At 42.0% G+C, this 70,882-nt stretch overlaps 3 protein-coding genes across 5 annotated transcripts in view; 1 reads left to right on the top strand and 2 right to left on the bottom strand.

Moving 5' to 3' along the window:
- Positions 1 to 20,326, top strand: part of WRNIP1 (WRN helicase interacting protein 1) — a 24,681-nt gene extending 4,355 nt beyond the window's left edge. The window contains exons 2-7 of the mRNA XM_005233993.4: positions 5,838 to 6,029; positions 7,064 to 7,308; positions 13,314 to 13,543; positions 17,936 to 18,091; positions 18,986 to 19,065; positions 19,551 to 20,326. Coding sequence (XP_005234050.2) covers positions 5,838 to 6,029; positions 7,064 to 7,308; positions 13,314 to 13,543; positions 17,936 to 18,091; positions 18,986 to 19,065; positions 19,551 to 19,826 — 1,179 coding nt within the window. The 3' untranslated portion in view covers positions 19,827 to 20,326. The remainder of the gene's footprint in view (positions 1 to 5,837; positions 6,030 to 7,063; positions 7,309 to 13,313; positions 13,544 to 17,935; positions 18,092 to 18,985; positions 19,066 to 19,550) is intronic.
- A 9,780-nt stretch (positions 20,327 to 30,106) lies between these two features.
- LOC101920169 (leukocyte elastase inhibitor) lies at positions 30,107 to 38,693 on the bottom strand. Of its 3 annotated transcripts, none has more exons than XM_055798619.1 (7): positions 38,557 to 38,693; positions 37,152 to 37,327; positions 35,019 to 35,156; positions 34,108 to 34,225; positions 33,365 to 33,507; positions 32,429 to 32,596; positions 30,107 to 31,662 (listed from the first exon to the last, which is right to left on the bottom strand). In XM_055798619.1, exons 2-7 carry the CDS (start codon positions 37,317 to 37,319, stop codon positions 31,261 to 31,263), a joined length of 1,137 nt encoding a protein of 378 aa, XP_055654594.1. In that variant the 5' UTR covers positions 37,320 to 37,327; positions 38,557 to 38,693; the 3' UTR covers positions 30,107 to 31,260. The 3 variants fall into 3 exon arrangements, with proteins under 3 accessions (XP_055654594.1, XP_027637587.2, XP_055654593.1); XM_027781786.2 differs by lacking the exon at positions 38,557 to 38,693 and adding an exon at positions 38,183 to 38,526; XM_055798618.1 differs by lacking the exon at positions 38,557 to 38,693 and adding an exon at positions 37,816 to 37,855.
- An 852-nt stretch (positions 38,694 to 39,545) lies between these two features.
- Positions 39,546 to 63,358, bottom strand: LOC101920352 (uncharacterized). The gene is made up of 15 exons (XM_027781793.2): positions 63,245 to 63,358; positions 61,176 to 61,399; positions 60,067 to 60,144; positions 58,402 to 58,539; positions 56,306 to 56,423; positions 55,584 to 55,726; positions 52,862 to 53,029; positions 51,565 to 51,965; positions 48,929 to 49,024; positions 47,197 to 47,374; positions 46,032 to 46,169; positions 44,830 to 44,947; positions 44,447 to 44,589; positions 41,776 to 41,943; positions 39,546 to 40,876 (listed from the first exon to the last, which is right to left on the bottom strand). The coding sequence occupies exons 2-15, from the start codon at positions 61,341 to 61,343 to the stop codon at positions 40,472 to 40,474; spliced, it is 2,460 nt and encodes an 819-aa protein (XP_027637594.2). The 5' UTR covers positions 61,344 to 61,399; positions 63,245 to 63,358; the 3' UTR covers positions 39,546 to 40,471.
- Positions 63,359 to 70,882: the final 7,524 nt, after the last annotated feature.

Raw genomic sequence — 70,882 nt, 5'->3', positions numbered from 1 at the left:
ACTTGAGCACTGAATAATTTTGCTGCCACAGATATGATTTAAGCCTTATAAACCTGAACATTCTGTATTTAAATACGGTAAACATTCCCTCTTACGTTTGCTGTTTAACAAGAAAAAATGTAGGCAGCAAGTGCCTGCAACCAGCTCCCTAGAAAAGATAAGACAACATTCATGGGTGATTTTTCTTGGGGTCCATATCTGCAATCTAATAATAAGGTAGAATGTCCCATGTTGATATGAGTGCAAAACATTACAAGCCACAGTTAGTGGTTTTTGAAGTTTCTGTCAAATCTCTACTGAGTTTGTATTGTGTTTCTGGGACTCTCATGTATTTATTTTCTTTGCTTTTATTCAAGACTTTGCTGTAAGACACATTGAAACACAGCAAGTCCAACTTCCGTATTTTGCTCCCCACATATTTATTGTCCTTTCCCTCCAGCATTTTCTGTTTTGCTAATTCAAGTGATTACCTAAATGGCTACTTGATTACTTAAGTGTATTTCATCTTCTCTTATTCATACTGCTTGGGGCCTGATTTGAACTGTTTTAAGTAATGAGTTCTTCTGATTGATTAGCATGATGTTTTTAACTGAAAATGCATGATGTCTTTTACAGTAGCATAGAGTGAAAGTCCAGAGCAACTCTGAAAAGTGGGTTTGTCTCTGCAGTTGCCTGTGAGAAGTCTTCAAATACAGTGTGCTTGATTTTGCTTATGCCAGTCTAAATCAGGAAAAACTTAGGGTAGCTCTCTAGGAAGAGAAAACTGGAAGAGAAAATACAATTGTATTTGTAAAGCAGTTGGAAAATTAGGAGACAATTCTGGATGCAGCAAATGGAGGCACAGCACCATTTCAGTAAACATTAGGCAATGACCTTGCATCTGTTTATGCTTGGTCCGACTTGGATTCTGGAAGTGCTGTAAACCACATGCTGTGACTGTTGTGCAGTGACACCTTACTCCTGCAGTAGTCCCACAGTGGGCTATTTGGGGTGTGAGGAACCAAACAAGATGGGTAAGAATAGCATCTGCCCTTATATAAATGCCAACTGCTGCCACTTTTGATTGTGTTTATCTCTATAGGCAGTGTCCCTAGGCCATGTTCATCTGCTTTCCTGCCAGTTTCCTTTAGACACAGCCGGTTCATCTGCTGTGATGCAGTGTGGTAGCTTGGGGTCAGCGCAGCGGTGTTGGGTAGGACCCCCCAGCTTTTAAGCTGTATCCCAGGGAATTGCTCCCCTGGCTGGCATCCAAGGATGCTGGCACTGTTGGTGTCTCAGTCAAGGCAGTGAAACAGAGTGTGGCCTTTCCTGACTGGTTGTCAACCACATTATGGCTCTGCTGCCCTCAAAGAGAGGGTCGAGGGTGAGGAGACGCCTTTGATGGCAACACCATGTAAGCAAAAATATGGAAATCCTGGGCAGAATAAAGGAAGAAGCAAAAATCCAGGGAAGGTCATGGTCAGAGGAGAGCAGAAAAAAGCAGGATGCCAGTTCAGAGCTGTCATAATGTAGTTTAGACCCTGCAGGCCTATAGGTGTAGCTAGCCTTGTTGGGCTTGCGTTTTGCACTAGGCTGTCAGCCTTTTGTCATTCCTACCGCAAACATAATTCACACTGTGGTTTGCTCTGGCACAAACCAGCAAGGTCACTTGGTGGGGAAGCCAAGATGCCAACTAGATTATCCCTGCTCAGGAATAATCCATGCTGTGTTGCAGTCTATACGCTAGTGCAGATCTCTGCCAGATCTGCTTTGGTCACTTAAAGCATGGCCTAGCAGACCATACAACCTTCCAGACTTCTTGGGAGAAGCATTTATGTTGGAACAGCCCATCCAGGTGCAAGGAGAGTTCTTGCAGTGTGTTCCCATAAAGTGTGATATGCGCGTCTGCTCCTTATGAAAAAACTGCGAGGCTGGAACAGCACAACTGTGGGCTGTTCTTGCACACCTTGCAGGAGCTCTCTGACATGACACCTGAACACAGTATAGATGCAACCTGAGAGACTGTGTCAGTGACTGACACCTACAATGGCTGTTTTGATAAATGTATGCAATTTAAGAATGAATAAGGAAGGTCTCCATGATCATGTAGTCATAGGCAGATCCCTAAACAAGGTCTGCCTGGTCTTCCATATGAGGTAAGAATGACCTTAGGTTTCACAGTCAACATCTTGACTGAAGCTGTCTTGACTATGATGTGACCATATACATTATTCTCTTCCAGATTTTTTCAGTTGCACTTTCTGGAGAGTGCTAGGCAGTATCACTGTATATTCTTGGAAGGGGCTTTGGTGAGCTAATGCAGTGGGCATTTTTTAATGGCCTGGTATAAAGGTGCAAAAATTAAAAGACCAGCTTACTTCTAAGTGGGTAATGTTACTCATTGAACATCAGCATCAATAGGACAGGTTTAATTTGTACTTGCTTTTTACAGTTTTCTTCCAGCTGTGGGTATGAGGTTGCTTTGACTAGTGGTGGTGCAGAGAACAGGGAAATAGGTTACACTCAGAGGGAGTTGTGCAGTCAAGGAGACCTGTGGATATACAGAATATTCTTGTCTCCTATTATGAACATCCAACTAACCAAACCAGCAAATCTGATTGACATATCTGCTGTGGCAGTGAGAGATGTGTGGAGCCAGGCAGACTTTGAGGGTTACTTTTTATTTCGTCTGTAACATCTAGCCTGGAACAACTGGTAGCATAGTTGCTGGGAGTGGGGTGGTTTGGTTATTTTTTTGTTTGGTTGGTGGATTTTCTTAAGTTTTGGATGGTTGCAGCCTTTGGGAAAGTGTATCGTTACTTGGGCTGATGTGAAGAAGTTTGCAGGATGTGGAGGAGAGTTTCGGGAGTGATGTGTTCTGTGTGTAATGGATCAAGAAATAAGTGACCACAAGCTTAAGTTGGAAGTGTTATTCATTGGTGAGTAATGGTTCATGAGTTTCTTGGTGGAAATGTTTCTGTGTTCAGAATAGCTCTTTATGATGGCACTTCTTTAGCTTGTCTAAACAGGTAGTCAGTAAAATCTTCCAATTCTCAGCATAAAACTTGGGACAATAGGTATGAGTTTGGACAGTTCGGTGTGATAATGCAAGAGAACTGAGAATGGTTTCTGGAAGGAGCAAGGATATTACACTGAGCTTTGTAAGGTGTAATTTTTAGTGAAGTTAGCAAAAGGTTAGTTTGCAGGATCACTTCTCATTTATATAAATACCGCTTAATTTATGGAAAACAATACTTATGTTCCTTCCCATAAGGAGAAATCATGATCTAAAGAAGCAACACCTGTATAATAAAAGGAGCAGAATATCAACTTGTTTAGATTTCCTCTTGCTGCTCGTAATACTGCTTCTGATATGGATGTATTCATACGTATTAAATTGCAACATCAGTGTTACTATTTTAAAAGACTTTTTTCCTAGTGTGACAATGAAATTACTTCAAAATTTATTTCAGATGATGAAGGGTATTCAGTGTGTTTGATCTGGAATAAGGCAGAAGAAGATTTGTAATTTTCTTCATATCACTCAGATACAGTGCCCTTGAATTTAGTGAGAGAAACTAGAGGCATGGCATACTAGTTGCAGTTTGTCTGTGCTAGTGCCTTCATACTTAGGCTACCCTGCTTAACTTAAGTCTCCACTGGGTTATATGTTTCCTAGCTTGTAACCTGATAGTAAGAAAGTAACTCTAGCATATTACTGACTTTTGCTTGAGATGGTAGGAGAAAAAGCAGCATTAAAAAATAGAGCTTATAGGAAATAATAGGCTTTCAGAGGAGTCGGGGAAGTTTGACCTGTATGTGATGGGCAGTTTTGACTTGCTAAATGATTGATTGTGCAGAACAGAAGGAAGAGGCCATGAACCTGCCTGTCCATGTCGAGCGCTGCTTTTGAAAGGCAGTGTACGTTATTCTTATTACAACCTTTGTTGACCCAGAAGTTGGCAGAGCAGGAGATGTATGTGCTGACTGAGAACTGTGCAGCTGTTTTCAAGTAGATGCTTGGTCTAATACTAACTTTCAAACAAATCTCTTTGTGATTTTTTTTTTCCCCCCATAAATTAGGAGTAGAAATGTGGAGCCCTGTGCATGTGTTTAAAAAAAAATTCCTTGTTGCTTTTTTTTAAACAACAAAACTAACTGTGACCTGGTGAATGAGGACTAGGATGCAGTATGAGCTACCGGTTCAAGTGGAGCTACAAGAAAAACAGCCACTTGATTCCATCTCCCCTCACCCCACCCCTTTTGAGAGAAGGAAGAGGTACATTTTTCCTTTTTCATCCTCAGATTTGATGTATTGGGGGTTTCCATGCTTTCAGTATTTTTTTTAAGGCATGGGTACATTCTGAATCCAGGCCCTTTTGTAAGGAAACACCAACTTTGGTTTTATTTTGTTAGCTTAGTTTTGACAATAGTTTTGTTTATTGTTTTCCTGGATCTTCCTAGTTTCTGTAGGGTTTACTGCAAGCACTTTTCAATGTGTCTTTCCAGTCTTGTCTTCTGCAGCAATACAAGGAGGGAGGGGGCTGGTGCTTTGAGCTCCAGTGGGTGAGAGAGGATCTGACAGGGGATGCAAGTCTTGTATCAGGACATGAAATGACACCTCTTCTGAAGACAATCAGGAAGCCCTTACTAAAACTGAAGCAAGAGTAAATACTGATACATCCTCCCCTTTCCCATCTTGGGCTGGTTGCCATTTCAGGGACAAGGAGATCCGTTAAAGAGACAGAGCAGTGCTGCAACACCACTGGCAGCCATGTGGCAGGTGGTTGCTTCTGCAGCCTCCCTGCAAGAGGATCAGGTTGGCAGTGCATGCTGCTTTAACCTCAGTACTTGGAAGTATCTTCTGAAGTGGTTTTGTCAGCACCTGTCCCACTCCTCATCCGCTGAGGCTCTCCTGTCTTCAGTCTCCTTGGGCTCCTTCTCTAATAGAAAAGTGACCTGATGGGAAAGTCACCTGATTTTCTCTAGCAATACTTTCAAACAGAGATACACTTGCTTATACTAAGGGTTGCGAAGGAAAGTGTTCAGGTATAGTAAATCTGCCTGGGGGCTAGTACCGTAGGTTGCTTCTGTCCTTTGGTAGGCTCAGTGAAATTCTCTATAAATAAATTTGATTTGAATGAGTTGTCTATTAAGGAAAGTAAACCAACATGGCTGCTTACAAAAACCAGCTCCCTAAACCTGAACAGTTTGTTCAGTCAGCTGTCTTTTACTTCACTGGCCCAGCATTTGATTACTGTTGACTATTTAAGGTTAGAGAGTTACATTTTCTTAAGTACGCATGTTAATCTTCAGTACTAACATTGTCCTGCTTTTGTAGAGGATGGATTAATTTCATTTTTATGTGCAGTGGAAATAGAAGAGGCTTTAATTAACAACACTGTAGCTTTTTATTTCTTAAATGTGGTTGCACTGTAAACTCTTCTGCAGGTGTCTTGCGGTAGTCCAGCTCTTTATCCATTAACATGCTCTACAAAATAACTGCACAGCAAATTGCAGTCAGGCAGTCTTCTGTGACAGAAATGTATTTAGCGAGGAGTTCTTCAGCGGTAAAGGAGACAGCTGTCATTGCTGGCCTTTTCAGTATTGAGACTGAGTAGGTCTGGTAGGTAAAAGTGCAGGCATTAGAAATGCAGCAGTGGAATTGACAGCTACCTCTAGCAGGAAGTTTTGAAGTCTTCGATGCGCTAGAATAGCATGAACTGAAATACTTCATAAACTGTCAACACTGTCCCTATGTCCAGAATATTTAAAGTTTTTTTGTGCGCATTTCCTTCAAAGGAGATTGTTTGTGTCCAAAACAATTTTTACAAAGCTTTCCTCTATTGCTGTTTCAGACTACACTGGCACACATCATAGCCAACAGCAGCAAAAAGAATGGTACGAGGTTTGTGACGCTGTCAGCCACAAGTGCCAAGACAAACGATGTTCGAGATGTCATCAGCCAAGCCCAGAATGAAAAAAGACTCTTCAAGAGAAAAACCATCCTCTTTATTGATGAGATCCATCGTTTCAATAAGTCTCAGCAGGTATTGTACTACACTGCTTTTTGAAAAAAGCCGTTGTCAGCACTTCTGTAAAACTTCCCATTTTGCCTTAAGATGGTAACTTTGGCTTTTTTGATTTTAATGTTTTTAGTAGATGAATATGAGAGAAACATAAAAACTAAATTCTGTAACTCACTTGCGATCAGTGTTTAATTATTATGATTTAAAGATTTAAATAAAAGGCTGAGCTATACTAGTAGTTGACTTATGTGCTTGTATGACATTTTTCTGAAATACTATTTCTGCAAAGTCATGTTAGTAATGTTTGCTGCACAAATCTTCATTTCAGCCTCTACCCTGGAAGCAGCATTCTGCATTACCTTTAAAAAGGTCTGGAATGTGAGTGTGCCTAGGGGGTGTGTGTGTTCTAATGTTGTCCCCTGTTCTCTTCGAGAAAAGAGAAAAATAAAGCATGGCATGGTACTTTGGGATAACACATTGCTACAGCCATCACTGGGCATTTTTTTTTCTTTTTCCTTTCCTAGCTATAGGTTTTTTCTTTAGTCATACCATGGAAAGCTTGAATTCTGTACTACAAGTTACAGTTTTTATATTGAACCATACTGCAATCTTCCTATAGATTTTTGAGCAATCCTATATAATTACGTAGGGAATTGTAGCCCTAAAGGTTGATTCAAAGGGTATTTAGAAGTAGCCTCATTATTTTATATATTTGATTAGGCAATTTTGTGATATTTTATGTTTGCCAAGCAATAAACCAAAGTCACATAAATAAACTAAAAATTTGCATTTTTTGACAGTTAATTTTCAGCTGCTAGGATCATTCTCAGTGCAAGCGTGAGTTATTAAAGTGAACAGCCCATAACGTGCTGTGCGTATGAGATTAAATCATTTAGATAGCTGAGCAGATGAGCTGCCTTGTCAGTGAGGTTATTTGTCATATCAACAGGGAACCCAAACACTCACAAGATGCGTAAAATGTAGCCTACTCACATGGGATGTTTCAGGTTGTCATTGATAGAGATCAGCTTTTTCTGCTTCCCTCCCATCCTCAGGACACTTTCCTTCCTCACGTCGAGTGTGGGACAGTGACCCTGATAGGAGCGACCACAGAAAATCCTTCCTTCCAAGTCAATGCTGCTCTTCTGAGCCGATGCCGGGTGATTGTCCTGGAGAAGCTCTCGGTTGAAGCAATGGAGGCGATTCTGATGCGGGCCGTCAGGTCCTTAGGGGTCCAGGTTTTGGTCCAGGGCGACCAGCACAGCAGCTCTGCAACTGGCAGCAGCAGTGAGAGCTCAGAGTGAGTACTTTATGGGCTGCAGGGTGTTAACGCACACGGCCTGAGGAATTGACTGCTTGCCAGGGAGAGAATGAAGCAGTTGGGGGGTGGGAAGAGAAACCCTAGCCACTTCTGATAGTAAAGAAAAGAAGTGGCAGCATATGGCAGGGGCGGGGGGCGGGGGGGGGGGGGGGTGACAGGAGAGAGAGAATTCAAAGCACTGGCTGTCTCCATCCAAAACATAATCTCACCGTCTGGATTAGGAGAGAGTTTTATAGTTGGATCTGTAGCTCCTGACTCACCCTCCCAGGATATTTAAATCTGTTCTTCTGCTGAGGATTTGCTATGGAAGCCCGAAACTGGTCTTTGTCATGTCCTAATGTGTGTTACTTCTTGCTGTTGGTTGTGAAAGCATCATGTTACTATTAAGTGGTGGATGAGACATCCCCTCTTAAATTAATTAGGAAATGCCCAACAAAAGTTTGTTGTTTTCTGAGAATTTTTTTTTTTTTAATAAGATCAAGGAGGGTACTTCTATCTCTTGGTCACAGGATAACTGCTGTGGTATGTTTTATGGTATGCTGTCGGGCGAGGGGGCTGTTGCTGTGAGGTGTTAATAGATTGTTTTAAGAGAGACTTTGTTTTTCTTTGTTTCTTGTTGTCCAAGCCAGATAGTCATGTTAAACATTTCAGAGAATTTTGCAAAGACAAGGTCCAGATTTGTCTCTAAGGGATGTTATATGCCTTCTGAAATGGCTAGCAAATAAGAATAATGCTTGGTACTGTGCTGCTTTCATGCAAGTTACTACACTTTCTTTGCGTTGATGCTTGTCTCTACTTCTGCTAATTGACCGTGTATTGATGTGGTAATTGGGCAGGCACTCCATATGAAATAAATAAGAGGGAATCCACTTCGTCCTTTAGTTTTATCACAGAATGCAAGCAGTACAAATTGCTAACCTGAATGCTGAGGTCAGGGCAGAGAAGGGAAGCTATTCCCTTCTTGTTTTTAGGGTACCCTGGCTCATGGTTTTCTGATCTGTAGCTTTTACATATTGTAGTAATGTGAATTTTAGAAGAGAGGGTAGTACTGCTTGTCAGCCTTAATGTAATGGCACAGCTGTGGTTGTGGCTACACCCTGACTAGGGTACGGAGACTTTCCTTGCTGTATGAGATTAAAGTACATGGCATAGTTTCAGCTGCAGTTGTTTGGGTTTGGGTTTCGCCAGACTCTCTGTATCTATAACCTTCCGTTAGCTATGGATGATTTAAACAGCACAGTGTGGTGCTTCATCAAACTGAAAGAAGTCTGGCAGGCAGAGTGTTAGACAAGCAGTTTCAGAAATCTATCCGTGGAGAGAGAGGGCCTCGCTCCAACAGCTAACGTGAGAGCCAGGCATTCAAAAATAAAAACAGGGCTCAGAATTTAAGAGCGTTTGTTGCAGTTGTGTGCTAAGTCTTTCTTCCCTTTCCTGCTGCTGTCTGGTTCTGGTCTGTGGTTGATACGTAGTGTTGCGGATGAGTTTGTTTTTCTATAAGCCATCCTGTCCTTACTGCAATTCTGGTTTTGGTCTCCTTGTTAATTCCTTCCTTCTTGCTCCACTGTCCATACCATTTCTGCTCCTTCATTTCCTCTCCTTCTACTGCTCTGCAGGAGCACAGCTGTGTCTCATCTTTTACCTGTTCACCTCCCTGTCTTTTTGAAACAGGGCTGTCATCAGATGCAGACAGGTAACAGTGTTCATGCTGTCCTGAGGAATAAGTGAAAGCCAACAACTATGATTACGTTTGTTGTTCACTGTACTTACCTTTGTTCCAGAGTTGGAAAAGGAGCTGTAAGGCAACATGTCCTCAAATGTGCGGCATTCCCACTTTGAAAATGCTGCAGAGATCTAGCCAGAAGGCACAAGAGATGAATTTTGGATTTCGTTTCCCATGTGAGTCTCCCTTCCCAAACCACAGAAGTGTAGTATGAAGTCCTGCACGTACTGCGTGGCATCAGTTTATCAGATGGTCTTGGTATCAGATCACTTGACTGACGCAGATGAGATTTTGAAGAAAAGGATGATTCTTTGTGTTCTTTCCTATCACCTTGAGGAATAAGGTGAGGGTTAATCTTCCTTAGTCGCTACAGGCATCCTCTGTGCTCAACGAGAATGCAGCCATCACTTCTGCATCCCACACATGGGCAGCAGTTATCATAAGGAAAGTGTGCTCTACCCTAGTCTGTTTCCTTAAATTTTCTTGGTGTTTTTTTCTTATCTTGCTTCTAGTGTTGCGGCAGTTTTCTGATGAGTTTAGGTCACCTGGCTTCTCCACCCCACTGTAACCTTTTCTTACTGTAAAGCTAAAACAGAAGTAGCAGGAAATGTTACCTACTTTGGTATCTTTTTCTTTGTTATGTCATCACACTCATAAAACTTCTTTGGCAGTTTTAATATTACTGATTTCCTTTAGGATAAGATCTACTTTGTTTTAGATTTTCATCAGCTTTACTGCCATCAAATTGTGCCTCTTAAAGCCTGCACTAAATTAAGCTGGAAGATGGGGGAATATGAAAGAAAGAAAGATAGTCATGAAAAAGAAAAGCAAGGAGTCGTCAATGTTAAAGATGCTTTATTTTGCTGAAACTTTGCGTGGGCTTTCTGAAGTTTACCCTGTCTCAGTAATAACTACAAACTGTTGCAGGTGTACACTGATAGACTAGACTTGTACTGTGTCAATGATGGAGCAAATCAAATTCCTCTTTTCGTGGCTTTTTATTTTTGTCATTCAAGTGCTGCCTTCAGAGTGTTATCTAATCGAAATCAGATGGTAAACTGGATGGTGGATTAATGTATTTGAAGTTAGGTAGCACAGAAGGCGCACAGCTGAGGGAAATGAAAGGATCCACAGTTTCCTGTTGGCAAGCCCGGACATCATGCGGTTCAGCTTGTTAGTGGCTGTATTACAAGTACTGACAGGTTTTGAATTCACTGGTTTGTAAATCACAATGTTGAAGACTGGCTTCCTTTGGGTCTTCAGTGTTCAAGACCTTTTTGAAAACTATTCCCTTTTTAGAACACCCATCCAATTTCCTTGCAGGAAATAGAGTTGCTGAGATGAGAGGCAACATTCAAAGACAATGCTGTAAGGCAGTGAGCAGTGGATATCATACTGCAGTATTTCAGATGAAGAACTGTATTTGCCTGTAAAAGTGTTTCAGTCTGTCAAGGAGCAAATGTAGTGAGAATAATTGCACTGAGAAAGTAAGAAGTTACTGACTTATGTGTGAAGGAAGCAATGGGTACTTTATCTCATGTTCTGCTCAATTATTTTTAAATCTTTCGTCACACAGGTTCTCCTTGCTTGAACTTCCTGATGTTTACTTCTGATATTGCTTACACCCTTGTGTTATTGGATCAAATGCCACAGTGTTGTACAGGTTTTATGGGTAGTTCATCACATGTTTCATGTTGGTTCTTGGCCCAAACTGTCTTGACGGTATGGAGATAAGGAGGAATTGGAAGAAGGATTTATTGTCCTGTAGCGGTAGTTTTCCATTCCTTTAGCTAATATATCACCGTCAGCTCAGTGAGTGATGGATCCTGGGGTGTCCCTTTTGGCTTGTTTATGGTTTTGTCTCCAAGTGTCATGGGTTACAAGGTACCAACATTGAACATTGGCACTGAGTGGGTGTTTGATGTTAATTTTGGAGGGTAAAAAAAAATGAGATTGCCTATCTGCAAGAGGATCAAGAGCTTGGGAAGAGGTCAGAAAGCATAGAAGTTATTCTGCCTTGCAGTTCTAGGGTGTGCAGAAGTCAAGTAAAGTGGAAAGATGTAGGGTACTTGAACTTCTGAAGACAGGATGGGCTTAAAATTGTAAAATACAGCAAATGTCTTTTGGAAGCCAAGATATTAAAATAATTGTCATTCTCATTTTGAAATCAGGCTCCTGCCTAGTAAAATTTAAAATCTTAAATACCATTTTTTTAAATTATTTATTCCTCAGAAAAAATAACTGAGTTCAATCAGTCTGAGTATAAAATATTATTTTGAAATACTGAGTGTTAATAGAGCTGAGATTATGGAACAGGGAAGCACTATATTATTTCCAGTCAGTGATTCTCATCAGTACACTATGCAAACAGCTTGATGTGGAAATTTTCTCCATTTATTCTTGTTCTTTATTATGTCCTGTATGCTGTGCTATTGTTGTAGACATGGACTGGATCAGTCTAATACATAATACATTATTTGGAGCAGAATTTCCATTACCAGTATGTTGTAACTTGGATTTCACCATGGAAGTGGACAAGACCTTTGCCTGTAACCAGATTTTCCATAGTTCCTTGTGCATATTTGTTTCAATTCCTGTAATACTAATTGTTTGTATTGAGTCAACAGGGCACTTAAAAGACCTGTAGTGAAACTGAAGAAACAGGAATACAACTCGGCATTCTTGCCCAGCTTCTAATTAGCAAATAAATGGCAAAAGTGCTCTGAGGTCTCAACTTCGTTTGGGACAGACTGTTCTTGGCTTCTTGCAAGTGTAGTACCTGCCTTTTAGTGCTCTCAGCACTTCCCCTCCACTTGCCATCACTGAGTGGAGTTGTAAGTATTGGTGTGAGGAGGCCTCAAGTGCATGGCGTTCTCTGCAAACAGCAGGCAAAGAGCTTAGTCCACGCAGGTAAAACCTTCTCTTAAGTCTGTCCTGCTGGTGTATCCAAAGTGTTTGCTCAGTGTGCAGCATATTTGGTTTTGTTGCATGTTGATGGAGGTATTAGCAGCAGGATGTCTGTGTGTAGTGCCTGGTGGATTTTTAAAAATAGCTCTTGCTTTCTTTGCTGGCTTCTTTCATTGAATATAGAAGAATCTGGTGCCCATCTGTAGTGCTGAGAGGGGAACATTGCTCCCTGATTTTCAAGGGATTTGATGCATGAAGTACTTGACTGAATGAGTCCCTGTGCTGTTACATTCTTCTGCTTCCCTGTTCAGACACAAATATAGTGTTTGAAACACCTTGGAGAAAGTGCAGTTACTTTGGTGTGCCACTGTGTGTGCCTGTTAATTTTTTTTTTTTTTTCTAGCTTGATCAAATACATGAGAAATAAGGAGATAAAAATATGACAAGATGTGTATGTGTATATAGATAGATCTCTTTTGCCCACAGGATGTGATTCCAGCTGCCTGCTCTCTGCAGCATGGATTATGGCCCTAGAGGACATCTGTCTGCCTGCTCTCTGCAGCATGGATTATGGCCCTAGAGGACATCTGTCAGCCTTCGCTTGCAGTGGTGTGGCTTAAGATTGCAGCACTTCAAGCTTTTCCCTCTGATGTGTGGGCCTGAGAGGGCTGTTGAAGTTTTTCCAGCACCTACTGTCTTTTTTTGTGTGACAAGTGCAAAGTGGGTTTGCGAGGAGGAGGAGGAGGCGAGTAGTGAAGATCAGTGGATACATGTGTCTGGGAACCCTGGCATTGTCTTTTTGTACACCACTGGTAATAACAGTAATAAATCTTTCTGGCGAATGAAGTGCAGGGCTGTTGTGAATCCTTAATTATTTGGCACACAGGAGCTTCATAAGAAATTGCCTCTCATGCCAGTCATTTGGACAGCTTCCTACCTTTTCAATTGTCTTTCCACCAAGGAATTTGAAGTGCTAGCTGTGAAATGCTGATGGAGTAAAACCTTGTAAAGTTCAACTGGCTGTGCCAGAATTGTGCTCTGGAAAAAACCCTGACTGTATTTTCCCTTGAACTTAATGAGAGGAGGAAAAATTAAGGGGGTTAAATAGATGAGGGCACCTGCCCTACCTTTTTCATGTGCAATTGTATGTAACATGCATTGGGGCAGGAGGAAGATTGGTCGGATCCCACAGTGTTCTCCCAGGCTCTGCAATGCTTAATCATGACAAAATGAGTTAAGAACAGAACTTAAACTCAGCTGTCTCTCAACAGTATTTGTAAAGAAATGGCATCTCTGGCACAATATGCAAGGAGAGGATAGCGATGGGGGCTAGCAGTTTATGATTATTCTGTTGCAGATTCCCGGTGTACATAGAGGAGAAAGCTCTAAATACCCTAGCCTACCTTTGTGATGGTGATGCAAGAACTGGACTGAATGGACTCCAGTTAGCAGTACAGGCCAGATTAGCAGCGGGGAAGACCACTCCTTTGAATATTACCAAAGGTGGTTCTGCAGATGGCATTCTGATAACAGAAGAGCATGTAAAGGAAGGGCTACAGCGATCTCACATCCTGTATGACCGAGCAGGTAAGTACCTGATACAGTTCCTGAAATACAACGTTCTCAAGAGCTGCCAGCCTCTGTAATTGCTGTTTCTGCTCCCCATTTCATACCAGCTGCTCTGGTGAAACAGTACTGAAATTTGGCCTAAAAATTACTTTTCCTTTACAGTGTAGCAGGCTCCCCAGAAATCCCTTCTAGAAAGGGTGTCCTCTGGCCACTTAGGAAGTGTAGGTTAGCTGAAAGGACATATTTGCTGCCCTGCGAATAGTTGCATGGTGAAATTTTTTGTTCTTTAAGGCTATTAGAATATAGTCTTCAAAGAGGGTTGCCATGTAGAGAGGGAGAAGTAATTTGATGAGGAGGTAGGTTCTGGAAGGGTTGGAAGTCTTCCATTGCACTTTACTCCTTTGAAAGTCTTGGAAGTGCTCACATTCACAACACGTTATGTGAAAACCTAAGCGGTTTGCTTTATTTTTAGAGTTGCTTTTTAAGGTAATGAATTTTGTAGCTTGCTTAAGGCAGGTCACATAAATCTAATTGCATTTAAGGCTTCCTAATGTGATAACTGCACAAATTTGTGATTTGGCAATGTTGGGCATCACAGTAGTTGGCCACTATACCATTGTATGTGGGAGGGTTAAAAATCAGAGAGTGAATGTTACAGGTTAGGTGAATCCCCTTGAATGCATTGTGCTAGTTCTTCAGCAATACTTGAATCACCAGGTAGTATAGTATCAAATGTTTATGCCAAGCAGTATTGGGAGAACTGATTTATTTTTTTGTTTGTTTTGCCACTCTGTCTGATATGCTCAATTAACTGTCACTACTCAAAATGCATGATGAGAGATTTCTCGAGGTTGTTTGTAATGTATGTGCCTGCTTGTAGCCTTCTTACTACAAAGAGGAAATAACGATTTATTGTCAGGAAAAAGTCACCTGGGCAGATACTGATATGATGGCAGCTGAGAAGTTGAGGGTAGGCAGTGGGAGGGAAAAGAAGAAAGTCATGATAAGGAGGAAGCGGAAAATCTGACAGGTTTGCTGTGTGCCATGTATGTCCGTTGTGTGTTTGCTGTCGCCTTGTGGCCACTGTCACACAGAACTCTTGGCTGCATTCATTGCTCCCTGCCCTCCTATGCCTGTTTGCTCTGTTAGAGATGGCACGGAGTGCCTCTTCATGAGGCTTGCATCAAGTCTAGGTAGCATGTGTCAGCCCATTTCTCCATGACAGAAATCCTTCAAGCTCTGTGTAGGGTTGTTGTACTTTTTTTTTTTTTTTTTTTTTTTTTTTTTGTCAGAGATTTTCAGAGAGGGATGAGAGCAGTGAAAATTCTGGGATTTTTGACTGTATGAATGCCAAAGAGCCTGCCACAGATAGTGTCACAGTAGCAGATTGCCTGAGTGCATGCCTTTACAAAATCTCTGTCTTCTGTGGAGTAATCTGTGTCTCAGCTGACAACTTTTTTCCATAGCAGAGATAACTGTTTGTCCTTTTATGTACAGAGGGCTTCTGGATAGAGGCTACTAAAGCTATTTTTCTAGCATGTTTTAGCTAATACTTTTTGAATCACATTTGTGGTGGTAGAATCTACGATCCTCTAATATGAAGTGCTTCATTCAGCCTTATAAAGTGGAGCGACATGATGCTTTCTCATCATGACAGCAGCAGCATACATTTGAGGGTAGTGTGTTCCTGTAGAAAGCACCAGATAATCGATTAATGCTCAGTGAGAGTTATGTAATTATGGAATTTTGATTTTACATAATTATTTATTTTTGGTCACCTTCCACAAAATTTGCCAAATTTGTGTGGTGGGGTGTTCTTTTATGTACTTTCACCAAGTAGTCTAGGAAGGAAATTATTCATAGCCTAGTCATTAGGCTATTGTTCTGATCTGTGTGCAGACATATAAAGACAAGATCCTTGTGCAGATAATTATACATTTTAGCTTTTTTTTTCCTATACATTTTAGGATTTTCTATGCTTTTTAGGAATTTTAGGAATTCTATGCATTTTTTCAGTCCTTTATTGATGAGCAGTTGATGTTTACCTTTGGCTAAGACAGAAAATAATGTGAGATGAGGACTGTGATTTTACTTTTGCCCACTACCTTATAAAGAGGTGTTTAAGAAGTCCAGATATTTATTATGGTCCATGAATGAGGCCTTTTCCCTGTCTTCTACCAATAAGACTTTAAATATTTTAATCAGATTAGCTGGAAAATATTTCATGAGCACATAAAGCAATTTAGGGACATAAATCAACAAGATTTATATATCTGTAAACACCAGACACTAGCATACCCTGTCCTCCACAAAGCCTGTTGTATAGTGTCTTGTTTCACTTCAGAAAGGTGTTTGCCTTTGTGGGAACTGCATAAAGCAAAAGTATTTTGATTCCAAAAGCTCTTTAGAGTTTTGACTTCAAGAGGCATTCGGGATGCAGAACAGCCGTCATAGATAAGCTGGCATGTGTCTGTCTCTCATCTGAATTGAGGAGGGCAAGATCTGTATGTTGGCTAACCAGCCTGAGAGAGCAAATAAAGGTCTGGAAAAAATTCTGTCCAGTTTTTTTAAACTGCTTCTGGTATCTCATATAGCATTTATATAAACTGTATTTTTTAGAAAGAAAAATAAAACCTCTTTGTCCAATGCACGTAGCAGTATTTTGCCTTTAATTGAAACTGCATTTTAAAGTACAACTGCACCGTTTTTCTGAAGTCCAAATCTGGTGTGTAAATATTGTTCTTATGTTAATGACTTGGTCACCAGAATTAACTTTATAAGGAAGGAGATAAAGGGATAAAGCTGTCCCCTTTCCCAGCCTTCGTTCTTTGAAGTCCCCTGCAGGTATATATCTCTAGTCCCAACCTATCCGCTGGATTCCTTCTGCCTCTCCAGCTGGTATCCCCAAGTATGACACTTCACATTAGCCCAAACTGTATAAAAACACTCCAGCAAAAAAATCTGGGCGAGTGCAACTTCTGAGATATTTAAAGGCCATCTTCCTTACTTTTAAGAGACCAAGAGACGCCTCTTGCAAGAGGACAACGCGAGTTCAGCTGCTTGGGTTTATTGCTACTGACTCAAATGTTGTGACGGAGCATGGACATGCTGTTTGTGTTGGCACGCACGATGACTGCATACCGCAGGGCTCTTTGTGTGGAGTCCTAGCAAAAATAGCTGTCTGCTGGCCTGCATATGCCAGCAGTGCATGTTGAATTCCCCACAGATCTGCCCTGTGGCGTGAACAGCGGCGCAGGAAGAGGAACCCACTTTCTGACCTGGGAGGTGTAGGTCTTACTGGCTATGAAAGGAGCAATTGCAGCCATATGGGGGCTTTCGTTTTCAAACTCATGCGTGCAGCATTTTATTTTGTAGGGCCTACAAGCAGTTCTGATATGGCCCTCGGGCTGTAAATCCTTTCAGCCATAGGAAGAAGAGAAATACTAACAGATGGCTGTGCATGCAGCCAGTTGCCTTTATAATACACACCTAGCTGTGAGCCAAGGAATGCCAGGCACTTTAAAAAATAAAAAAGGCAGATTGTGTGGAAAGTTTCACAACAATATTACAGCACTGTCGGTTTTTAACATTAAAAAAAATCCTTTTAATTCATTCATTCTTCCCTCTCCTTATTTAGCAGTCTGGCATTTCAGGTTTTGTTGGTGGGGTTTTTTTTTGTTTCAGCTGCTTACAGTTTTCAGACCCTTCCAGTAGTGCAAGTGTCCACAACTGAATGCAACATTTCTTTGGGGTTTCCTGGGGGTTTGTTCTGTGGTCCTGTTTCCTCCAGATTGTGTAATGTGCCATGATTGAATATCCACAGCAATGTTTCCTTTTCCCCCTATATAATACAGCAAACTCATGTTTGATTTACTGCATGCTTTATCTTCAAGCTACAGTTGATGTGAAATGTCTTTTTCTAAAATAGCACTAGTGTATAGTAGTGGATTTCTCGAATTCTTTTGTTTTCTTAGAGCTGTGGGCATGTCCAAAAGCAACTGTCAGTGGTTTGTACATGCTCAGACTTTACTCTTTGTCAGTTAGGAGATATTTATATAGAGTCTTCTTCCTAACTGCTTAAAATATCTGTAATATTTCTCTTTTGAAGGAAAGGTCATTAGAGTACCAAAACCACATTGTTTACCTTGCAGTCTTTAAAATACCACCCTCCTTTTTATCTGCAGTTGTTCTGTTATGCTTATGTAGTTAGTGGAATGATCCATGTGGCAAAGCGTGAAGGTGTTGAACAGATTAATGAATGCCCTAATCATCTATACATAAAAAGAACTTGAAAAAGCAGGTTATGTTTACTGGCTGTGATCTAGTAAAATATATTGTGTTCCTTTAAATGCATTTTACTTAATTTCCTCCTAAGAGCTTTGTGTACCACTTCTCCCCCATTCTAAATAGGAGAAGAACATTACAATTGCATCTCTGCCCTGCATAAGTCTATGAGAGGCTCAGATGAAAACGCTTCCCTTTACTGGCTTGCTCGGATGCTTGAAGGTGGTGAGGATCCGCTCTATGTGGCGAGAAGGCTGGTGAGGTTTGCCAGTGAAGATATAGGTCAGTATTTGCAGTATTTCATGTTGGAATACGAAGTTGAATGAAGATCTGCCAGCCTTCTGGTTTCCAGAAATTGGCACTTGAGGAAAAAAAAAACAACCAAAGCTGCTATATGCAAAATAGGTACAAAATACTGAAATGCTCCACATCCAGCAAAAGCTTCGTGTATGCATACAGAGACCTACCTACATGTGGTGTCATTGTGATGATGATTATCTGTTGCAGGAGAAACAAGTATTTTTGAGGTCAGGTTTTGGCAGTGTGTTAATATAGGATTCTTTTAAACTCTGGTGATTGTAGGTCACCAGTAAGCTTGTGTCACAGAGAATGTGTATTTCAGGGATGTCTGGTTTTTTAATGACTCGGGAACATGAATGTCTACCCTGACTTGCAAACCTCAGATTTGATGGCTGGCTCCCTAGTTGTAAGGCATCTTGATTGACTTACCCTAAGTAACAGATGCAACAACATTTTTAGCACATATGTGATGGGTGAAGAGTTATGAGATCTGGGGAAGCTACGCCTGTATAGCGATATCACCCCATTTCCTTCTTAATTCCAAAAAGTGAGTGAATCATACATGGGCAGCTGCTGCTCAGGCTGCCACCGTGTGTGGCAATAGATTCAGTCTGTAAATCATACCCATGACTTAGACCTTTCATTTGTGGGGGGAAGGAAAAGAAAGGCAGTGGATGGAGGGAGTATATCTTACGTTCTGCAAAGTATTGTACCAGAAGTTCCAACGTCTGAGAAAGCAACTTTGAAATGTGCATGGATAACCTTCCATCTTACGGGGGGCAGGGTGGCGAAGCAGGGAGAAAACAAAAAACCAACCAGTAACTACAGTAAACTGACTTTGACTTTAACCTGCTTTTATCTGATCCCTTTTTGTAGGGCTGGCAGATCCTCTGGCGTTAACACAAGCAGTTGCTGCTTATCAAGGCTGTCACTTCATTGGAATGCCAGAATGTGAGGTAAAGGCTTCATTAATTCACTGATTTGAAAGTACTACAAACTGTAAAACCTGTCTGGAATTATGAAGAGAAACAGAGATTGCAAGGACAGGGCAAATGTAGTTACGTGTTCATGCAGCACTCCCCTTCTTTGACAAGTAAGAGAACATCATAGCTCTTAAAATAGATGTAGTTTGAAATAAAATTCACTGCGTATTTATTGTTAAAATGTGGTATGTGAACTAACGCCATTTTTCTCTGTCCATTGTTTTCTCTCTGTTGTAAATAAAAGAATATATTCTGATCTTCTAAGGTAGCTATTCTTTTCTAGTGGAAATCATGAAGGTCTTGGTGTTGTTAAGTGATAATGTTCATACTATAGTAGCAGGCAGAGATCAGTTTGGAGACATAATCCCCGTCACGCTACACAAACAATCTGAATAACAGAACTTTCCCCAAAGAGCTTAAAAGAAGTCATTTAACATTTTTCCTTTTCTTGTTTCCAGGTGATTCTAGCACAGTGTGTAGTATACTTTGCCAGAGCACCAAAGTCTATAGAGGTATATAGGGCTTATAGCAATGTCAAAGAATGTCTGAGAATGCACACAGGACCTCTGCCACCTGTTCCGCTGCACCTGAGAAATGCTCCCACAAGGCTCATGAAGAGCTTGGGCTATGGTAAAGGCTATAAATATAACCCCATGTACAAGGAACCTGTAGAGCAGGACTATCTACCAGAAGAGCTGAAAGGAACAGACTTCTTCAAGGAACAAAAAACCTAACCAGCCTTGCTGGCAACAGGTTTTGATTTTATGAATCAAAGCATTTCTGCTGGGATAGAAATTCCCCTTACAGTTTCAGCCGTCTGTTACTATGGTTGAAAGTATTAAGCCACTGAGCCTTTCAGGTAGTTTCTTACCCTTCTGGTTATGCTGCTGTTATTCTGAAGGTGTTGTGTAAAGAATTGCTGTTAGGCAATATAGAAATGCAAAAATAAGCTTTATCAATATCGTGCTGTCACCCCCTGGTTCAAATGAAATGGAGAAAAAATGAGAGACTTGTATTTCTTTTGCTGTGAGACAAGGAATATTACTGTGCTGCTGTTTAAGATCAGTATCTAATTCAGATTTTGAGAATGTTTATTTTCCAGAAAAATAGTAAATTGTATCTCCTCTGCTTAAAATACTGTAACAAACTGTTAGTGTAATTTTTGCTCTTACCATGTTCCGGAGAAGAATTTTGTACAACAACATTTATTAAACCAATAAAGGTGTTAAAAATAGTGTCTGCGCATTTGTTTAGATATTTTTAGATCAGCATTGTGGTTTTGAAAGTTTGAGGTTTCTTTATCATCCCTACTTTCCAGAGCAAGTTTAAAGCATTTTGGAAGTAGAATAGTCATGAAAATAGCTGAATTATGTTAGTTTCTGAAGTTGTATCATGTAAAATTTTTATTGTGTGATGGCATTTTGGAATTACTTTTGGAAAGGAGATTCCTGCTAGTGAAACACGTTTGTGTGTCTCCAGTTGTGCATCGGGAATTCCATTAGCTTTGAGTTGGAAAGCCGAGAGACAAATCGACAGTGCTGTTGTAACAGTTTGGCTTCCCCTTCCTGCTGAAAACATAACCGCATCCAAGATTGCTGTTGACTGAACATTCCAGTAAGCGGAGGGTATGGCCATGGCAGTGCCCCTGATGTTGACAACATTCCTTCACTTAAGTGCTGATTATTTTTCTTCTCCTCAATCCTTCTTAAGTATGCAGTGGTCCAGTGTGCTGAAAAGCCGGCAACTGCTAAAAGCGTGTGTGACTGTGCTAACTAGCAGTTGGGTAGCAGGAGAGGACCGTGTTTGGATAGGATTACAGCAGGTAATTAGCAAAGAAGATTTTCATTACTGAAGTGCTGAGCAGCCACTGGGGCAACTGTCCACACTTGTTAAAGTGCTGTGGAGTAAACTGGCCACCAGTGAGGAGGCTGTGTCTTGGCTGAAAATTACCAGCCGCACAGTAGCGCAGTGCTATTATGGCTGGATTTGCTTGGTAACTACTCAAGATTTGCTTGCTGCATGCCCTGTATGCCTTTGTCACTGGGTCTGTACTGGTTACCTGCTGGACTTCAAGGATTTTGGTCCTGATCCTGCTTAGTTTATGAAATGTCATGAGATCAAAACTTAAAACGCTTTATGTATAGTTTTTGATCTGCTGCTGCTGTTCAACTAAGCATGCCAGGTCTCTGCTAAAAGGAGGAGGATGGCTCTGCTGACTTCCCTGAGCGGTATCAGAACGTTACCAACTCTCCTCCATAAGGACTATTATGTACCACAGATTTTTTATTATTTTTTTTAATGCTATTGAATCATCTGGGGGTTTTTTTCTGATGTGTTACCTTGCTGAACAATGAATGGTGCTACATTTCACATTTACAGTATTACATTTCAACGCTTTTTAAAAACTTCTATTCAGCTACCGCATTCAACTTGTAAATAAATGCTTCATTCTTTGGCGAAGGAAGGTCTGTGTTGCGCTGGAGCCGTGTTGAGCTCCTTGCGCCTGTCAAGCTGTGCCTGTGACACAGGGCAGCCACGGGCTGTTGGCTGCCTGGTGTACACAAATTGCAGGTGGGTATTTCCCGACAGCAGAGGTACTTGGTGCTGTGCGGAGCTTAGGTCAGAGGGGTTGCCACAACTGCGCATCTGGAGTTCATTCAAAGCTGCTTTTGCAGATCAGGAGGTCTGTGGTCTGAGGATGCAGTTCCAAGTCAGGAAGCCAACTTTTAACTTTCCTGTGGCAGGAAATTCGGCTGACTACTCTTAGGTTTCAGGATTGCTGGAACTTGGCCTTGATCAATATACAACCTGCAAACATTTCATTACTGTCTTCCCTTGACCGAAGGGTGTTTGTATTGGAGATTAATTTTGTATTGAGGCTTCTAGCTTGGTACTCTTCATATGAAGTTCTTCTGCATGACAAAAACATAGGATTTAAGCCAAGGGTCATGGTGTAACTGAAATATTTCCGAAATTAAACCAATGGCATGAGTGTTACTTCTGGAGAAACGGTTTGAGTCAGATTCCTTAAATGTTTCTATGTGTTCTCCTTCCACAAAAAAGTACCCCTGTTCTTCACAGGAGAGCACTTTAGCAGGGTAGGAGCTACATCTCCTGATGCTTTAGCAGGGTAGGAGTTTGTGTCTGCCTTTCCAAGATACATAGAAAGATGGGAACAGGGGTGAAACCATGGGATTATATTAATCCAAAATACTCATGGCAAAATTACGGCCAATGTTCGCTTTAATTCTTAAGACAGAGAGTTGATGTAACTATTTCTTTAAATGGCCCGTGATTTGCAAGCCTGGACCCCAGCTTGATAAACAAATCCATTCAATGGACTGGTAAACTTAAATAGGTTTTTCTGTCTTACAGGTGTACGAGGTTGGTGTGCTTCCCTTCGATACAACTGGCAGTTACAAGTGTTGGACTAATGCAGTCTGAGGTATTTTTCTATTCTTGTTTTCTTCTATTAGCAAGAAGAATGGGATAACCTCACCAGATTTTCTTAACTTTGCTAGTACCTACTAATGCTCAAATCTAATTCAACATAAAATTTTACCCAAGGGAAACCCCAGACCGCAGTTTCTTGCCTGGGGTTGACAGAAATCTGTACTCAAAAGCCTTATCTTTCTATTTACAGTGCTTCAACTTAAGGCTTGATCAGACTTCCCTTGTTAAAACAAATTGTGTACAACAAACAGATGTTACAGCGATAGTTGCACAGAATTTTTGCAGAATGCTAATCATGCATTTTGTCCCACATACCTCTCTGACACCCCCTGTTCTGAGCAGCTTGGTGTATTTGAGGTGCACCTGGTGAAAGTCCTCTGTGGTGGTCTGCACTCAGCAAAGACTTGGTGGAGTTCAGCAGGTAAGAGTCTCTATCAGCCAAAAAAAGTCTGTGGCAATAGAGGCTACAGCCAGTCCAGCTGTGCAGAGATCATTATTTTCTCTGCAGTGTCTCTGAGTTGCTTGCAGGCCACTGCAAAATTGCTAAGAGAAACAATCTCTTCTGTTCTTAGTGCTCCTGTGATGGTCCTGCCACTGTCCTGCAAGGAAAGCTTATGGCTGAAATGAGGAAAGACAACATAAGCTGCTGCATGGAGGGAATCGAAGTGAGGTCCTAAGAAAGCCTGCAAGTAAGGCAAAGTAATTTAAAAGTAATTATTGACTGCAGCTGTTTTTCCCCTTAAATGTGACAGAAAAGTTTCTGCATCAATAGAAACAAGAGCTGGAGGTGACAGGAAACTGCAACAACACCGTGTAGTTTGTGCCCCAAATACCTTGGGCTTCCAGTGGAAGGTGGTGTAGGTGTGATACGCATTCTCTGTAATTGACACAAATTGTGATTCAAGCAAATAGATTTTCCTGCCCTTGTCTGAATAAACTGTGGGTTCTCCCTTCATAAATACTTGGTCTGTGCTCCTTTTTCCCACCCTCAGCCTCTAAGCACTTGTGTGTTATCCGTACAGTGCTATACTGCAAGTTTTCTCCGACTTGGCAGCCCTCCTTCTGTTGTTTGGAAGAAGGCGAAGACCCACAGCCCTATGCAGAGCCTGGGTCTTTTCCTCATCTACTGACTAACACCTCCATCTACTGTGTGTGACATGACACATAAATCTTACAACGTGCTGTGATGTTAAGGGAAAAGGATATGGGATCCATTCACGCTCCCCTACTGATGAGGAGGATACGCCTGTTCATGGACCAAATTGCGATTTCTCTAAAAACTGCGGGGAAAAAATGTTTAGGTCACCTATATTATGAAGGTAATAAATGAAGTATTCTGTACTAATAGATAAGGTATGACTTAAATGGATATGTGGGGATGGAGATGTCGGCATTGTCTTTCCTGTAATTTTACAGATGAGTTATGGAACAATAGAAGCTGCAGAATTAAGTACCAACAAAGGATCGTTCCTTATTCCTCATATTACAGAGAAAATACCGTAACTGTAAACCGTAAACTGTTAAGTCGCTCAGCTGTCTAGCAGGGTCATTGTATTTTGTCTGGTAAAAAGCAACTGAGATTTCTGGCTGAAAACAGAATAAGACTAATTTTTGTTTTAAATTAATAATTACAGTGTCTGTCCCATAATAAGACTTTTGAATAAAGCAGATGAGGATCTTCAGGGCAGTACTAGAATGATAAAACACGTAACACCAAAAATTGTGCTTGAAGGGAAAGAATTTTTCACTTCGTAAAACTTTTCCACAACCTTTCATGATCCAGTGCAATAGCCAGAAGATGATTACTCTTGGAGCTCTGAGATTAAATGCAAAGTGACTGACCAGGGTCATACATGTGTAGTAATGCAAGAAGTAAGGCTTTCCGTATCTGTGAGGGCTTAGATACTACCATTTGCACTCTGTGGCATGCATATGAGAAGTCATTGCCTAAAACAGAGGATATATTGGTTAGTTATAACCCACTAGTTGGCTATAATTGTTTTTTCTAACTCAAGATTTAGTTACTAACACTAAAGACAGTAACAAAAAAACATGGGTTTATTTTGCTTTGCTGGGCTAGTATTGGGAGGACATAAAGTGTTGCTATTTGGGTCAGATGTTAGAGGACATTCCTGGTACATGCTTATCGAGTGTGCAAGAAAGGGGATTTAGTGATGAAGAATACCAGCAAAGTGTGAAGACGGGTTTAGTATTACTAGCGAGACATTTCAGATTCTTATTCTTAGTGATGTTAGCTTTTATATATTGCAAGAAATTGAAACTACTAGGGTAATTCAGCTGTAGAATATGTCACAACTATTCTTTTCTGGGGTTGGACACGCATTGCTAAAGGTTTTGGTCAACAGCTGCCCTGTCTTGTCTAAACAGTGGGTTATAAAACTGGCAGTAGGCTTGGTATCCCTCCATGGCGTCTACTGCAACCCAGAAGCTGATAATACTGATAGTTTTTGGAAGCTTTGAGCAAAGTGTCTTTCTAAATATAAGTGAGTCTTTTGACAAGCTTCATTTTTGTAAATTTGCATGGGGTTTTTTAATCCCAGATTCACTGGTTTTTGTTGTTTGGTTGGAACTTTCTTGTTCCTTGAATTAATGCAGTAATCTAATTAGATTAGTATTTTTATCCTGCTAGTCCTCTGAAAGGCATATGGAGAAATAAGGCAAGATGTGATCATGATAGGGTCACTCTGAAGTTAATGGACTTTGATTCTGTATGAGTGCAGGTTAGGGAAAGTTTTTGTAACCTGTAGATTTGAGCCAGGGATCTTGTCTGGTGCTCACTTGGGAACTTTTGAGTGCTGGGAAGAAACATGTGGGTTGAGGTGAAAGTAGGGGTAGAGGACTCCTGGTTGTACAAATATAGCTGAATCTACACAGAGGAATAATGGCGTGAGGAGGTCCCTCTGAAACACTGGTTCAGAATAATCCAAGCAGCCAAGACTGCTGTGATCAGCACCAGCCACGAGGCTGAAATCACAGAAATGGGACGGGAGCTTTGAGACCAGCCCCCACAAAGCAGCTCTTTCAGGAGCAGAACAGCGGTGGTAAGTCTTCTCTCCCTGGTCCCCGTACCTACCACTGAGACGACACCAGCTGAGCAGGTGTAGCATGGAGTGAGACAGAGTCCTGGGTTTCCCGGAAGAGGGGAGGGAGGTTTGATTAAGTTGTTCTTGGGTTGGTCACAATTGCTGTTTCCATGTATATGGTGTTTCCCGTGGTTCTTTGTACTGTTTCCCATTTCTCCCTACCAAAAGGAAACAGAAAGACACAAGTAGAACCTGCTGACCTTACTGTGGAGACTTCATTAATAATTTCCCAGTGGCAAAAATGGTCTGGCTAAGAACCTAGGTCAGTTTTATTCATCATACAGATGAACTCCCCAGGGGGGGCTGGTCTCTCCCATCAGCAGAAGACTGTGCAGGATGGCTGGTGCTCTGCAGGTTTTCTCTCATAAAGGGATTTCAGTGCGTGCCCTGGGGTGGTTAACACACAGGACACGTGAGCCTGCAAGTGTCCTAGGCCAGGGGATATTGCTAAGTTAAGCCAATAACTAATATTTTTGCCTGTGATTGAGCTTGCTGCGTATCCTGGGTAGGGTGCCTTGTACTCCTCTCCTTCCCCTGCTCCTCCTTTCCCTTGGAAACTAGCAGTTGTCTCCTCCCATGTCCCAGGTTCAGAGCAGCCTTACTCCCGGTCTCTCCCGGTGCTGGAGTAAATCAGAGCAGCGTGCGCTCGCCTTCAGAGGGCAGCACAGCCTGGCAAAACGTCCAGAGGCGCCTTTCCGTTCCTCAGCCCCAGCTGGGTTTTTCGCAGTCCTGCATGAAAAAAAATTGTGCCACTCAGGACAGCTCCAGCAGACGGTGCAGTCTCGCGGGCTACTAAAATGTTGGCAACACACAGGTTGAAGTTTCAAAGCCATCGTGCCTCATGGTCTCTTTCCAAGCAAAGTGTTAACGTACCTTTTCCCTTCCTCCCGGTGGCAGTTGCAAGGTGCTACGCTGGAAACAAGGCTGCTGCTCCCTGCTCTCTCCCTCCCGCTGATTGATGTGCATCTCTTTTATATCCCCTTTAAAGAGGGTCGGTCATCTCCGCTACTCCGTGCCCAATTAAAAAGTGCACCGTGCCAGACGCGCTCAGACATGGACGCTTCACCCCGCACCATTTGCTGTCCCTCTGAAACAGCCCCAAGGCAAAAAGGGCAGTTTCCTCTCAGGATGATGTGTAAAGTCCCCCATAGGGTTGGCAATGCTGCTTTCAACAAGCAGAAACCAATCTCCTGGTGAAATTGCTTCAGAAGCACAAGATGAGCTAATGAAATTTAAAAATAGTGAAGTATGTTTCTTTGTTTTCTGGCCTTGAGTCCCCGGGGCTTACATTTTCATGCTCACTTAAGGGCAAGAATGGTCTCTTCTTAAGAACCACATGTTGATACAGTGGTGTATTTATCTTCAGAGTTTAGAGCTTTAAGGAAATACCAAATATTGCAGTGGCACCAAAAAATTAGGGATGAGATTTGGATCCTGTCAGGTGGCAGTTGCTTCCACTGTAAAGACCACCATGAAAATCCACCATGCCACGATCTCTTTTTCTTTTATTTAAGTTGTTCCACTCAGAAGTAATGCAGGCCATGAGAAAGGCCATGACATAGCCCATGATGGTGAATTCAATACACGAGAAACATCTTGAACTGTTACCAGTTGTTTCTCCCAATGGGAACATACCAATGTCATAGATACGGATAGCAGGACCAGAAACATCAGTTAAGTAATGCCCCCAATGAATTCCATTGCAGTTTTTAAAAAGTTATCTAATGAATACTGTTTCCATTATTTAGCTAGTTTGACTCTCGGAGATAAAACAACTGGACGATATAGCTGGTAAGGAGTTGTCCAGGCTTTTATACTAAATATTTATATGAAATCATGAGTTCTATTTTAAATTTCTCGTACTGTTTTCCATGCACAGAGTTTAAATCCTCAGTTAACCTCTGGGCTGCATTTTCTTCCCTTTTCTGTGAGTGCTTTCTCTCATGTCAGGAGAAGTTCTTGGCCAAAATGACTGTCATTTTCCATGATATGACTTAAAAATAAAAGTGATTATACAAGCTCGTTGTTTGAAGTTCTATTTGACCTGAAGATACAGCATTCTCTGGCTGACGTGATGAATTAGTCTGAAGTGCCAGCAGCCGCTGCGCATGTTCAGCGTGCTTCCAGGCAGGCTACGCTTTCCAGGATTTTGGCTGTGGGTTTTGTCTTCTATTGTTATTAAGTAGTCGACGATTGCATAGGCCCCTTAACAAATACGGATAAGAATATGTATTTAGATGGTACCATAAGATGACATGACAGAGCTAGACAGGTTTGTTACAGTCAAAAAAAAAAAAAAAGAAAAAAAACCCCAACCCCCCCAAAAAAACCAAAAACCCCAAAACAACCAAAACCCCAAACATCCAAAAGCCAGTTTCTTATTTTGATTGCACCTTTTTATCTCAGCAGGTTCAAGTGAATTGCACTGGTATTATACCTGTCTGACACCATATATAAAAAATCAAGACAAATATCTGTCTCTAAGACATCTGAGGACTTGATCAGGTTTATGTACTTTACCAGGATTTTGGTTGTATATAAATAACTGAAAGCATTTAACAGTTAAAGTATTACTAAACATGCTCTTGAGTTAACTCATTTGTGTGAATTTATCTCTAGGATAAGGTGACTTAAAACCCAGAGATAACTGTCCTCCTTATCCACACGATTATACATATTTTCTAGGAAGAGCAACTTACACAGTATGAATCAGACAAAAAGCAGCCAAATGGTGGTGGTGGTTGGTGGTTTTTTCTTTTTAAATTACTGAAATCAGAGGGCTATCATAAAAAGCCTGTGTAAGCAGCAGTACAAAGTCTGGCTTACTCATCACATCACAGTAAATACTGCTCTGAGTTTTGGATCGTTATAAAGTTTGGTCTGCTTAGGAGAGGCCAAAGTGGAGCATGAACTCCACCTGCTGTAATCTCTCTTCCACTGGAAGAAACACACGTGTTGTGTTCGCAAACCCACAGCCTGTTGCAAATTGGTTTTGAACAGGGAAATTCATGCTGAAGTACTTACCAGTCTCCTCCTAGAAGATTTAACGGTAGTGAGCCTGACTTTATAATGTTGTGGTCTCTTGGGTTAATATAAACCAAACTTTTTTATATGGAAAGTATTTTTTTTTATATTGTGGGTGTGGAATTATGACTGCTACTTAGCTAAGACCAAGGTTAAGTGTCCTGATTTTCTATTGAGACTTCTGTTGTAACATTCTCTCGTCTTGTATAGTATATCTTTAATTCATTAAAATCACATTTTCTCCCTTTTTCCACAGTTAAAGCATCTCATACTGAAAACTACCATGCTTTGAACTCAGTGAGACCTGTGTTCATGCAGTAGTTCTAAAAATAAAGCCCTTCACATGAGCTAGTCAAAGCACCGTTTCATTTTTTGAACTGTGAATACAGCTGGAATTTCAGTTTTCCCTGTTGGAGTCAGCCCTTGTCAATCACTTGTTCTGAGAGGGGCACAGGAAAAAGAGTATTAAGGAAAAACACTCACAACTGTCCAACTGTCTTACTGTGGGATATGAATTATGAGAGAGGAATATCTGCCAGTAGGCTTGCTGTTCATTTTTTTAAATGGTTGAATATGAAACTAACTTTATTGAGGTTCCTATTACTGAGATTTTATTTTGTGCCTCCTGTGTGTAGAAAGACAAATTTGTCTCAATATAATAGTTCCGTTAGTTAATGAACACTGAGACCAAAGTAATAAAGAAATACATGAGCCTCTTCATAAAGCTACACTGATTTGTTCTATTATGCAAGGTTTTATCTTTCTTCTGATCTCCTGGGAATTACAGCATCGTGTGTCTTGCATTTAAGCATATGAAGATAAGGATGTAATTACAATGGAGTTTTTGAGCTTTACTTGGTCAAAACCCCTCTGTGGCAGTGGAAGCTTTTGTTTGCTTAAAGGCTGAAGATGAAGGCCTAGAAACCCAGAACTGTTGCAACGTCAAACCACTACAAATTTTCTCATGGATTCTGTGCTAATGTTTTTCTCACTTATTTACAGAGCCTCGGGTTTTCAAAGCATTTAGCACAGAAGGGGTTACGTTCACATCTGCCCTCTGCAATACACACTCTCCTTAACAAATTTACCAGAGCCTTTGTAACTGAGGTGTTGCTAACACATGGAAGTATTTACTAATGTACAGACCAAGAACTTGTGTCATTTCATGTAAACTGTTACTCTCTCCCTCTGTTCCCTGTAGATGCCAGCAGCTGGGGCCATTACACCAGGGAAACTGATGGCTCACACAATCATCTCTTCTACCGAGTAATTTGTTTTTCAGTATTTTCACCTACTCCAAACAGGCCGAGGCCTTTATACAGCTGACCACATCTGGCGCACCAGTGGTTTTCTCTGCAGCTAGCCTTCAGGTAGACAGTTACTTTTATACTCAGAAGTTTCCATTTTGAACACAGTTTAAGAAATAAAGACTATTATTTGTTGTTTGAAGAAAGACAAAAAGCATATACAGCTTTTAATTCAACAAATTATTGTGGCCCACTTCAAACTAAGGTTGTACAGGTAAACATTACGGTACCCAAGACATACACGATACAAGCAAATAACCTCCAGAAATAAACACAGAACACTACCAGTATGTAATTACAGTGGCTCCCAGGCATATGGCTGTTGTATAGTTGTGTTACAGTTGTAAAACTCAATGGAAGTCAGCTCAATAAATGTCGAATCCTTGTAGATAAAGAGACGTATCAGACATTTACTGCAGATTATACACAGTCATCCTCTGCAAAGCTGTGTGGCCAGCATCTAGTGTTGTATTGAAAGCTCCTGAACATGCAGAAAGGCACCCATTAGCTTCTAGCACCCAAAACCTCTTAAGCCCCGACACATTTTCACGTTTTCAGTAACTAAAATGGCACCACACTATACATTTTAAAAATCTCTTTAAGCATGTCACCTGAAGTTGTTACTCATTTATCCTCCTCATTCAAAAGCTGTGTTGCAAGTTTTTTGGCTAATAACTGCAAGGGGTTAGTTTTGTTTAAATAGCTTAATCCTTTCTCTATTAATAGATGTCTCTAAACAAATGTTATCTGACCTTCTATTTCACGACAGAACTGGGTAAACTCAGCTGTTCAGGAACATGCCTTTTGGTGCCTGGGAGTATTTTGTTCAGGTATTTTTGAAAAGCAAGACTTCAGGGGAGGAATAGCTTTGCAAGAACATCCTAGTATATGTGCACAAGAAATGACTGGATTATTTTAAGTTACTACAACATGGGGCTGTCAACACACAGAAACCCATGCAAGGATGCATGCAGGGTGGTCCTGTGCTTTGAAAGACAAAGATCCTTCCAAGAGTATTTCTAGTCAAATTTCAAAAGATTTCTTCTGCTGCAGCTAAGATTTTCCTAGTTATTAAAGACAGTGTCAATCTCAAGAAAGAAAAATAAAATACCCCTCAGTTTCTCTGGGATTGTATTAACGGGAAAGGCAGAATTTCAGTCAAAGTTACTAGGAACAGGAGCATTAACTTTCTACATACAAACTTTCTACATCCAACCCATTCAGGAGCAAAGCTTTTATTAACTACAGAAGGAACTGGTCTGCAAATGCTAAGTTCTCTTTTATGGAGAAGTATATCTGCCAAAGAAAAGTATGCTTTGCGTTGGGTTGTGGCGAATAAAGAAAAGGAAAGGATGGTCAGCGTTGAAATCTTCTTCCATCACCATGCAGAGCATAGCAATGCCAGCAGTAGCAGCTGCAGCTTCCGTGCCTTCCTCATTCACTTCTACAAAAGCCTTGTGGACAATTTTAGAGAGAAAGAGGTCACGTGCCCCTGACATTCCAGACAAGTTAGCCTTGCCACTGTCAAATACATCCAACAGGCCCATAGCAGCTAAATCTGATGTAAGGTCATAGCTTTCCTCTAGCTTAAACTTTGGCAAACGCACATGAACGTCAGTGGAATATAGATGCTCTGGACATGTCCATTCCTGGAGTTTCTCTAAGGTAAGCTGCTTTTCCAGCTAGAATTAAAAAGACAGAATTCGTTACCTATCACCAGTGTAGAAATATTTCTACGTATATTTCCATTTATATATTTCTACAATATTTCAGTAACATTTACAAGGCTTTACAGAGCACTATGCAACTATATAAAAATGACTATACCCTTATCTTTGATGGCTCCATATAGATCAAACAAATGCTACTAAAATAAAGCAGAATCAGTGCAGTTTTTACTTTACAAAACAATGCAGACACTTGCTTCTTGCTGCAATGTACAGAAGGGAAAAACATGCACAGACTGCACCCAAAACCAGTCATTCTTACGGTTTAACCTAACTAAATGGAATTATATAATTAAAAAGAAGTAACAAAAATCATCATCAGAGAGCTCAGAGAAGCTGATGTTTTCCTGGTCATTTCATGGAAAACTATCTCACTACTTCAAGGCTAAGAAAATAAAGATTTTTAAAGGTAATGAAAGAAAAGCTCTGTCATGAAAAAAACAAGCAAGGCAAGTTAATTCTCATGGTCAACTTTGTTTTCACAGTCTGCCTCATGGTTCAGTTCAGCAAGCTGAAGGACACATGAACACAACTTACAAACCGTAACACAACTTCTCTTCCTGATGCAGCACCTGCGCTTATACCTTATTGCAGTGCTAGTAGAGCACTGTCTAAAAATATGCTTGCAGATACTGGCTCTGAGAGCATGGGTTCATTAAAGCTTTAATTTGGAATGGCTGAACTTATCCATTAAATAACTGCATTAGCCTAGATGGGTCACCTTCTGCAGTCCAGTGGAGTCATCTTCAATGTCATCAGGTAACAGGATGATCATGCTAAGTTCTCTTCCATCATAAGGCAGCTCTAAAACACGGATCTTAACTTCAGGGATGTACCCAAAACAAAATTTATTTTTCTGATACATCATTTTCACTGTCTTTCTTTCAGTCTGGATGGATAAAAGGTACCAAAGTAACAGTTAGGAAAATACTAATTTAAAGAACTGATAGAAAACAAGTTAAAAACTGCATTCCTGCAAAACCTCTTGCTCCATTATATCAGGTGATTATAAAACTGCCTTTGTCAGACTTCTGCCTGCCTGTTTAATAACAGTTTTTTCTGAAAGCATAATGAGTTTGTATCACATTTGGTTCTCCTTTGGCTTCTACAGCACAGTCCTTGCAGAAAGCAAAACAATTTCTTCAAGTTGCTGTTCCTTTCTATTGCTCTACCCCCAGAAATTTCATCAAAAGTCAACAAATATCAACTCTGTTCAACATAAAGCAGGTGACTATATACAGTATCTTGTAAAGCTGTTAACACAGGCAGAACACAGAACAAGAAAATGGGGCTTAAGCAAAATGTGCTATAATTTTAGTACTGCTTACCTAGCATCACAAAGAGGCACAGTTCATAGCAGCTGAAACTGTTAGATGACACAACTCTGCTAGGCACGGGCAGGGTCCTAATCTATAAGTGAGAATTGTCTCTGATACTACTCCAGTAAGTGAGACAACAAATAGCTTGCTGAAAACAGAAAAATACTAAAATCCATTTAAAACCCTCTTTCAGGTGAACTGAAAACATTCATTAAAGATGTTCTACTTGGTTTTTTTTCATTATTTTATGTGTAAGCAACGCTTCACTTTAGCACATTATTTAGTACATTATTTGACCTTTTTGTTAGATAAGTACTACCAAGGTGTATCTGTATTACCTTATTTAAGCGAAATGGCATGTCAGTGGTGTCAGCTTCTCTAAATTTCTCTGCCCAGCTTCCTTTGAAATAAATAGCATTCACCAGTATGAGCCTGGTCGTGTTATCAACTGAGCCTTCAGACAGCAGATTAGGGATTTTACCTGCAGAGGGGGCAGAAAAAAAAATGTCACAACACAATCTTGTAATAATTTGATGGCATATAAAACATACACGAAGAAACTCATGCCACAGAAATACTACAAATATAAAACTCCAGTCCATTCCTGCAATAAAGCATCTTTCAGTACCTGTTCTCTACTTCACCATACTTTTTAATAGTACACACTACTATAACTTTTGATATACAGTACTTTGATGAAAATGTAATATTTTTAGCTTAAATTATCATATGACTCATCATACAAAAACTAGAAAACACCCACATTTAGAATTACTGGATTTAGAAATGTGTATACAACATGGGCTGGGATGGTCTAAAACAAGTTCTTGAACTCATGAGTATAAATCTATGTTTAGGCATCTCTCCTGCACTCATGGGCCTGAACACAAAGAATGGAAAAGTCTCAGGACTTATGGAACTATTGAAATGTCTTGCTTAGGTATTTTCTGGTTCTGTCAACATATCGAGTGAATATCCCAGGACAAAATTAAACAGTTCTAAAGGCGGCACAAAACAAAAACTATTCCTGCTCCCCAAGGATGAAACACTGCCAATTACTTTATTAACTAAAGTCATTTACCTTCAGTTTTCTCCTCTACCCACTTGTTAACTTCTTTCCTGGCTTCATCACAAGCATGAAGGAAGTCAACTGCAGCCAAATCAGCTCCATATAATTTCTGAGTATTAGTCAGGAAACTCTAGATTTTGAAATGATAAGAACAGCTTTCATTTCATGCAGATAAGAAAACATCTCTTTATGATGTAGATAAGGTGCACTTCAAACAGATTACCACTTGCTCTGAGGTGGGGCTCTAACAGTGCACTGCCTGGGGGGTTCTGAGGCTGGGTGGTTTTTTTCACCTCTCCTAGTACATCTGCCACGTATACAGCTGATGGGGTGCTTACTGCAGGTGTTGCAATATTTATCTGTCATTCTTCTGAAAGAGGCTCAAGGGCAGCTAGGATAAAACAAAACTCTCTGAAAAAGCTGAAGAGGGATAAAAATAGCAGTCTAGGTGCACACAAAGGTATAATTCACTGGTGAAGAGGCATGTTGTTTAGACATGTTGGGCATCCCCTCCCAAATAAATACAGTGTTTTCAAAAATATTTAAGTAATGTGGTACTAGACCAATGAAAATCCTAAAAAGCTGATTGCAACAGACACAGAGCTACTTGCATCTTAAAAAGCTGGTTGCAACAGAGTGGGATGTTACAATAGTTACTAAGAACCTAGACGAGTGATTTTTCTCTTGAGCCCAAGAGCAGCAGAACAGAACAAGGAATGAAAAGGGGTTGCTATGTAACACCCTTTAGGTGAGATGCACAGATGCCTACAGATACGGAATGCATATGCATGTCTGCAACACTTCTGTCAACTGCCCAGCAACATTTAGAAAGAGGCCTAGAAATATTTCTACTTCATAGTAACTCAAATAGCTACATTTTCCCACCAGGTTCCACCACACCATCATGATCTGCACCAACGTACCGGCAAGAAGCTGTAGGACTTCTCTCCAAAAAGCCGATTGGCAAGCCGTAAGAGATAGGGAGCATTGCTCCTGTTTATATCCGTAGTCAGAGCGTGGAATCTCGAGTGAATATCTTCAACTTTGTCAAAATGAAGCGTCTGAAATAAAAGTGAACTAGCTGCTGCTAATGCTGTCTTAAAAGAACATACAGTATATCTATAGGGTGGGTCTGATCCAACAGGTAGGTAGGTTGAGGAGAGGAGGACAGGAGGAGGCTGGAAGCCACTTAGAGACTTCTGTAATACTCAAAGAATGAATGAATTTGTTTCTTGGTGCTACACTGCCTGTGTCAGTCATTTGTATTAAGCTCCTGGTTTATACGGAGTCACAGCTGAAGCTGCTGATCACAACCCCGAGTCCCATCTGTGTGACAGCTGCATGCCTCCCCTCTGTGGACTACCGGCTCCCAGGTGGGGACTGAAGAGAGACGATGCCATAGAGACACCTTTCTTGCTTCCCCTTTTGGCCCAAGGGAACCTGAGGGTTTGCTTTTCAGAACATACAATCAAAACTAGCACAGGTGAGGTCTTAAGAAAACTTAGAACAATTACTTTTTATGGTTTTATGAAAATATAACTGCTTATATATACAAAAAACTGTATCATCTTAAAAAATCAAATGCATTACTGCTGTTTCTCTTTACCAGGACCTCCTTTCCCAGAGGCAAGCCGGCTAGTCAAGGCTTACAGATACAACAGCAGAAGCTGCTTGACCTCACTGACAGGGAATGCTAGACCAAAGCAGGGATGTTCACACTCAAACTTAAACCACATATTTCTTGGCAGGGAAGACTGCTGTGGAACAGCCGCTGGATTCAAAGGAAAGCCCTCATTTTATCTCACTGGGATTTTGGACAGGCCTTGCTGCCCACATTTATACACATATAAAAATACACAGTGTTGTACACATGAATAGCTGAGATAACACATCACAGAGGCAACTGACAATAGGAATACGATCACAGAAACAAATTTCTATATGCTTGCAAATGGCTCTTGACAGCCACCAGTCAGTGCCTCCATAATTAGCTGTTTTCATAAGTAAACTATTGTGGTCCTGGAACATGCATTATTGAAGGTGACTGTGTCGAAACATGGTTTGGTTTTTTTACCCTCCCCCCAAGTTCCTTTTGCATGATTTCTGCTGTCAGTAAGTTTATCCTAGGCGGGGCTGTCAGTTTGATTGCATGGAATACATGTTCAAAGTCTGTCTGTGCAAGTAGTGAGAAAATAATTTTATTGTCTTACTGAGTAAGCACAGAACCACTCAACAATATAGAACAGTTCCTCGTAAGTCCAGAATACAAAGGTGAAATTATTCACAGGCAAATACATGATGGTGACTGCAATGACAAGTCTCACACGCCCTTTTGCGCTAGCAAGCGTTAGCCTGAAAAAGGGGAAAAATAAGAGTGACCAAGTCCCTTCTGTGCAGGAGGCCTCAAAAGAAACTGGCACACTCCTACATACATAGTTTTTGCAATTTATAATGAGTTCTTTTAAAACTATCCTACCTGACCTATGGTAAGAACAAGCACGTGGGCTCAGCTCCTCAGAGATACCCGAGTGCCTGGCTGTTACTAAGATACTGATACTTAGGTAGCATTGCCAGGTATTATCATAGTTGTTACGCTTTAAATATAAAACTATTACCATTGTGTTTCTAACAAAATACACAGTATTATTAGCAATAAGGGTACCATTGGTGACCTTGTATTACAAAGCAATAGTTCTTTGTCAAAATGTCTCATGAAAACTACTAAGGCCTTGCTGCTGGAAACACCAATCAATTTACATGGAGACTGATTAATCAATGTAATTAGTTTCCTACTTCAGGAATTAACAAGTGAAATTAAATGAGAAACAAGGGCCATAGCAAATACGGACAGAGGGCCCTGGAGCAGGGCAGGCAGGATGCAATGGGAGAAAAGAGCCTGAGGAAGACTCAGTGAGCATGACAGGAATCTTGTGCTGAGCACATAAAAATAATAAATACCCTCATTCGTTTTCCCTCCTCTAAAACACATCAATTTTTAATGTAAATAAAATATAAAGCAAAAGAGAATTATTTTTTAATTATTTTTTTTTACTAACCTTCAGCACCTGGGCCTCTGTATTACCTTTGGCCCCTAGAAGGACCATGGCCAAAGCAGCAGAGACACTGACAGGAGAGAAGAAAATGTTTCCTGTTGGGTTGGTCTCATTAAACCTTCTGAGCAGATCAAGTGCGAATCTGCTGTTGGCATTACGCAGGTTCTCCATGGTCGTAGCTGAAAAATAAGAGACTCAGTAAGGACTCTGGGAAACACTCTTCAAAAATCTAACCTAACCTCGTGTGACTTACAGAGTAAACGTTGGATTGACATGGTTGCAGCTGGGTATAGAAACAAGTTTCATTGTCAATGCATCTTCCTTAAAAAACCCAAACCAGTCACATTGAAAAAGCGGGGGTTTTCCATGTAAATTGTATATCCCAACCTTCCCTTTCACACTAACTTTAAATACATTATGTACAAAAAAAGCCTTCTAACTTGAAATTGGAAGTATGTGTGCTGGCAGGATTGCAAGTTACAGCCCCGGCATGCCTGAGAGCTCACCCACACAGCCTTCCACCGCTCTTCTACCTGAACGCTGCACAGACGTTCACAGTAACCGCACAGGGAGATAAACACACCTTTCAGCACGCTGCCCGTCTTCCCAGCACAAACCACACCACAAAAAGGTGCCGATCTCGCCCAAAGCTCAGATGCACGCTTACCTTCAGCAGCGTAAAGCACCGCTACCTTCACCAGCCTGCGCTGTGGAGAACAAGTGAGCTACCTGCACACTGCATCCAGGTGCAAACACACCCGGTCCCAGCAGGGATGGGTGGCCCTAAATGCAGGCGCAGGGAGCCCGGGGTTTGTTAGCTGAAGGCGGTGTACCAGCTAGCGAAGGCAGAAACACAGCGCAGGACAAAGCTTCAGGGCTGACACCGCAGAGCCCGAGCGGTGATTCATTTGGGTGAGATGCTCCCCAGGAGGCCCTTGGAGCGGGGTGGAAGGTGCAAGGGCTGGGTCAGGTGCAGGCACCCACCCAAAGGCCAGCGGCCGTACCGCTTGGTGTTGCAAAACCTGCCTGCTCACCCAGCTCAGTCCTGCTTCCTTTTGCTCGCTTGCAGCAGGACTTTTGGATTTGGCAGCTCCTAGCTTGTTTCCTCAAGGAGTTTCAGATACAGGCACTCGTGCATCTGCCCTCAGCAACCAGGGCAGCAGCCCAGCAGTGGTGTTACAAACACTGCGCAGACACAAAACATGGAGGAGTTTACACCAGAGCTTGCGTGTTTCCAGCACGGCCCTTCTACAGGAATTGCAAGATAACACTATCTGCTTCCACCGCCAGACGGACAAACGCCCCGCATCCCTGCTGTGCGGTTTTACCGAGCTCTCCGCTAAACGAACAAACCAACCCAAACGAAAATACCCAAACCCAAACGACTACTTTTACTTTCATTACTTACACCGCCGCCCCGTGCCAGCGCGCCACCGAAACCGGCCGTCCCGCGGCCCCCGCCCACAGGCTGCCGGAGGAGCCCCCGCCGCCGCGCAGGGGGGCACGGGCGGGGGGGGCGGAAACCTCCGCCCTTCGTCCCGCCGCCGCCGCCGCCGCGCTGCCCATCCCCAGGGCAGCCCCCGCCGCTCGCCTTGCCTGCCGGGGCGGGGCCGGGGCGGGCTGGGGGCGGCCGGGCTTCCCGGGGGGGCAGCGGGGTCGGTGGGCAATTGAAACCCCAAACCCCACGGCGCCAGCGGTGCAGCTTTGGGGTTCCTTTGCCTGGTGGGACGAGTGCACCGGGGTAGCACATCTCTGCCTTCCCATCACGTGCTCCAGTCACCCTCCACTTCGAGGTCACAGTTGTCTTTACTTTTCTAAGGTAAAGCAAGTAACAGTGCGCAGGGCTCCCTTTGGCGTAACCCCCAGTTTTTTCTCCAGCAGCCCCAGGAACACACCTCACCCGCCCCAGCTTCGGGTGCCCAGCAGCAGGCCCGTACCCAGAGCACACAACATGCACGCAGGTGACTACACTCCCCCCACCTTCAAATGATGCTTTTATGTTCCTCACCTGAGACAGCCGAGTTACACTGTTCACAAAATGAAGCACAGAGCAACCTAGCACCATTTAGATGATGGCCACCAAGCCCTGGTTGGGAGTAGAGCACAAAAAGAAGAGGCGGCGCTGCAGTCCTGCCCAGAAACAAACATGGGGCTCGGGACCCCCGTGCTGCAAAGGCTCTTTGCTGCAGACCCCAGCAAGGCCAACCCCAAAGCCCCTGGTGACCCAAGGGAGCACCTGAGGTTCGCAGTATTCAGAAAACACCACGTTTAACAATCAGTTCCCAAAAAGCTACATAGAAGCTGGTTATACTCTGTCAAGAAATAATTGTTTTCTTCATACTACAGATTTTTTAAAAAATGCGTAATATATGGTTGTGGAAACAAAAGAGGCCTACAGCACTTAAGAGTTCTTTTATTATTTCAGGAAAAGAAACAGCAAAACAGATCACTCTATTAGGAAAGCTATTTCAGCTATGTCTTAGTTTAACGGTTCCATACCAAAAATGTTTAAGAAACTATGAATAGGAAAAATATATAACAATACAGAAAATTAAAGCTTTGCCATTTGAATACTGCATAGGCACCGTTAAGTTTTTTCATTACATTCTTCGTTAAATGACTAGAATGAGGTGATAGGTAATAAACCCAGGAGTCCTGTGGTGATAAAACAATGATCACCACCCCATGAACACTCTATAAGGACACCTGGTGTAAAGACATAATTTATTCCCATTCCTGCCTAAGGGCTTATTCAGTTATTATCCAAAAAACCACCTGTCTAGTCAGGGTGCTTAGCAACACTTGGAACAGGCTGCCAAAGACTCCTTTCATCTCTAGGGAATGTGTCAAGACATTACATGGAGGCATCTGGAGGACAAAAAAAAGGAAAAAAAAAAAAAAAAAGGATGGTGGTGGGAGGAAAAAGGAGGAGGGGAGCTAAAGATGTGCTCCAGCCTCATCAGAAACAAAATTAACTTCCGTTCCTACAAGGTGTCACTGCCTGACAGCCACCAGAAGTGAAGGTGTAATGGGAAGTGCAAGGACAGATGAAGCATTCACTCAGCAAGTGGGAGGTTTCTGCTGTCAGCAAGAACTTAAAGACACCTCTGTGCTCAGGTGCACAGAGGCAGGAGTCGTTTTACATGGCAGTCGCTGTGTATGGCTAAAGTGGCTCTGTTACTCTAACCAAGCCTGAGATGAAGACCACAGAATTAGATTCAGACAGAGGTGAAAGAGACAATTAGTGCAAAAAGAGTAGCCCTGTTCTAAAGGAACAGAAAGTTACTGTGTAATGGTGGCTCTTCTACACAGACACCTCCTTTTTAGGGAGAGCAAAATCTCCCACAGAACAAAATGCTGGAAGTTTTGTTGTGCCGGATGAAGAAGAGGAACGGATGATCAGCAGTGAATTCTGGAACAATCATTGCACAGCGCAATGCTACCACTGCTGCTGTGGCAGCTGCCGCTTCAGTGCCTTCTTCATTGACTTCCACAAAGGCCTTGTGAACCACTTCAGAGAGCGCCAGCTCGTTTCCAGCTGAGATTCCCGAGAAGTCAGCCTTCCCCAAGTCAAATGCGTCAGGCATTCCCATGCTTCTCAGAAGGGGTTTCAGATCATAATCTTCTTCCAGTCTAAATCTGGGTAAAGACACCCTCACCTCCGTACAGTCCATCATTTCAGGATTGATCCAATCTATCAGCTTCTCATACGTAAGTTCTCTTTCCAGCTGAAGAAAACCCCAAAATTAATATAATTAAAATGAGAAGAGATTCAGTTTTACACAGCCAAAAGTCAAGATTACTGTGTTGACACAATGCATAACATGCGTATTTGTTCCAGGGTTTAGAGTGTCTCAAGCCAAAAGTGCAAGCTACACTTTCCACCAATCACTACAGCTCCAGCTGACATCAATCCCATATGCCTTTTAGTAGATACAATAAGGATCAGGGTCCCTTCTGCATAGTTTACTTTGATAAAACATGTTACATTGGGCTTTTTCTTACATACGGGAAGCAAAGGCACAGCTGAACTGATGACAAGGTCCCAAAGAAACTGAACCCAGTTCTTCTGATTCTAAACCAAAAGATCCTCCTTCAGGTTGACCGGCTGATGAAAAAAGTGTGCTCACAATGCTCTCTGCAGTCAGTGTTAGAAAACCTTATTAATAAATTCCTTGTCCAGAGCATGAAACAGCCAAAACTTGCATATCTCCACCACAGAAGAAATCCTACACTTCCCCGTGAGCCTGTTTCCAGGCAGTGGGCCAGAGACAATCTGCCAACTGTTCAGAACAAATCTACAGGACAAGCTAGAGGACTTCCTAAGAGCTCCCCCAAATCCCCCTGACCTATACTATGCCTTCACCATAACCACAGCTAAACTCTGCTCCTGAGGAAGGTCAGGGCTTCTTCCAGAGCTTCTGGCTAAGGGAACGGCACACAGCTTGACCAGCAGTGATACAAGGCAGGCCAACCACTCTGGGGGCAGGGACATGTGGAACATTTCAGCTGGTGCTGAGCACCAATGATGTACAGCTTTGGAACTGAACTGCTAGTCTATGTGCAACATCAAACTTCCTTCCCTGGAAGGATACAGACTGTCTCTGCATTTAGCTCAACAACTTACGCTTTCCAAGCCAGTGGATTCATCCTGGATTGCATCAGGGAGCAGGATGATCATGCTGAGTTCATTACCAACATAAGGGAGCTCAAGGATTTTGGTCTGGAACTCCCCAATATAGGTCATATTAAAGCGATCCTTCTTGAACATCATCTGCACAGGTTTGGTCTCTTTCTAAAAATAAAGAGATGTCAACAGTTAGTACTGAGCTAGTATGCTGGTCTCAAAATAGGAAGCAGGCATCCAATTACTCAGGGCATTTTAGAATTTGACTCAAGAGAACTAAACACACCACAGTGTACAGCCCCACCACTGTCTTCTGTAAAGCGAGAGGTAAGGATCTGAGATTTGCTTTTTGATTACTGATGTGTAAGTGTCTGTGTGAGGTTTCCTTTCAGGCAAAGGGGAAAGACATATTTGCTCATTTAAGAACTACTGACAAGCACTAAACAGAGCTGGTAAGAAGCAGGGCCTGTGTTCCTCTCTTTAAATGAACACAAAGTAATTTCAATGTACTTATTTTCATTTTAGTCCATGCAGCTCCAAGTGCTGTAACAAAGAGGAATTAAAATATTTAAAAGTTACCCTAAAAACACTAAGAAAGTGAGAGTTTTAATTTTAAATTTAATTTTCAAATTATTTTGAATTCTTAAAAGTCACATGGATGGTGAAGAGGGGAAAGATTTTTCTTCCCAATTTCATTCTCTGCTATCTCCTTCCATTTTCACATGGAGCATCAGCTACTATTGTTTACATCATTATTTTCCTCCTTTTTAGTTAATTCTCCCTTAACTTCAGGAGATAACCACACAAGTAGGTTTTTGTCTTTAAAGCCCATTAAAACAATGCCCACAGAAAATACAGCAGGAATTAATTTGCAGCAGCAATGACACATAAAAAGGATGGATAAGCAAAGAAAAGTCCACACAGCATGTGTAAATCATCCAGTGAGTCATAAGAAGGGCAAGAGTCACAGAAATAATGTCACAGGATGCTGGAAATGCTCCTGGAATGTTAAAGCAATTCTTTGCTACTGAACAGACTGCAAAATAACTAGCTTAGAACTTCAGGTTACACCTGGGATTTCCAATTGCTCATTTGATCCCACTCACAGACTTCTGCAGCTCATCCGTGGCTAGTCATTAGTGGGATGAAAACACAAACTTAAGTAATTCAGTTTTACAAGGAGAGAGATTTGCAGTTGCTTGCCTATCTGAAAGTGAGTTCCTTGGGTAAGCCAAGAAGGCAGCATTCCCCAACCCTACAGACAACTTTCTCCAATATCTGGATCCCAAAGACTCTTAGATAAAAGAAAAAAAAAAAGAAAAAAAACCCAACCCACCCCCACCTCCAAACACTATATTTACAAAGAAAAAGGTAATCTCAGAGCTAGCCTGGGCCTTATTCCAGGAACATTAAGATTTAGGTCGTAAGCTCACCACAGCACAGCATCCAATACAGAAACATCGCTGAATTTGCCTCCCCAGGGGGAGGGAAAGGAAAGAGTCCTACGCAAATCTGTAAGCTTGGGCTTTCTGACATCACCACAGTAAACTGATACCAAACCTTCCCGGCGTGGTAGCACTACAAAATATTCTATCACACGTCAAAAGGCAGATTATTTGTCAGTACTACATGCTGTTGGTGTTGTATCTTAAAAGACGGGCCCCAGGTTTGCATTGGTCCAAGAAAAAGAAAATGGAATAGTCTATCTGGATACTCTGCTAGCTTTTTTCAGTGTTTCAACAGTGAGGGGGCAAGGTGTCAGGAACCAAGTCAGTCCAGTGATTTCTGAAGCGCTGTAGTAGGTAGTACGGGGTGAGCAGTAACATTCCCTATTTGAAAATGGTTACGAGCACTTTCAAGCATACTTGGGATATATTTCACCACTGCGGGACAGACAATTTGAAGTCAGGCATGAGGGCTTCAGTTTTGCATAATGTTTGTTCTAAGCAGGTGAGTTAAGGAAGTCATGTTACCAGTTCTTGTTAATGACATCTGGAAGCATACCCCGAGTTTGAGGTGATCCTGAGGGGCAGCCGTGGCCTGCTAGTAGCCAACTCTTCCTCAATAGCACTGATCTACTTCTAAAAGCGAGAAAGTATAGCATGGAGGTCTTCATAGGAGATTTTCCCCTCCTCCCCATTTATTCTGTATCAGTTTAACGGTAGAAATGCAGCCAAAAAAAAGCACATTGACTGAAGAAGACTGAAATTTAGAAGTTTCTGCAGATGTACAAGTGCTCCTTTTCTGCCTGCATTCTAAAGGAAAATTTCTTTTCTTATCCACACCAGTTTTATGCTGAAATAATCCAGTTCACCAACTTCTGTGAAATCGTTTACAACTCTCAAATAGCCTCACAGCTTCATGTGACTGTTCTCTTCTGTTCCATTTTAAATTCTGTAACTATGTAGAGGGTTTACCTCTCTCAAACAAAAGGACAGAATAAAACAAATATGTGTTATTCTGGTTTCTAGTAATTTGATGAAACTTAACAGTTTCTTTTAACAGGAACTAAACAGAGTGTTCATGTTAAAAGGGAGAGGGTATAAGGAATTTCATACAATCTACCCAAGGTAATCCGCTTGAGTGATTATTTTTTTATTCAGAGTTAAATGTATTAATTTCCAAGTACTTCAGAGTAACAGCGTATTGTCAGCATTCTAGCACATCATACCTTGTTAATTTGAAACGGCACTTCTGCTGTTCTCTCTTTGCTGAACTGCTTTTCCCAGTTGCCTTTGAAATAGATGGCATTCACCAACACAAGTTTTGTCAGGGAACTGAGAATCCCCTTTGCCAACAGGTTCTGAATTTTACCTTTATGATAGATAGAAAAAAAACACCTCTATTTTTTAACAGTTTGACATGTGTCTACTTATTATCTAATATGGTATCTACTCTGTAATTAATATGCAATGGGTAAGAGAATTACGTACCAAACAGAGCAAGAGTTCAATGTTTGGGACTTTTGAATTGACAACGTTGTATCTTGAAATAGCTGTTTACCCAAGCCATGGCTGTCATTAAATACAACAGGGCATTTTGCAAAACACTCACCTTCAGTTCTTTCCTCTACCCAGCCATTTATTTGTTTTCTGGAATCTTCCCAAGCATGCATGAAGTCTGTTTGTTCTAGTCCAGCATTGTAGAATTTCTGACTCAGCTCTATAAACGACTAACACAGACATTCAGAACAGCTTTTCAGCAATATATTTTACTCTCATTTAGCCACAGATGATTCTTAAATACACTGAGAAAATCTGCCCGCTTTCCTCCTCCAGCTTCATATACAGCCATTAAAGTCTGACATGTTCCTTTAGGTTTTATACCACCTATTTGAACTAGGAATGGTTCACTGTATGTTATTAAGTCAAAGGGCTTCTTTACTATGCTACAAAGTTCTATGTGACTTAATTGAAAAAGGATGCAGCTAGTTTTGGGTTTGGGTTTTTTTTTGCTTCAGTGAGAGAACATGATTTTGTAAGCTTCTCTCGACATAAACTTCATTGTTAAACCTCTCAGACTAATAGAAAACTTTTAGTTCAGAATTTTTCTTAGGGAGGAAAACCCCCCAACTACTCTCTCATTTAATAGAGTTAGAACTTTATTACACAGATGCAAAGTTTTAGGAGTACAAGCCATGTAATTTTTTTATCTACTAGACAAATGAAACACTAGCATTCTTCATAAAAAGAACCACTGTAAATCACTCCCAGGGAAAAAAGAAAAATAGTCTTACATATTCTTGCTTCTAGCAAAGCATCTAAAGGAACATGTATAACACAATACCTATTACCCTTAGTTAGATATTCTGATAAGGAAAATCTTAAGTCATGTACTTCTCACAGCATGATCTCTGGATGACTTACGTAACAGAGAAAAACTACAAAATACTGCCTCTGCTGAAGAGCAATAACAATTCTTTGTTATCATATTTACATATAATCAAGAGGAAAAAAAAAGATACGTTAACCATTTGTCCTGCAACCAAAAAATATGAATGCATCATGGAAAGCTCAAAATTTACACTCCGTGGATTTTATAGTGCTTTGCACCAGCTGTGCATTCAGATCACAGGTTATCTAAAAGGAGCTTCTCCATCCAGTTCAGATACCAGGCTTTGATATAATCTATTACATTGGTAGGTCTCAGCCTAGAAAATCTGGAAAGTAAAACCCAAAGCTTGCCTGTTATCTCCAAAGTAAATAGGTAGGAAGTACCTTATACTAAAAACCACCACAAACTTAATGGTTACTTACTGAGAGAAACTCAAATGTCTTTTCTCCGTAAAGTCGGTTAGCCGTTCTCAGTATATATTTGGTGTCTGGATTGTTAATTTCAGAGAGAAGTGATTGATACTCATTATGAGCATCTTTGGCTTTGTTCAGAGAAAGCACCTGTAGAAAGACAAACATCCTCAGGGGAGTCCATGCCTTCTCTAAACACACATGCTTCAGCACAGCTGTGGGTTTTTAAATGACTCTTGGATTTAAAAACTGTGACTTGAAGCCAAAAGATTTTTCATCACACCTCCAATCTGGAGCTTATCATGCAAGTCACATATGATGCACCCAGCCAGATGATGTACAAATAATAAATTAGAGAGCAGAAGAGTCAGCAGTATTTAGTTTCCTTCACAAGCACCAGAGGATCACAGAGTAGCAGACGTTGGAAGGGACCTCTGGAGCTCATCTGACAAAGGCCCCCTGCTCAAGCAAAGCCAACTGCAGCTGGCAGCCCCGGATTATATCCAGATGGCTTTTGAGTATCTCCAAGTATGGCAATAATATAATACAGTTTTGGAGAAACTTTTATAGATTTAAATGAAAACAAAATGTGTTTATATCCCTCTTCAACTCTGCCAGAGTCAAACAACATAACAAAACCGACTGATTATTAATTTAATACTGTCAATTGCGTATGTAAAAACTATGCCAAGCTGCATTTGCCACCTGATCAAGTTTTAAAAGCCAAGCTGCAGCTACTATTTTCACATACATACAGGGTGGATTTTTTAGTTTGTTTTTTTTTTTTAAATGTGCATGGCTAGATTTTCTAAACATGTATAGTCTGATATTAAGCCCAGAGAAGATAGTAGAAGAAAATATTTTCTGTAGCTAGAGATTCATCAAACCTACAAAAAGAATCCCAGGTGCATCTTAATGAAGATCTTTCTGTCCCCAAAACCCTGAACCACAAAAAACCCTACAAAACAAAACACAGGAACCTCTTCATACCAAAGGAAGCTCCCGTACACAAACAATAAAAATATACTGCTTACATATATACGAAAGGAAGATCTCTACTCTCTGAGACCACAATGACAATAATGGTTTAGCATAAGTGCAGGTCACAGACTATAATACAAATGTATTATTCATGTGGCCCTATCCAATTCAATACACTAAATTTGTTTAGACATACCTTTGCTACTTGAGCTTCAGTGTTACCTCTTGAACCCAGCAAAATCATAGACAAAGCAGAAGAAATACTAAAAGGAGAAAAGAACAGATTCTGCCCACTTCTGTTCTCAAACAGCTTTCTTAAGAGATCAAGTGCAAAAGTGGTATTTGCTGCACAGAGGCTATCCATGGTACAGAACCTGGGACATAAAACACAAAACAAGAATGACTCAAATTTATTTGAATACAAACTGGTAAGTAATTTCTGTCTTTTACATTTTCCAGTTTAAACTATGCAGCAAATGTCATAATTAGGTTGGAAAATTATCAACCCAATGAAAAACTGATTTGGTGGAACAAGTACCTTAAACCCCATATTAAGCACTTAGGTTATTTTAGAAATGTATTGTTTGCTTTTGTATTTCAATCTTATATGTTAAAGAGACAGCAGCTCCCACTGGTGTCATTAAAACTTTCCATAAATAATACTACATCTTTTGAGACTATCAGATACAAGAGTACTTTTGGTTAGGACTTAATAAAACAAGTCTCTTTTGAGTTCACAAGGAAAATTATTTGCTGTTATAGGAAAACCAGAGCACGAAGTTAGGTATCAGAATGGCAGAATTACAAACCCTTACCTTCTTTCAGTCTATATATCTTCAGTATTACCTTCAGTTTACTTATGTGTGTGCACACTGTGTTTTAAACCTAACAGTCTGGCTGGCAGAAGTCAGAAGAATGACTCCACCTACAAGATTAAAAAAAAAGAAAAAAACCCCACACAACCCACCCACAAAACAGTTATTTGGTCAGCATGACAGATGACTAATTTCCTGCTGTAGTACAAAGCAAAAAAATCAAAGTCCATTTCAGTTCCATTTTATTGCCTGCAACACAGAAATAGAATAAAAAAACCTGCTTATAGATAACTTCATGGTACATGAACACTTCAACATGTGTAACGTAGAGTAACATACTCTACGTGCATCAGCTGTGTAGATAACTAACTGAGATTAAACCATGCATGTATAAAAGGAGCAATAAAGACTAGAATGCTAAGGTAATTACAGATAAGTATCACCGTCATAAGATATTAGCCAGCAGTAAAAGTTTCTGTGTTTTGTTCTTTCCTTAAGGTGGTGCCTAGTGTGAATATGTTGCTACAAAATACAAAACCAACCCCAAATTCATACTACTGATTCATTATCTTAAGTAAGTGGAAAGGACAGGTTTCTGCATGCCTGATTTCCTACCTAAGGAAATTTCTTGCTAGTAGTTTTGCTATAAACAGTAGGAACTTCTCTGTTTCTCTTCTCCCATAACTGTGGAGGGACAGGGGGACACAAGGGACACATGGGTCAGGGATGGGGCGAAGCACAGGCTTAGATGGAAACAATCCTCCAACTCTGTCTGAAACAAGTACTTTACAGCACAAGTAGGAGGAATAGGAGGCACTTAGCATTTTCAGTTCATGTTGGTTACAGTGAAGACCAGAAATTTCCTATTGTCCTGACAGCTGCAGATTGGTAGCAATGAAGTTTTTTGACCTGGAAGTCAAAATACAGGGGAATAGCGACAGCAGCAAGCAGTTATTATCTAGAAAGGTTTTGAAGGGCTTCCACGACAGGCAAGAATTTACAAACAAAAGGACACAACTCACACTATGTGCCTACCTGAAAATCAGTGCATTTACCCAAACTGAAAGTTGTATTTCACCAGCTGGGACACAAGGCTAGGAATTGTATCTGTACAGTGATTTGTGCTTTCTCTGCAGCTCAGGAATACCAACGTAACTACCGATAACCTTCTCGTCTGAGCAGTTCTGGAGATGACACACAATGACCACACTTTAAGGAACAAAACCCGTATAATTCAGGCATGTATTTGTCAGTCAATTGTAAGCTGTTTGCTGCAAAACCCTCAGCTAACCAAAGAGCTCACTGATAGCAACTCAGTCCTCGCTCTAGTCCCCCTGTGGGCTCTGAAGGTCTGTGGGAAGGCAGCTGTGTGGAGGTTTCTGGATGCCCTGAGCCTGTGCATTCCTACCCCAATGAATTTGAAGCATATATTCTCAGCAGTAGACACTTACGCCTTAGGACAGTTTATGGACAGAAATGCTGTATCTAGATTAAGTAGCAGTTAAGACATCTCGCCCAGCTACCGGTTTTGCTATGGGTGAAGCCTGGCCAGAGCAGGGTGCAGCTCTCCTCCAGGCTGTGGCCCAGCTGGCACATCCCACCAAGACTAGGACATGGATTAGCTGCCGGTAGATGCAGATGCCTCGGGGGAGTCACAAGCCACCTGTTTCAAATACAGCCAGAGGGGGAACTCTGGGTGAGGAACATGAAGGTGGTGTCCACCTCCACAGAGGAAGCTGCGTCTGTGGCACAGGCGCCCGTTTCCCCATCCTCTGAACCAAAGCAAGCTCTGTGAGGGGAAAAGAGCTTCATTTAGCGTTTGGGGAGTTGCAAGTGAGGTTAAAACACCTGCAGGGTAACACCGCCGACCGCTCCAGGTGACGGCTCCTCAGGGGCAGGCGGGACAGGGGGTAACGCGACCCCTGCGCCTCAGCGGGGGCGGGGGGCAGCCCCCAACGTCTGGCGCCGTCCCAGCAAGCCCAGGACCCTCCTCCGCCCCCGCACCGGCCTTGGCACAGTAAAAGACGTTCAAACTCAACGTTCCCGCGGTGCAACTCGTACACATAAAAAGCGTTCCCTTACACACCGCTGCGACGCCAGCTGACGAATAGCAAAAACCACGTCACGGAAGGGGGGGGGGGGGGGGGGGGGTTGGAATTAAAAAGCCATACAGCCTCTACTTTAAAAACACAGAAGTGCAAGGTTCCCAGAGAAAACGACACCTCCCAGACAACGGAGCTGCCGCACTCACCCTACGGGGCGCCGCGCTAGGCTCCTGCCGGGGCCCTTCGCTCTCCCCGGAAGCATTGCGGGGCTGCGGGAGGGCGGCAGCAGCCCCGCCCCAGCCTCGGCCCCGGCCCCGGGCGGCGGCGGCAGCCCTGCCCGCGGGGGAGCGCCGCGCCCCGCCCCGCAAAATGGCCGCCGCCCAGCGCAGCGGGCAGCATTCGCGCTCTGCCCCGGCCCTTGGTGTTTCCGCACGCCTCGGCCCGCCGCAGCCGGTGGTTTCCCGCCTCTGCCTCCCTCTCGTGGCGGAGCTGGCAGAGAACACCCTCAGTCCAAGCGAGGTTGTTATTCATATTAAGCGTTTTTGAAGCGGGGGTTATTTTGAACAAAAGTGAGCTGTTGCTGTAGGCGGAAACCGTATGGACTTGGCCCTCCTCGCATAACTGAGGGTCTGAGTGAGGCAAATAGCCCTTACAGAGTAAGTGTTTTCTTTTTTTAAAAAAGGGAATCTGGAGTGGCATGTGAAGCTAATTTGAGGTTGACTGGAGATGAAGGGAGTTGGGATGTGGAAGCAAGGCAAGGGGATGGCGCGGGCGGTGGGTGGTGTTACAGTTGAATTTGAAATAACTAGAGTCCTAAATAAATTGACTAAGTATTTATTAAGACAGGAAAGCAAAAACAGTGCGCTGGGCGGCTGGGGAGTCGCAGCTCCATCCAGGCTCGCAAATTCCAACAAGTAACACAGCCCTTTTATTCTCAACTTCAAGGCCGGTTTAAGCAAATGGTTATGCTCTCAGCCCTGTAGCAAGAAGCTGTATATTACAAAACTAAACTTTTTACACTAAAGTCTAGACGAAGACAAAGGCTGTCATAGTAACATGAGATTATGGTTTAGCATTGGCCTTGAGAAGGTACATCTCCAACCTCATGGTTAACAGTTAACTCTTTTCTCGCCAGACAAAACGTTCTCAAATCTGTCGCAGCTAGATCATTCCTATTGTTAAAACCCCCTTTGAGCAGCAAATTACCCTTAGTTACTTATTACAGGTGTGGAGGGGCTGCCTCCAGCCGTAAGGCAAGGGCCTCCTCGGGGCTGCGGTTGGCGTTATGTGCTGAGGCCACATCTGGGTCAGGGGCTCTGGTCACGGAGGTGGGGGAGGGACTGTGTTAGCACGCATTTGTACACGCTGCCGTGGGGGGAAGGGGTAGAAATGCCGTAGGTAATAGCGGTTAGGACAGAGCTACCCTTGATGGCCATCATGGTCTGCATGACAACCAGGATTGCTCAGTGGATGCAAGGCACTGTGCACTCCCATGGCACGGCTGTGGTTGTCCCTTCAGGGTAGAAGGGAGGCAAGGAGGAGCTGTGCCTTGGGCTGTCAGGCGTGTGGTCTGATGGAGAAAGGGTTAAGGTCCTGCTCCCTGCGCCCCCCCCCCAGCTGCAGTAGGAGTTTCCGGTTTTGGTGTCTGCCTCAGTGCTGGCAAGCGAGCATCTCCTATTCTGCAGGGCGAGGAGTTACACTGACTAGGGTGAGCAGAGTCTGCCAAAGAAGAGGATGGTTTGTGATTTGTTGTGTTTGATGAAGAAGAGAAAAGGGTGGTCAGCTTTAAAAGTCATTGTTGGTGCTTTTGATCTCAGCACCAGGGAACCTGTGGCAGCTGCTGCCTCAGTACCTTCTTCATTGACCTCCATAAAAGCTTTGTGAATAACTTTTGAGATGAAAAAATCCTTTTTAACTGACATCCCTGTGAAATCAGCCTGAACTGGGTCAAAAGCGTTTCGTACCCCCATGCTGCTCAAGGTGGATTTAAGGTCGTAATTCTCTTCTAGGTTCAACTTGGGCAGATAGAGATCCACTTCAGCTTTCATCATATTGGCTGATTTGGTCCATTCAGACAATTTCTCATAGGTCAGCTCTCTTTCCACCTGAAATGAGTTGAGGAAGAAAATGGTTAGAATGCAAAGGACAGAGACAAAAAATGTGTACGTACCAGTGTCTTAACACTCATCAAGAACATGTAAAACAAAGCCCAGCTACCAGCGATGGGTACAGCTGGAACATGTGCCATACTCATAGGGCATGATCCTGCAAAGTGCTGAGTGGGTTACACTCTTGTTTATTTTCTTAAGGGTGGTAAGGTATAGGCCTGAAGTAGTTAATCTTTTTTTTTTTTTTTTTTTTTTTTTGTGGTATGAAGAATATTGCTTTTTTGCAATATGTGACTCATAATGATATTAATAGGCGTTCGCTATGTGTGTATATGGCTAACTTTTCTCTTAGTAGTGTTAAATAAGTGGAATGCATGAGAGCTCAGGTACAAATAAAAAGGTGTTTGCCCTGATCTGTTTCGAGTCAGAGACTGATACTGGCATGGTCATGTTGATACCTTCTGGGTCAGGGTAGTCAGCACTTAGTTTGAGAAACCACACCACAAAATATCAGGTGCAAATCCAGACTGCAAATGACAAAAATGAATGAACACAGTTCTCAGGAGAAGATAACTGTAAGGCACGGTGGTTCAGATTTGATCCTTGCTTTTTTTGTTGTTCTGTTCTGTCAATAGAAAGGACACAAAATAGGCTAAGACAGTTGTGTGGATATAGTTTTTAGATGTATCCCTAAGTAAAATACTATGTTTTCAATATTATGAGATGCCCTGAATCCTAAGCTGAGAAATCATGGTGTTACAGTTTATGAAACGAAGTATGCACACATCAGAACCTATGCTACCCTGATTTTGAAGCTTGTTCTTCCGCACTCTTTTAATCTGTTTCTGTTACTGTCTTATAGTGTATGTGATGCAACAGTAGGTCAGTTTTACCAGCTCCAGACCAGTAGTGTTATCATTGATGTCATCTGGTAGGAGAACAAACATGCTGAGTTCATTTTCCACATACGGCAACTCAATGATTTTGAATTTCATGGTGGTTTCACGGAGTATCAAAAATTTATCTCTCAGAAACATCATCTGTACTGGTTTAGTCCTGGTCTGTGAAAAAAATCAGACATAAAGTATAGTGTTACTTCATTCCTTAAAATGATTGATAAAGTTTATTTGCTTCATTGAACTGAAAGCAAAAATTTGTAAACAAGTACAAGATTCTGCGGTATTTGGACACTGAGTACCCTTTCCTTTGGATAGTATCATATATACCTCCTTTTCAAAGTCACTGGGATCTTTAAAAAGAATAGATACATATGCTATCTACTTGCTAACTGAATCATATATATTTCTTATTTTAAATTAAAGGAGTTAGTTCTGATAAGTGAGTAACTACTGCGTTTCATGTTTTCTCCCAAAGGTTCCATTTTTGGAGTAAGGGCTTTGATGGGGGGAGGCAGGAAATGTTGACTTTCTTCCCCCATCAACTCTTTTGCCTGCTTTATCCTTCCAGGTAATACCGATTGTCTCACTCTTCCTCTGAACCATATTTTTTTCTGTGACCTTTGCTGGCTTGTCCTCTTCCCCAAACCATAGAGGACCAGACTACAAAATGGAATTGGATTACCCAATAGTCTTCTGAACTCCTGTGCTGTATTATGTCCCCAGAGCTTTTACTAATATATCCACTCTTTCCTTTACATTGTTATATTTGAGCGCAAAAATTTGATTGTGGGATTTGCTGTCAGGTATCCTATGAACTAAACCCTCTGTGTGCACCAATGTCTTGGATTTGCATGGCAAGCTTTTGGTAGCAGGGAGCTGTAGGGGTGAGTTCTTAGAGGAGACACCAGAAGCTGCCTCCATGTCAGGCAGAGCCAGTTCCAGCCATCTCTGGGACAGACTTGCTACTGGACAAACCTGAGATAATCAGTGATGTTGGTTGTGCCCCTGTGATAAAATATTTGAGAAAACATAAAAACGGCTGCGCAACAGCAGCTGGGAGAGAGGAGTCAGAAAATGTAAGAGAAATACCTCTGCAGACACCAAAGTCAGTGCAGAAGGCGGTGGAGGCAGTGCTCCAGGTGCCAAGGCAGAGATTCCCCTGCAGCCCATGGTGAAGACCATGGTGGTGCAGGTATCCACCCTGCAGCTCACAGAGGACCTTGTGCTGGAACAGGTGGATGTGCCCTGAAGGAAGCTGCAGCCCATGGATAGCCCATGCTGGAGCAGGCTCCTGGCAGAGCCTGTGATCCTGTGCGGAGGAGCACACTCAGAAGAAGGTTTTCTGGCAGGACCTGTGACCCCATGGGGACCCACACTGGAGCAGTCCGTTCCTGAAGGGCTACACCCCATGGAAAGGACACGTGCTGGAACAGTTCGTGAAGAACTGCTGCCCATGGGAAGGACCCATGTTGGATGGGAAGGACTGTATTCCATGGGTGGAACTCTGCACTTGAGCAGGGGAAAAGTGTGAGGAGGAAGGAGTGACAGAGACAACGTGTGATGAACTGACTGCAACCCCCATTCCCCATCCACCTGCACTGCTCTGGGGAACAGGTAGAAGAGTTGGGAGTGAAGCTGAACCTGGGAAGCAGGGAGGGGTGGGGGTAAGGTGTTTTATATTTGATGTTCTTTCTTATTAACTTACTCTGATTAGTTGGCAATAAGTTAAATTAATTTTCCTAAGTCTGTTTTGCCCGTGACAGTAATTGGTAAATGATCTCCCTGTCCTTATCTTGACCCATGAGCTTTTCATCATATTTTTCCCTGTCCTGTTGAGGAGGGCAAGTGATAGAGCAGCTTGGTGTGCACCTGGCAGCCAGCCAGGGTCAACCCACCACAACCATGTAACCATGACGGATCCTAAACCCGCATGTTTAAGGCGTAGTAGGTTTCGGATACAGTCACATTGATGACACAATCGCTTCACATTGCCTGGCATACAAAAGGTGTTTGCACTTGTAATCTCTGTCAAACAAGATACATGCTTCCACTGACAAATATTTTTGCTTGTCTTTGGCACAGCCCAAAAATACGCATGCAGTCAGCTACTGTGAGGCATCAGTGCGTGATCCTTTAAATACTCAATAATATGCCCTCGGTGCATACTGAATACGTCACCTTCACACACTCAGCAAAAATGACAAACCCCTATGAAAATTCCCTCTGAAGTTTCATGCAACACCCAGGGTGCATGAAGAAAGACCAGCTGGTTAAGTTTCCTTGGACTCACAGTATAGACTGTCTCAAAAGCAGAAAAGAGCTGCGGGTGTGTAAGCATTGCTCTCAAAAGCAATGCAGTCCTGTTTGAAAATTGGACCTTGGTGCTTATGGACATTTCCTCTTGTCCTTAAGCTACTTAACCACAGTGTTTTCAACTGGTTTGATACTGAAGAGCTATTAATTAAAAATCGTATTCTCATTAACATTTATAAATAAGATAATGCTGACTTGTTTTCACAGTTGCTGTTCTCACGGAGTTTATACGATGTGCCCAGCTATGAGAACTGTTTCCATGGCATATGAAATGCTGTCAGCTGCTGTTGGGTAGCGGCTTTATTTTAGAGGTTTATGGGTTGCAGCTTTATTTAGAGGTGTTTTGCTCTTCAGTAACAGACATATTGACATAGGACAATAGACATATAGACAAGGAATTTACCTTGCTCAGTCTGAAGGGCATCTCAGAAGTATTTTTCTCCAGAAATTTCTTTTCCCAGTTTCCTCTGAAATAAATGGCATTTACTAAGACCAACACAGTGCGAGAGTTGAGAGATCCTGCAGGCAGCAGATCCTGTATTTTCCCTTCAAAATCAGACAAATAGGACTGTTACTCCAGCGTGACTGTGTAACTTGCCAATTTTAGTTGTGCCTTGTTTGTGCCTACCTGTCTAGCAAAAATGTTGGCTTTGGGGATGTTTTTTTACTGTACATTTTTCATGGTGTACATGTGGTAAAACTGGATTTTGAAGTACCTCTAAATCTTTTTTTTAAAATTTATTTATTGCAATTTCATTAGTAAATGGCATTGGAAAGTGGATAAAGTGGAATAGCTTGTATGTTCTGTGGAGCTGGTTGCAAACAGCTGAAGAATGCAGAAGTAAACCCCTCAGTAATCAGCGTGGAGCCACTCAGTATCTACCTGTGCCTCCCTTTGAACAGAAATGATTCAGAAGAGGCTATGGCATGAAGAATCCAGGGAAGGACCTCGTAAGGAGCATCAGCTGGGTTTGCAGAGAGGCATTCTTCAAGCTATTTAACTGCACTTTGCTCATCACCTCCCCTGAGTTTCCATCTTTCCATCTTGGCTGCAAGAGCAATAAATATGGAAATACAAATGATTTGAGAGTGACACAAGAAAAAGGCCATCAGAGTAGTACTTACTCTCAGTTTCATTTTCAACCCACAGATTGATCTGTGCTCTGGCTTGTTCTGCAGCTGTCTTAAAGTTTACAGCTTGTGGCTTTGCATTGTAATAGCTTGTAATGAGCTGTAAGAATTTCTGAAAGATAAAATGGGAAAATGTACGCTTACTTCATTAAAATTGAGTTATAAAAATGTTACAAATAATCACTTCAACAGATTATACCATCTGCTAATACATAACTGAAGAAAATATAATTTGTTTTAAATGGGATAACCCTGAAAATAATGTCTGAGACATGCTATACTAATATTAAGTAAGGACTGATCAAACTTCAGCCTCAAGGAAGCTGATGCTTCAAATTTGTGTGTTTGAAATCCAAGGTGCAAATTTGTAATTTGAAATATCCATAAAACAATCTTCATAATTTTTAACAGTTTCTCAAAATGACATTTTTATATAATTTAAATACTTTTTTCCTGCTTTATGATGTAGAGTTCAGTACAAAAGGGAAGAACAGTCTCATATAAAGTTGAAACAAGGCTCTTTTGTTGCAGAGGTGAGAAACCTGATGAGAGTTTGTGAGGACAGTGGAGGATCAGGTATAAAGGGAATGTTCTGGTAGAATAAGGTAATGGCAGAAAAGCAAAATTAACATTTGCATTGCTGTTGCTGTGAAACAGTTCATGGAGATTCCCAGCAGGAAATTCTCTAGGTTCTCTGTAAAGCATATGTGCGTGACATTATGGAGAAGATGAACAACGAACATGCAGAACAAATTACTAATTACTCAGGAGACCAAACAAGCTCCAAGATCAAAGAACAGTAACATCATTTAGAATCACCTTCCAAGACACTGGAAAATGATTTATACAACGTCAGTTCTTGAAAAGATTTCCAAGATACAGGTAATTACAAACTCATGAGTCTGTACGGGGCAAATGAATAGATTAGGTGAAGTGGGCGTATGGATGAGCATGATGTATTGGAGGAGTGTCAACAGCATTTTGTAATGGGAAGTCTTGAATCACAAGTTTGTTGGAGTTTTTTGGAGGTGTCAGGAAGCATATGGCTAACAAGGCTGAGCCATTACAGTCTATTTGGATTACCAAAAAGCATTTCATAAGGCTTCTCACCAAAGGCTGAGCATCCATGGGACTACACAAATATGTCTGGTTTGTTTAAAACACTGGAAACCAAGAGCAGGAGGAAATAGTGTTCATGTTCATGGTGAAGGGTTATTACTACTAGAGTACCACAAGGGTATGTGCTGGGATCTGTGCTAAAGTATTTATTCTATAAAACCAAGATTTACATGTTTACATTAAAATATAAATATTAAAATATTTATACATGATCCAGTGAAGTGTAAGGTATAGAAAGTGCTTATTACTGTTTAGGAATGAGGTATTGAAGCTATAATGGACAGCTGCATGAAAAATTATCTGCCCAATAGCAGCCAAAAAGGTGAATACAAATTGAAGAGTTACAAAGAAAGGAGTAGGGAACAAAAGAGAAAGTATTAGAATGGTGCAGTATAAGCCATGGTGTGCCTGTGGTCTGAGTTCTCTATGCAGCTCTGGCCTCCCCAGTCTCAGAAATGCTGGAAGATGAAAGATACAGAGACAGGGGACAAGGATGATCAGAGATATGGAGAAGTGGCCTTTAGAGGAAAAACCAACCAATAACGATGCCAACAGGCAGCAGGCTCAAAAGGCACAGGCACTTCCTACAGTGTATAGTTCAGCTGTGGAACTCCTGGTGCTAAGGGTTGCAGTAGATTCAAAAGGCAAAGAATGTGAAAGAACAGCTCATCAAGGTCTATTAAGTACACACGCCCTCTGGTTCAGGAAGTCCCTGAGCTGCAGATCACTTGGTGACCACAGCAGATTCTGGAGAAGCACCACTACACAGCATGCCCTGTCCTCGTGCACTTCCTAAACTGTTGCCCACTGTTGGAGACCAAGGGACTTTTTGCCTGTCCAAGGCTAGCTTCGTATGGCTGTCCTCATGTTCTGACTGAAACCACAGTGCTATCATTTGGAATTTTTTTATCATCTCTATTGATAATCCCTCTTAATGTCAAAATATTCTCAAATACAGATGTTCAACTCACAGGCAGTAACGGGTAGGTCTTTTCCTCATACAGTCGGTTGGCACTCTTCAGCGTGTAGGTGTTTCTGGGCTTGTTGATGGCAGACAGGAGCCCTTTGAAGCCAGAGTGGATGTTTTCAGCTTGCTTACGCTCAGGATCCTTGGAAAGAAACACTAATTAGCATGGAATATTTTTTTTCTGGCTGAAGTCTTGTACCTGCTGTGGTTATTTAAAATGTCCAGGTTGTTTTAATTAACAAGGAGTTTCAGGGGATGGAGATCTTTTTTCAGTATGTTGCATATTTGCAGCACTATGTATAACCAGACAAATTGTTTTCTGTCTGTAGGGCAATGATCTGTTTCTGCAGTGCTGTGTAGGCCTTTGGGCATCAGCTGATAGTGCACCCAGGAAGTTGAATCTCCTCATTTCAGTCATGGTCAGGACTAATTTTCACTTTCACAAGCAGCTTTTGAGGAGTTGCTTTGTTCTGACAGACACTAATGTCAGGGCACGGACTTAGCAACTGTTCAAATTTTCTCTGTTTCACACGGATTTTGCTGTTGCTGTTTGGATTTTGGAGGGAGCGTGTCAGTGTTGATGGTTTTAGGGAGCATGAGCTTGCTTGCCAGTTGTTTCCAGCTGTTGCTTTGCTAACAGAGGAATAAGCTGCTACCTGTGAGCTGCTCCCCGCCATCCACCACCTCTGTGGTATATACTGGGCCTTGCATGTGAGACACTGAGAGTCTGTGCCACTGACTCATGATGACTTGTCATAAGGTTGGTCAGGTGGCATTCCTTGCTCTGGTCTTCCCACCTAGGAAAGAATTTGGTAGCCAGAGGACGCAGGATAGCAGAAGCTGCGTTTTGCAATGGGATGGGAACAGACTGAAGAGATAATAGAGGGAAATACCTGAAGGACCAGATTAGGCAGACTTTGCTACTACTCAGAAAGTCAGTGAGTTTCTGAAATGAGTGTGGATGTCATGATTCATCCCCCACCATCTAGGGAGAAGGGAGAGAATGATATAACCCCCTTCCCCTTTTTATTTCCAATTTGTCTAATCTAGTTTCTTTGAGCGTTCTTTTAGTTTCTGTGCTAAAGAAATGTGGTTTGTTTGAGTTTACAAGCGTTTTGGTGCTTAGGGAGTTCATTTGATGAAAAAGATCTGGGCAGTTCCTCGGTGGCAAGTCTCTGAAGAGCTGATGAACAAGGGTGAATCAGCATGTGCTAGCTTAAAGGGGAGTTTCATTTGCCTGATGTGTCCATGCATGAGAAAGGTGGAAGGGAGTTTATTAGGTAGCATTGGAGTCAGGTGTGCATGAAGTAGTTGTTTTTCACTAAAAAAAACCACCACCCCTGAAGCGATAGGATCATCCTAAGCATATTAGGACAATTGACTTGTTGATATTTCCACAGACCAGCTAAAACCAAGAAAGACAGTATTGGGGCCAATCAAAATGCTGTTTAGTGTCTCAGTTCCGCTTTTGAAGGCCTAAGTTCATGAGCTTTACAGTAACATTACCTGCTTTTTCACTTTTTCTCTTTCTGTGTATAGTTCTTACTGAAGTGAGAGAGTAGATAGAGCCTGAAGACAAGCAGATGTTAGACGGCTAAAGCAGTAGCTGTGTTGAACTATCCCATTCTCAGAGATTTTTTTTCTCTGAGCCTTTTGTTGTAATAAATACCATCTTTCTCTTCCTTGGTCTTCCCAGAGAAGGTCTTGCCTCAGATGAACCTTCTGCAGTCAGGTTAAAATGAAGAACCTGTGATGATGATAAATATTCGTAAAGGCAGCTTGGTTTTTGAAGATAAATGTGCCCAAGGGTTATGTGTGTTAGTCTTCTACAGTAATTCACCAGTCATGCCCAATGTTAGTCTATTAAAGTTATTGAGGACAAGTCCTTACTCTCGATTTAGTCTCTATAGCTGTATCATTACTATATAGATTTTAGTCACATTTACCGCTTAATAATAGATCAATAGTATGGCTCAAACAATTTATTTAGATAAATGGCCAGTTCATGCTTAGCTGCACAGATTTCATTTGCAGATCATGACCAAGCTTAACAAAGAGCATAGTGTACTTCAGGGTCTTACTACTGGGACACAAATGGTGTAAAACTGCATTTAATGTGTTTAAGTGTGTATTAGCTAAGAGTACAAAGATCAAAAATTTCTGAAAAAGTGGGCTTAAGTGAAATCATATTCAAGCACTGGTATGTCTCCATTATTTGTGGGGAGATTACCTTATTTATGGACCAACTGTGTCACAAGCAAAGATACTTGTACTGCTCCTGTGCAGCCAGAGGTGTTCACAAGACCTTACTAACTTCAGGATGCAGGATGAGAAGGCAGATAACACTGTTTCCAGAACAGCTGGGGTCTAGAATCAGTGATGTTATCTCCAGCTTTCCTTTTTCTAGCATATCTTAGCTCCATATTAATTTTTTTAATTAGAGTTGTCTCTTCATTACTACTGGGGCACTAACTATATCAGGTGAGTTATTCTGTTCAAAGGGCAATTAAAATGGAAGGTAGAGTTCCAAGCAAGACCAGCAGTAGTCTCTGTCAGTAACTTCCCTGTGGCAGAGCACTTGCAATGATCTGGGAACTGTAAATGTAAGCTAGATGTAGGGAGTGCAGAACAGGGAGATCTTGGAAATAGAGTGGAAGAACAGTGACCTGCAGCACTGTTCTCCCATGTTGTTCCTTTCTGTTCCCTATAGGCAGAAGAATAATGTCAATTATGTGGGATCCACCTGTAAGGTGACATTCTGCTAACTTCAGAGCTTACCTCAGCCATCTGGGTTGCAGTGTCACCTTTTGCACCTAGGTAGACCATGGCGAGAGCAGTTGCAATACTCCAAGGAGAAAAGAAAATGTTTTGTCCTCTGGAAGTTTCATTTAGCTTTCTGTAAAGGTCCAAAGTGAAGCTGTTGGTTGACACTGAGAGAGATTCCATTGATACAGCCTGAGACAAACGAGTGTCAGAGAGACGTGATGACTACTTCTTCACTTCTAAAAAATAAAAAGCTACTAGTGGGAAATTGCCTGCACCCTCTCCAATACAGTATGAGGGTGTCCCTGTAATAGGTAAGATATTGCACAGAGACCAAGTACAGTCAGCTAATATGTCTCTTTTAAAGACCTGCATTATTTCTCCCTTCCATTACTTCTCAATGTCTTCAGTTGTTTTTTTTTTATTCTTCATCAGATGAGCACAATTTTAGCTAGAAATGTTTTCAAAACCCAAACTTGTTTCAGAAATCATTTGCTTAAGTTTTATAGAATTATTCTTTGATTCTGAGGGAGTGAAACTGAATCATTGCTCACTGTGCTGCTTCAAGCTTTTTTCTATTACTTTAAACTTCCTGCATTGATATTTTCTGCTGAAAAAAGCACAGTGAATTCATGCAATTTACTATATGTATCCTGAATGCTACTAGAGATCTGTAGAGTTTTGTATGTTCTTGATGTAGATAAACCCACATTTGGAAGTTATAGCTGGATTTGTTAATTACTGTTTTTCAGGTAAACTCTTCTATCTTACATACAACCCCAAATAGTTCCCGTTTGAAACAACAAGAAATTTTCTCTGTTTTTCCAGTGGCTTATCAGAACCTGCAGATTTTCTGTCTTTGTTCTGCTTCTTTTTATAAGTATATTTTTTACAGGACAAACCCAAAGCAAACAAAAAAACCAACACCAGGACAAAACTGATTTTCCATATGTAGATCCAGAACAAACCTGTGCTTCTTATTAGCCTATTTTAGATCAATCTAATACTGTTGACAACTATTAGGATAAATTGAGAAATTTCCATTGTCTTCACCAGCATAAGGACTACTAAAATGTGCTAAAGTCAGTGTAAGATGGCATCAGGCGAAACGTTAAGCATTAGTACAGCAGCAACTGGATATTTAAATCTACCTTCACTGACATTTTACATGCTTAAATCAAAACCTACCGTCCTCAAAGCCAGCTGCCATGCAGTGTTAAAGATGCTAGGAATCTCTGGGATCCTCACGTTTTGATTTCAAAGCTCCTCAGGGCTCCACAACTGCTTTGAAGCATTCTCGGGAGTGCTCCAGAGGTGAATGCCCTGCAGCCTGGCTCATACCTAAGCATTTTTAGGACCTTCAAATCAGATAGGTCTTACTGTTGTGCCTGGAGATGCTGATACTCCCAGAGCATATCTAGGGAACAGAGCTGAGGTATGTATACATATTTGCCTGAAGAATTTCAAACTGACATCTCCATCTCCTCCCATACTCCCATACTCCCAAAGAGTACCTGAACTGAATCTGCATGGAGTAATCAAACTTTTCTCAGACTTGAAAGAACATGTGTGTTTCTGTGAGGTTCTCTGGTCTACTAGCCACTTCAGTAATCTGGGAAAGGAACAGTTTGGATGCCCAATCCAGTATTATTTGATATTAATAAAGTAAAGGCTTGAACCTGTACACGTAATGCTGAGCATCCAAAACACCATGCTACAGACTCATGCTCTCTTGTGTGTTCAATTCCAGGATCAGTAGGAGGCTGTTCTGCCCTGCAGCCTGTGTTCAGTCATCTAATCCTAAATTGACTGGTAGCCTGATTAAGGCTCTCTTCCTTAAGTAAGGAAAGTTTATGCCCTCCCAGGCTATGTTGTTTTTGCCCAACCTGGGCTTGTGTTCTGACCACTGCACCTTGGTGCAGGGCTTTCCTAAGGGCTACACTTTGTACTAAAAAATGAGCACTCCCTTCCCTGTGTGGCTTTTACACCACCATCATTTAACCATTCAGTTCCAAAGAATTTAACCTCAATTTTTAAGACTGCCGAAGTAAAGCTAGTTATTTTGATATGAATATTTACACTACCTGAAATCCTGAGGGAGAGAAGAATTAAGATCTGTCTTCATTCAGGTTGTGTGATGATCTGTGAGGCAATGAATACATTTGGAAATGTAGAAGTGTTTGCACCTCCCTCTTCTGTTCCACATCCTCTTCTTGTATTATTGTGCATGTTCCTTCATTTATTCCTACTTCTATCACCTGCTTTCAGTACATAGAGAGAGCGAGACTTCCTCAATTCAAGGCCACTGTTAGTGAGTGTATGTTCTGAAATGTGAAGGCCAGTACGCCTTTCTCCCACAGGTACCCTCTACAACCTTGGGATTCATCCTCCAAAAATGTAGGAATTGCAGAAAATAATTCAACCACATTGTGTTGGCAAGGGACATGCTGAAATAATTTTACAGCTTGCTTTTCTTTTTACTCTATGAACTGGGGAAATGAATAGAAACTAATCTCAAAGATATGCCTAAAAGGCAATATTGAAATAGGCTGTTAGTCTCATTCATCCTGCGGTTAAATTTGAGAGGGGAAGGATTTCAAAACATGTTGCCCTCAGGTCACATAAAGCCCTTATTTTGTGATATTTTACATTTTTGCTCTTCTGTTTCAGAAAGCATATCACAAAAGAATCTCAGTAGGTATTTACACAGTGACCTAAAATAAGTGAAGAAATAGGAGTGAACACAGGGCTCATTTGAACTGGTGGATTTTTTTTAAGGGACCGCTGCTCCTAGCAGAGGAGGTGAAGGCACTTTAGATACCTACAGGCTGTACACTGTACCAAGCTTACTATTCCTCTGTGATGGGTTGAGGGAGTTTGGATCATCCACCAAAAGCTGAAAAACTGCTTGGAAGCTCTGCCTATAATGATTTCTTTTATTGAAACTGTTCTTTTGTATGGCAGTAGAGACCCAAAAGAACAGAATGTGTAGAATTGGATATCAGCACAGGTGTAATGCAAAAGAATTGTGTGTACACAAATGTTTTGCTTTTAACCAGTGTAATTAGCCATTCTGCTGTTATCTGTGTGATTAGATTAAGCTTCGTTGACAAATTTCCTTTGTGATCATTTTATGTCTTTCTGCTACATTTGTGGTTAGGAGTGGCCTCTGCCTATTAGACACATGCAGAATAAACCCAGTTACCTGCATGCAGTCAACTTATATGGAAAAAGCATCAGTATAAAGTGTACAAGTCCCTGTTTTGAACTAGAATTACATTTTTGTGCTTATATTCACTTTGAATCTGACTGGTACATATGCCATACAAGGTTTCAAGAGTGTTATATGTGCCTTTTTTCCCCACACATTTTGTTTTTAAGTGCATGCAGGTTTTTTTGCCTGGAATAGCCATCTTATTTTCTTGCTTCAGAAATGTATTAGACATTATCATGTTTAGTTATGTGCTTAAGAAATGTTTCTGCTATGCATCTGAAACTGCTGATGTCTATTTTTTAGCTAAATGAATAGGAGAAGAAAAAACCCAACAAACAACAGTTAGTGGTACTACAAGTTTCAAAGATTGGCCAAAAATACAGGAAAATTAAGAAAGGGTACCCAAACTGTGTAGACACTCTTTGTGGTATATTCTAGCTGCTGCAAGATCCTGTTTAGTAAGAGAGAGTGGAGTTTCAAACGGGAGCAAATTGCCAAAGAAGAGGTGCTCTTGGTTTTTCTGTGCCAGGTGGAAATAGTGAGAGGAAAGAGTGAACTGCTGCAACCGGAATGGTAAGAAACAAGGTTTCACAGCATCACAGTGCCTGAGCTGTTGACCTCAAGTGGATTGACCTCTGACAAATGGCCATAAAAAGTCTTTTGCTAAAACCTGTCATTTTCCTCTGGCATATTGATGATGTCATTTCGGCTTTTTTTGAAGCCATCTTTCATCCCCATCTTGCTCAGCATGGATGTGAGGTGGTATCTTTCTGCCTATTTGATTGTTGTACACCCATACCTGTTCTCTGTAAATGGTCCACTCGGAGTAAAAAGCAGCACAATTTAAAATCAGTGCTAGGCTAAGTCCAATTACAGATTTTTACTCTGTAGGAAATTCTGCTCAGCTATATCCCCCCAGAAAGAAAATGAGACCAAGTTCACATCTGTTGCAATAGAACTCTAAAGGAGTGGACTATAAATAACATTCAAAGAGAAATCTCCTTGTGCCTGTTACTGATGGCAAAATAAAACCTTTAAAAATTTGAATGTATTTGCATTTCAGTTGTAAAGCAGGGGGGTTTATGTGTCCTTGTCTTGAATACTAACACTACACCGTCACTATAAACTTTCTTGTTTCCTTATTGTGTGCTGTCTGCTGGTTCTGTTTGTCATGAAGTCAGTCTGCCACAGGGGTGCCAGGGATCATTTTATAAAGCTGAGATTTGCCCCGTATTTCATTGTAGGATAAACTCAAAACATGTTAATATACTGTGTTTTGACACGCATGGAATCACTAAGTGACAGGCAGTCCATGCTCACAACATGTTTGTGTTGAGGCTTGTCTCAGCAGTTTCCCATAGATACTTCTTTCTTCAGTTTTCAAAGGCCTAGGACCTTTTAAAGAGGAATTCATGGACCTGGAGTTACAAATTTGGATGATACAGGACATACCCAGGACTTCTTGAAAGTATTATTTGGAAATGAAGTCATGTAGCACCTATTACTTGGCTACCTTAGAGTATTTTATAAAGATGATTAAATAGCATTTCCCCAGTATGGAAGAATAAAATGGAACTGTCTTTCAAAAGCATCAAGCTACCCTTTGTGGCAGACAGGAAAGAAAGGACAGTGCTTGGGAGAGCCCTTGCTGAAAGGAGCATTGGAACACCATGACCTGTTCATGGTGTAGGAGCTGCTCTGCCCCACATCTGTCTTCTCTTTCCTTTCCCTGTTCCAGCCTGTCACCTCCAGGAGCCCCCAAGCCTGTTGGAACAACAGCAAACATGGTTAGCACATTGCACTGGAAATTCAAATTCCCAGGACTGCCTCCCTTGCTATACCCAAGTGTGGCATCCCAGCCTAACGGGGATTAGGGACTTGTGAAGCCATGGAAACTAAAAGGCTTGCAACTCTTTAACTTTCAGTACCGGCAGATGCACCTTCTAGATCTCAAAGGGCGTTAACGAGTGCGAGGAGTGAAAGTAACTGCAGGAGACTGGGCCCACATCTGTTGACCTGATTTGTCACCTGGGTAGAGTTGCTGCTTGCTAGGGGCATGCGTTTGGGATGTTGTAGAGAGGCTACTGAGGCTCATCTGTCCCTTCCCCTGCTGCTCTTATATGTAGGCACCAATGATAGTGCCAGGGGTGACCTGGGAAGTACAAAGCATGATCATAGGGCTCTAAGGGGAGTGGTCAAGGGCATGGGGGCCCAGGTGATGATCTCCTCAAGCCTGCTGGTGAGGTGGATGGGCCTGAGGAGGACTGGACAGTTAGCAGTTCACTGCACTGCTGTTGCCAGCAGCAGGGATTCAGTTTCTGTGGCCATGGGACCTCTCTGCTGCTTGGAAGAGAAGGGATCCGCCTGACGGGACAGGGAAAAATATCTTTGTCAACAGGCTGGTCAACCTAGTAAGGAGAGCTTTAAACTAGAAATGGGAATCATTCCTCAACAAACAAGGAGGTTGTGAATGTGGTAGGCATGCCAATGGCCTGGGGTGATGGAAACAGGAAGGACATAGCAATCAACAAAGCAGCTAAAATGGAATCATTTCAAGCATAGACACGTAAATAATGAAGTACCTGCAGAAAAGCCTTAAGGGAAAACCCCTTAAGCCTGTACAGGGGAATCACTTGGATGCCTCTCTGAAACGCTGCTACACTCATGCAGGCAGCACGGGCAGCAAAGAGGAGTAGGTAGAAGTTTTTATGTGGTTACAAGGCTATTACCTCATTGGGATCATGGAGATATGGTGGGATAGGTCACAGGAATTGAGTGCTGCAGTGGAGGGATACAGGTTTTTCAGGAAGGACAGGCTGGGAGGGCAAGGACAGGGAGTTGCCCTTTGCATGAGAGAGCAGCTGGAATGCACAGGGCTCTGCCTTGGCTCAGTTTGGGAGCTGGTCAAGAGCTTATGGGTCAAGATTAGGGGGCAGGCCAACACAGGTGCTGTTGCAGTGGGCATCTGCTGTAGACTTCCTGATAAGGCAGTAGATGAGACCTTCTTCAAACAACCGAAAGAAGCCTGGTCCTTATGGGGGACCACCCTGATATCTGCTGGAAGAACAGTATATTAGGCCTCAAGCAACCTAAGGAGTTTCTAGAGTGCATTCATGACTTCCTGGCACAAATAATTGAGAAACCAACAAGGAATGATGCTTTGCTGGACCTGATACTGAGAAATAAAGAAGAATGGGTCATGGATGTGAAAGCTGGAAGCAGCCTTAGCTGCAGTGACCATGCGATGATGGAGCTCAGGATCCTACGAGGAGGGAGCAGGGCAAAAAGCAGGACTACAGGCCTGGATTTCAGAAGATCTTCAGAGATCTGCTTGAAAGAATTCCATAGGATATATCCCTGGAGAGAAGAGAGTTCCAGGAGAGCTGGTTGATATTCAAGGATCACCTCTTCCAAGGTCAAGATGGTCCATTCTGTTGAGTAGGAAATCCAGCAAATGTGGCAGGAGGCCTGCATGAATGAGCAAGGAGCTCCTAACTGAACTCGGACATAAAAAGGAGATGTATAAGATGTGGAAGCAGGGGAGGTGACCCAGAAGGAGTATAGAGTTGCCATCTAATCTTGCAGAAATAGGATTAGGAAAGTCAAGGTCGACCTGGTATTGAACCTGGCAAAGGATATGAAGAGCAGAAGGAAAAGAGTCTACAAGTACAAGACAAAAAATCTAGGGAAATCACGGGCCCACTGTGAATAGTGCAGGGGAAACCCTGACACAGGACATGGATGGAAAAGGCCAAGGTACTTGAAGCCTTCTGTACCTCAGTCTTCACTGGTAAGACTGCCCTGCAGAAATGCTTGACACTTGAGCAAAAAGTCTGGAAAGGTGAAGACTTACTCTTGGCAGAGGAAGACCAGGTTCAGGAGTGTTTAAACAAATAGAACATATACAAGTCCATGGGGCCTCATGACTTGTACACACAAGTGCTGAGGGAGGTGGCTGATATCATTGTGAGGCTTCTCTCAATTGTCTTTGAAAGGCCATAGTGACTGGAGAAATTTCCTGAAGACTGGAAGAGGGCAGATGTCACAACTGACTTCAAAAGATTCAGGGAACTACAGCCTGTCAGCCTCACTTCAGTCCCTGGGAAGGTGATGGAGAAATTCCTCATGGAAACCATTTCCAGACACATGAAGGACAAGAAGTTGATTGAGACTAGTCAGCATGGATTTATGAAGATGCTTAATCAACCTGACAGCCTTCTACAGGGAGTTAACTAGCTTCATGTATGAGGGCAGAACAGTGAATGGTTTACCTTAACTTTAGTACAGCTTTTGACACTGTCTCACATAACATCCTCATGGACAAGCTGACAACATATGAGTTTGTGAATTGAGCCCATCCAGGCCCAGAGGTTTTTGATCAGTGGCACAAAGTCCAGTTGGAGTCAAGTCAGTAGTGGTGTACCCTGGGGGTCTGATACTGGGGCCAGTACTGTTTAACATCTTCATTAATGGCCAGGATGCTGGGACAGAGGGCACCCTCAGCACATTTACAGACAATAGAAAACTGGAAAGAGTGGCTGATACACCAGAGGGTTGTGCCATTCAGAAGGACCTGGACACAGTGGAAAATTGGGAGGAGAGGAATCTGTGAAGTTCAGTAAGGGGAAATGCAAAGTTCTGCCTCTGGGGAGGAATAGCCCTAGGCATCAGTACACATTGGGGACTGACTGCCTGGAAAGCAACTCTGCAGAGAAGGACCTTGGGGTCCTGGTGAACAACAAGCTGACCATGAGCCAGCAGTGCACCCTCACAGCAAAGGAGACCAACAGCATTGTGGGACTGCATGAGAGTGAGTGATGCCAGCAGATAGAGGGAGGTCCCTCTCTGCTTAGCCCTAATGAGACCATGGTGGGAATACTGTGTCCAGCTCTGGGCTTCTCAGTATAGGAAAGATACGGTTCTCTATATCTTCCCCCTGAACAGGGCCACAAAGATGATTAAAGGAGTGGAGCTTCTTTCATATGAGGAGAGGCTGAAAGAGCTGAGACTTACAGCCTTGAGAGAAGAAAACTCAGGGCATCTTACCTATGTTCATAAAGACCTTATGGGATGCAATGAAGAAGAAGGAACAAGACTCTCCTTGGTGCCCAGTGAGAGGAAAAGAGGAAATTCAATCTGAGCACAGGAAAAACCTGTTTTCCTGAGGAAGGGCAAACATTGGCATAGGTTGCCTGGGGAGGTTGTGTAGTCTCCATTGGTAGAAGCAGACACTCAAAATCCAACATGGTCCTGTGCCACCTGCACTAGATGACCTTGTTTGCATAGGGGGTTGGACTAGATGATCTCAAGGGGTCAATTCTAACCTGAGCAAGTCTGTTATTCTGTAAGATGTAGCCTGTCTTGAAAGCCAAATGCTGGTTACCATGAAAATAGTATGGGGAGACACAAATGAAGCCGCTTTCAGTGTTTTTGCAGCAGATGAGCTCTGAAGGGTGTTTTCCCCTGGATGGGTTCCTTTCCCTGTCTTTCATCCTTTTCACCTGCACCCCAAGTACGTCTTATACTGGAAGGCATGCTCGTTGACATCATCTCCCAAACAAAGATGAGACTGGGAGTAGCTTGGTACCAAAATCAGCCTGTTTGACCCTTTGCACCTCTTACCAGCTGGTGGACACCATGCTGTAGTTCCTCAGGGAGCCTCAGAGATACTGCTTTGCAGAGCCCTTCAGTGTGGTATGAGTAAGGAGATGCACAAAAATTAGCATGGGAAGACCTTTCATTTGGTTTCGCATGGAACTCTTCTCACCTCTTTGAGCAATTTTTGCTCTTACATGAAGTGACTGTTCAAACCGGGTATACACAATTAAGGAGTTCCCAGTTATTACTTACTGTTGGATAGACACTACAGAAAGACGGGATTAACATGCTACAAGGCTAAGAATTAACATGCTTACCACCCTGATGAGTGTTTGCTGGCCAGGTGTCACTCAAGTGGAGGAGGGCTGGTCTTTGTTGCCCTCTAGAAGAGGCTCAGCCTCCATATTGCTGTTTTTTGCTTCTAATTCTTCTTTTTTAAAAAAGAATAATTGAGTTTTTATACCTCCTCGTGCAAGTGTTTGTCCTCCTGAAGCCTTGCTGTGCTGACTGTTCCATCCTAACAACTTCTTTGTTTTTGCTTTTCTTATTTTGCACAGCCCTCTCTTGACTGCTTTTCCACACCGAAACAACAAACTCCTTAGTAAAGCTGAGTCGATAGCATAGAACTGGGCTGCACCAAGGGAGGTCCTGGATGACAGACAGCTGAACCCTGAGCTGAGGGTTACAGGCAAGGGAGGGCACTGATTTTAGAAGCAGCATTTTGTACAGAGAAGATGCAGGTATACTTTGCTGGGAGGGGATGTATTTCCAAATAGAATACCCTTTGTGGAGGGGGAGTGAGTTGCAATTACAGGTGGAATTTTGCTTAGAGTAAATTTTTTTACATTACCTCTCTCCTGCATTCAGATCTTGTTTTAGATAATATTCTCTGACGTGGTTAGAGCACCAC

This window comes from Falco peregrinus, chromosome 3 (assembly GCF_023634155.1).
Source record: "Falco peregrinus isolate bFalPer1 chromosome 3, bFalPer1.pri, whole genome shotgun sequence".
Lineage (NCBI taxonomy): Eukaryota > Metazoa > Chordata > Aves > Falconiformes > Falconidae > Falco > Falco peregrinus.
This window is presented reverse-complemented; position numbering and strand designations above follow the sequence as displayed.

Excerpts from the sequence above, each read along its gene's own strand:
- LOC101920352 (XM_027781793.2), bottom strand. The coding sequence starts at position 61,343 with ATGGAATCTCTCTCAGTGTCAACCAACAGCTTCACTTTGGACCTTTAC. Across the intron at positions 41,944-44,446 it reads TGCCGTTTCAAATTAACAAG|AAAGAGACCAAACCTGTGCA; the intron begins GTATGATGTGCT and ends CTTTATTTTTAG. Across the intron at positions 40,877-41,775 it reads AATCCACTGGCTTGGAAAGC|CTGGAAAGAGAACTTACGTA; the intron begins GTAAGTTGTTGA and ends GGTTTTCTTCAG.
- LOC101920169 (XM_055798619.1), bottom strand. The coding sequence starts at position 37,319 with ATGGAGAACCTGCGTAATGCCAACAGCAGATTCGCACTTGATCTGCTC. Across the intron at positions 33,508-34,107 it reads GGTAGAGGAGAAAACTGAAG|GTAAAATCCCTAATCTGCTG; the intron begins GTAAATGACTTT and ends CCCCCTCTGCAG. Across the intron at positions 31,663-32,428 it reads ACTCCACTGGACTGCAGAAG|CTGGAAAAGCAGCTTACCTT; the intron begins GTGACCCATCTA and ends TTTTAATTCTAG.